The sequence below is a fragment of the Bubalus bubalis genome, chromosome 5 (genome assembly GCF_019923935.1).
Source record: "Bubalus bubalis isolate 160015118507 breed Murrah chromosome 5, NDDB_SH_1, whole genome shotgun sequence".
NCBI lineage: Eukaryota > Metazoa > Chordata > Mammalia > Artiodactyla > Bovidae > Bubalus > Bubalus bubalis.
This window is the reverse complement of record NC_059161.1, coordinates 1360340-1421287: the sequence shown is the minus strand read 5'-3', so window position 1 is coordinate 1421287 and position 60948 is coordinate 1360340. Positions and strand designations below refer to the sequence as shown.

Below are 60948 nucleotides of genomic sequence, written 5' to 3'. Positions count from 1 at the left end.
GACGCGGGTGCTCGGCACTAAATGAGGAAGATGATGTCTAGAGAGTGGGCTGACCCTGCAGGAAGGAGAGAGGACCCAGCACCCTGAGGACGCCCTCCCCTGAGAGATGGGCGGCCTGGGGGAGGTCACCGGGAAGCCGCGAGAGGGAGCACGTGACAGGGGAGGAAACGAGGGAGAGCGAGGAGGTGGATGCCAGGACCTTGCTCCCTTAGGCTGCGAACGGGCCCCCTTGAGGCTCTGAGGGGTGGGCAGGCAGTGGATTCTGGTCGAGCTGCGGGGAAGGGCAGCTGTGAGGGGCCTGGACGCACGGAAGGTCCACACCATCCTCAGAGGCCCCTCCGCCCCTGCAGGAGGACCATCCAGAGGCCCCTCCGTGGGAGCAGGGCTGGGGGAGGTATAGAAGGGCCCCAGAAGGAGACAAGCAGCGCCCTGTCGCAGGCCTGGAGACTTTAATGTCCTGCCAGCACTGACCAGGCCTCTGAACGACACAGAAGCTCTGTCCACTCTCGCGGCTTGCTGGTGAGGAGAGTGACTTCACCTTCTGCCCGCTGACCTTGGACGCGTTTCCTGACCCCCTTGCCCGCCCCAGCCCATCCCTCTGTCCATCGAGGCTGCCGAGCCGGGCTAACTCTCCCGCTCCAGCTCCCCCACCCTCGTTCTCGCCAGCCCGGGCCCACACAGACGCCGAGGCCTTCATGGCCTGCGGGGAACCAGGGTCTCCTGGGAGCCCTCACGCAGGTCGAAGCTGTCCAGGGAGGACCCGAGGCCTGGGCACCCTCGGGCACCAGGCACGCCCTCCAGGGCCTCGCGTCCCTGCAGAAGCTCTGCGGCTGCCACCTCCACTTCCCGCGGTTCCATCTGGCAGGCCTCCGCCAGCGCCTGGCCCGTGGCCATGATGAAGTTAGCATCCGCCGCCAAGCTGTCCAGGCCCCCTCGAACCAGAGCCTGCAGGGACAGCAGGCCGGGTGGGTGGTCCCGAGGTGGTGGCCCACCCCCCACCCTCTCCACCGCAGGCCGTGGCAGGGCCACCCCGGATGCAGCACCCTCACCTCGCGGATCAGCAGGGCCATGGCTGGAGCTGGACCCCCAGGGGTCCCGTCCTCTGTCCTACTGCCGGGCGGCGCCTCCCCGGGCAGGGACCCTGGAATGGGGCTCCTCTCCTCAGGCACCTGGGACTCTGCTCCCGCGTGCTGTTTGGAGAGCACCAAGGCATAGACCCCTCAGGGAGGCCAGAGCCCATGGGGACGGGGAAGGCCCAGCCGAGATCCCAGGTCGGGGAGGACAGGGGTCCCGTCCCTTCTGCTGAGTCACTGCCACCCCCTCTCTGCCTGGAGCCTGCTTCCTGTCCTCTCTGGCCTGTTACCTGGCAGGAGGCGGCGGGGGCCTGGGCCCTGGGCGTCCTTCTCCGGGGCAGCTGTTCCTGTGGCCACTCTACTTGGGACTTGCTGTGGGGCCCTGTGGGCAGAGTGGGCCCAGGGCTCAGTCCTCCTGGGGGCCTTGGGTCTACAGAGCTCCCCTTGGCCAGCCAGCCCCACCCTGACGCCCTCAGGGTCCTAGAGGTCCACCTACCCCAGGCCGGGCAGGACTACCCCCCGCCCCCTCCGCTCCACCCCCATTTGCCCTGGTCTGTGTCCTTGTGGGCTTGGGAGGGGATCAGGGCCAGACCCTGACCAGCTTTGGCCAAGCTGATCTTTGTGTGAGTGTGCGTGGGTGAACGTGCGAGATATGTGTGTATAGGTGTACATGAGTGTGTGAGTGTGTCAGGGTCAGAAAACACGCCGAGCACCCTCATCCCCTGTGAACTGCAGCTTCCTTGGTTCCCTCCTGTCCTGCGCGGCAGTCTAGGACCCACTGGGCAGCCGCCAGGTCAGCTGCTGAAGGGCAGAGCTGAGCTGCCGGTATGTCCAGAGGCTGTCCTTTGGCTGGGGAGGGGCGTGCCCGGGGAGAGCCCTTTCACGGTGCAGACCCCCACCCTCCCCCTTCACTCTGGCCCCTGTGTGGCCCCTTCCTCTGCCTGGGTGACGAGCTGGTCCCCGTCACCACGGGCTCCCACCTCCTGGCGGGCTTCCCCAACCTGACAGCAGGCTCCCCAGGCCTCTCTGGGAGAAGGTCAGCCCCTCAGGGGCACAGGAGAAACTGACCCAGGGCCCCCTGGGGCTGGCCGAAGGGTCCTCCTCTGGTGGCAGGCGTCTCTGTCTCCCTTGCGAGCTCCCCTTCGTAGTGGACACTGAAACGGGAGTGTGGCCAGTGAGCTGTGGGCTGCTGGCTGCCCCATCCCGGCCTTCCTGGGCCCCACAGCCTTTCCCTCGGTCCTGGGCCCGTTGCTGTAGAGTGGCCTTGACCCCCGAGTCCTCGTTTCTGGAAGCTCCCTCAGTGTCCCTAGCTAGTTGGGTCCCAGACCCTTTGTCTTCTCAGGACCTACTCTCTGAGGTCATTTGGCCATAGCTGGACTCCATGGCACATACCCCCGACAAGACTGCAAAGGTCTGGGCGCAGGCCCGGATCTGCACGTCCACAGCACCCAGCATTAGACTGACCCCGCAGTGCAGGCGCCCTCCTAGGCGTGTGGACTTAATTCAGGGGCTCTCTGGCTGGAACGGGGTGCAAGCAGCCTGGCCTGGGAAGTAGCCGCTCCCCTGACCTCTGCCCTGTCGTACCCGTTCCTGAGGATGAGGAACCCAGACTCTCCAGGCCAAGGACACCCCAGCCCCGGGCCTCGGGTCTAGAACAGAAGGTCTGCGTGGAGCCCAGCCCACACTACGATGGCCAAGGCCCTCTCTGTTCATCCCTCGATCCCTGGCACTCGATCACAGATTATATCCAGTCCGCAGCTCGGAGAAGGCAATGGCACCCCACTCCAGTACTCTTGCCTGGAAAATCCCATGGATGGAGGAGCCTGGTGGGCTGCAGTCCATGGGTTGCTTAGAGTCGGACATGACTGAGTGACTTCAATTTCACGTACTGAAGAAGAAAATGGCAACCCACTCCAGTGTTCTTGCCTGGAGAATCCCAGGGATGGGGAGCCTGGTGGTCTGCTATCTATGGGGTTGCACAGAGTCGGACACGACTGAAGTGACTTAGCAGCAGCCCAGGGCTGGCGAGAGGGGAGCCACCGGAGCCCAGATCCAACAACCGAACCTTAACTGTTCAGGTGTGCCTCTCCTCACGTAACAGGTCCTTCTCCGGACCAGCCAAGACAGTGGGAGAAAAGCCACAGGGTGCCGACTGAGGCCGACCCGAGGCTGCCCCCTGCTGGCCACATCAGTCTCTGCCGTCCAGGCCAGTCTCGCAGCAGGGCAAAGGCTGGACCCCAGAGAGTGCCCCACAAAGGCCCGGAGCCCACCAGCCCCAGCATCCCGGGCTGCTAGCTGCTGCCACTACCTGGGAAATGCTGGGCTGTTGCCACGGTTGCTGTTGCCGCTGGCAACATTGGCGTTCGCATTGTTGGTGTTGGCCCGAGCAAGGGGGTGGGTACTCGGACGTTGAGGGAAGTCCTCCAGGAAGACGGGCGATTCCATCTCCTCCATCTCAATTTCAGTAAACTGGAGGGGTCTCTGGTTGGCCATGTGCGGGGCCAACGAGTTGGTCCTTTCCAGGAAGCTGTCCACCTGGCCAAACAGGCCGCCGGTCCTCTGGGGTGAGGAGGAGAGGGAGGGACTGAGAACAGGGGCTGGGAGCCAAGGGCCCACCACCCCGGACGCCGGCCGGTGGCGGGAACAAGGCCAGAGGGGAGCGGTCCAGGCTGAGGTCAGACAAGGGACTAGCATCCTCAGGGTGGCCTCAGTTTGGGGGGTGGACAAGACACCCCTAAGAACTGTAGGGTACCAGATATTCGGACAGGAATGTGGGGAGTGGGAAGCCTGGAGCCAGGCGCCTGGAGGAAGGGCTCTAATCCCGCCTCCTCAAGTCACTTTGAGAGTGGCTCTGCACATCTCGGAGGGCCTCTCTGGGCCCCCATTCCTATGAATAACCCAAGAAACTTCAGCGAGGTGGTCCCGAGAGACCCTCCGGCGAAGCGGGTGGGCGTCTGATGGGTGGAGCTGCCTCGGACTCGGGCAGGGGAGGAGGGGGAGGTTGGGAGAGGCTAGAGGGAAGGACGGGGCACCTCAGGCAGGAGGGTCACTGGTGGGGGGCGTCCCGGGAGCCGCGGGCAGCGGGGCAGCGGGTGTCCCCAGCCCCGCGTATGTGGCGGGGCTCCCAGCCTCCTTCCTGGAGCACACACACTGGGGGGCCACGGCCTTGCTCACCCGGAAGATCCCTTCCTCCATTGCGGCCTCCACCATGGCTCTCTCCAGCTCCTCCTCGGCCGTCAGGTCTCCCGAGATGGTGCGGCGGATCTCGGGGGCTGCCTCTTCCTCGATGGTCCTCAGTCCGGCCTGGGGACGGAGAAGGGACTCAGGGGCCCTCCAGGCCAGGAGGTGAGGATAGACCGCTTCCCTCACTCTCTCCTAATCCCGGCAACCAGGGCTTCCCTGAAGGCCCAGGCCTGTTCATTCTTGCTCCGGGGCTCCTCCTCCAGCCTCTGGGATCATCCAAGCCCTAACGGCTCTCAAGGTGTCTTCTTTCGCCCTCACAGGGGCTTCATCCCCGCCCAGGCCTCCAGGTTGGAAAACCCTCTCACTCCCCACGGTCTTCACACACATGACCTCTTTCGATTGCACATGCCATTAATGCCACATTGTGAGCTGATCGGAGTTCATACCATCAGCAATAGAACAAATCAAGGTTGGTGTCACCCGACAGTTTGCAAAGAGAACCCAGCATCACTGCTGGGACATTCCTGTCCAGGAGGCAAGCCCTCGATCTGTCGTGAGGGAACGTCCTACAAACCCAGACTGAAGGCTGTGCTGGCTAGAAGCTTCACAGCGTCAAGGTCGCATCAAGGAAAGACTTGAGGAGCCAAAGACTGAAGAGATCGCACAGCTAAACACAACATGTGATTCTGGGTCCAATCCTTTTGCCATGAAGGACATTATTGGGACCACTGGTGAAACATGCATGGGGTCTAAGGATTCCACGGGACTAGTGCATCCATTTCCTGATCTTGGCGGCTGCGTCACGGTTATGCAGAAGGCTCACGGAGGAACATGCCCTTGTTTCCAGGCAATACACACCGACCGGCTCAGGGCTGAACACTGGGCATGACTCTCAAATGGTTCAGGAGAAAAAAGACTTTTATATTGCGCATGCTATTTTTAAAACTCTGAGATTGTTTCACAGTAAAAATTGAAATAAAATTTTGAACACACAGCCCCATTATGTGAATGTTTTTAAAATTTATCCATTATGTGCACTATACTTAAAACACTGAAATTAAAAACAGACAAGGCTTCCTGGTGGCTTGTTGTTGAGAGTCCACCTGCCGGTGCAGGAGGCACGGGTTTGACCCCTGGTCTGGGAAGATCTCACGTGCCGTGGAGCAACTCAGTGGCACCGCCGCCACTGAGTCTGTGCTCTGGAGCCTTGGAGCCACAGCTGCTGACCCACGCGCTGGAACTCCTAAGCCTGAGTGCCCTGGAGCCCGCGCGCCAACCAGGGGAAGCATCTGCAGTGAGAAGCCCGTGCAGCTAAGCGTAGCCCCCGCTCGCCACGACTAGAGGAGAGCCCGCGAAGCAGTGAAGACCCAGCACAACCAAAGAATAAATAAAATAAAAATTGTAAGAAGAAAAACGGGCAAGATAACACAAAATTCTACATATATTTGGATACCCAATGGGTCATTTCAAGCCCCTTCATTCTCTTAGGAAATCTGCCCTCTTTGGAGACCACCGCTGTCCCCTAGCCCAATCTCTCCCTTGTGTTCAGGGGGTAGGACCCATGGCTCTGGGTCGTATCATCCCAGGGACGGAAAGGCTCCGGGTTCTTCCCTTGAGCTTGAAGCATCTCCCATCCAGGGCCGTCATCTCACCCCAATGTGTCCTGGCTCCTCCCGCCCCGTCTGCCTTCCCTGCCGGCCCCCAAAGACAGAGAGGGAGCTAGAGTCCAGAGACCAGCTCAGCAGCGGAGCCCCTGGGGCTCGGGGCGGGCTTACCTGGATCTGCACGATGTCCTTCTTGGGCCGGTACCCATAATACTCCTCCTGGCGCCTCATGAACTTCCGGAAGTGCTCCTGGATGAGGAACGTGGCGTAGAACTTCCCCACCGTCACCTCGTCATCTGCAGAGGGGCCGACCATGGCCAGCGGGCGTCTGAGGCTGGGGTCAGCGTGTGGCCAAGCCGGGACTGGCCCCCGGCTCCCCTCCTCCAGCTGGCCTGACCCCATGGGGTCTGCCCAAGGCTATAGAGGGCCGGGCCATGCTCCGATGCCCCTGGGCTCCCCGCGGAGGCAGGGCTGCCTCTGGGCCCCCAGGGCGCACCCACCTCCTATGGGAGGGATGACCTGGTCCAGGAGCTTCATGCTGGTCCTCTTCCAGACCTTCTTGATGATGGCTCGCAGCTCCTCGTTGGCCTGCTCGAAGTTACCTGGGGCAACGGACAGGCCGGGTCAGCAGCACTTGACAGGGCCACCTCTCGCTCAGCAGATGGTGGCTGGCTTTTCCCTGTGGCGGCTGCTGCCCTGGGCACAGACTTTGCTGGGGGGGAACGATTGCTGTGCCCCTGGGGCAGCCCAGCCTCAGGTCACGTTTGCCCCAGGCCTTGGCTTCCAGGACCCAGAGTGGCTGACTGCAGAGGCTGTCCCCTCCTGTACTCCCTACCGTCCCAGGACAGTCATCAGTCCCCCGCACACTTGGTCTGTTCCGCCTCCTCCAGGCAGCCCTCCAGGCGCTCCGCCTTGGCCCCCCCCCACCCCCCGCTTCCCTCTCCTTGCCCTCCGAGGAAGCCTTCCCTGCCGCTGCCTGCTGCCTGCCATGGTCCCCTTTGGGGTGGCTCTGACCCAGCTGGGTCCCCATGAGAGTGAGGCCCCCTCACCACCCCCCACCCGGTCTGTCTTCCGGACAGGAAGCCCTGCCCCGAAGTTCCTGCCTAAAGGCCCCCAGGCCCACGCCTCTCACACTAACTCTGCTGCCTCCCTCCCCACCTCCATCAGAGCTGGCTGTGTGAGGACAGAGGCTGGGTGACTCTGCCCTACAGATCCCGGGGGCGCCCGCTGAGCCCTAACGCGGCCTTGGCCTGGGTCCCCCCTCTGCTTCTCCCCGAGACTCCTGAGCCCGACCTTCAGCTCAGAGGGCCTGGCAGGACCTGCGGGAAAGCCCGGCCCCCGGGGAGGGGCCGCCCACACCTTCCGTCTTGATCTTCAGAGCCGTGCGCACCAGGGCGAAGAGCGTGGCGTTGAAGGTGACCGTGCCGTCACTGTTGAGGGGCATGTTCATGCCCACCAGCCGCTGTGCGGAGAGGGTGCTCATTGCGGGCGGGGCCCCCGGGCAGTGCTCGTCCTCACCGGGTGGGGGCAGCAGCAGGGGGAGGGGCTGGGGGAGACTGACCATGGGGGAGGGGCTGGGGAGACTGACCATGGGGGAGGGGCTGGGGGAGGCTGACCATGGGGGAGGGGCTGGGGGAGACTGACATGGGGGAGGGGCTGGGGGAGACTGACCATGGGGCAGGGGCTGGGGGAGACTGACCATGGGGCAGGGGCTGGGGGAGACTGACCATGAGGGTAGGGGCTGGGGGAGACTGACATGGGGGAGGGGCTGGGGGAGACTGACCATGGGGCAGGGGCTGGGGGAGACTGACCATGGGGCAGGGGCTGGGGGAGACTGGCCATGGGGGAGGGGCTGGGGGAGACTGACCATGGGGCAGGGGCTGGGGGAGACTGACCATGAGGGTAGGGGCTGGGGGAGACTGGCCATGGGGGAGGGGCTGGGGGAGACTGACATGGGGGAGGGGCTGGGGAAGACTGATCATGAGGGGTGGGGGATGGGGCTGGGGCTGGGGTGCCTACGGTGCCCTCCCTGAGGGGGTGAAACGTGAGCTGGGGACCCTGCTGAGATTTAGTTCCCAGGCAGGGATGTGCGCACCCAGGGGACAACTCCAAAGTAGCTCACGCACTCACCCCGCCCCAGGGCCCCTGCCTGCTCCTCCGGGGGTGGGGGTCAGTGAAGGTGGGAGGGCGGTGCCCACCCCTCGCTGGCAGCGCTGGTTACCTTACATGCTACCCGGTGGGGGCAGAACTTCCCGAAGCCCAGCGGGGGCTGGATCCTCCTCAGCAGGGTCACCACGTCCAGGTGCTTGATCCTGCCCCTGCAGGGGGTCACCAGACCTGTGCACCAGGCACCCCCCACCTCCCTCCCTGCTAGGAGAAGGGCCCAGGGGAGGGAGCCAGGAGACAGGGACGCCTCCTGACTTCCAGCCGTGTGTGGGGAGTGGAAGCTGGGTTTCCTTTCTGAAGAAGGAACAGTGTTCGAACTCACTGCTGCCCAGCGCACAGAATGGGCTCTCTGTTGGCGGGGGCGGGGGGCAGGTAAGAAGAAGCCAGTGTCCCCTCAGATGTGGGATCTCCAGGGCTGCGACCCAGACCTCATTTTTCCCAGGGGGAGCCTTCCTTGGGCTTTAGTCAGACTGTCTGGGGGCTCTGGGCTGTATTAATAGAAGTAGAGGGTGTGCATCAAGGCGGGTGAGAGCCCACTCGCAGAGGCGGGTAGAGCCTGCAGCTGCTGCCACGGGGTTAGCGAACGTGTGTCCTGGTTGGCACAGTGCCTGACACCTGGGAAAGTCGTCAACCGTGAGCAGGCGACCTTTTTACAAAGAACGTAAGGCAGCCCGGCTCCCCAGAGTTCAAGTGCACTCGAAGGCCCCGGAGGCCAGGTTACCCCAGTACAGATTCTGCCTCGGTCAGTGTAGGATGAGGCTGGGGCCTGCACTTTCATCCAGCTCAGCTGCTTGGTCAGTGACCACATTCTGAGCAGTGGGGCCTAGAATGCCTGGGGAGGTAGTAAGCGCTCTGTTCCTCGAAGTGTCCAAGGGAAGCTGGATGGCCATCTCCCAGGGACAACCAGGGGGCTTCTGCCCTGGGGGCTGTGGGTTCCCTCCCAACCCTGAGAGACTCCTCTTCTCTGCTCTGGGCCCTTGGGTAACAAAGGGAGGGAAAGCCTGCTCCTTCCTGCTGGACTGGAGGGTGGCTCGCTGTCGGATGCCAGGCGGGGCCTAGAATGGGAGGGGGCCGGGGAGGGACGGTCCAGCACAGGGCCGGCAGCCTGGACTCACGTAGCCTCCGGGTCGTACTCCGCCCAGATGGCCTTGAACTCATCCAGGTGATGAGGGCCCAGGATGGACCAGTCCCGTGTCAGGTAGTCAAAGTTGTCCATGATGACGGCCACAAACAGGTTGATGATCTGTGGGAGGAGAGCAGAGGGGTCCCTGCACGGAAAGGCAGGTGGCACGGTGATGGGCTGGGGGTGTCAAGGGGGCCTGGGGGTATCCAGGGGGCCTGGAGGTGTCCACGGGGCCTGGGGGTATCCACAGGGCCTTGAGGTGTCTGGGGGGCCTGGGGGTGTCCACGGGACCTGGGGGTGTCCACGGGGCCTTGGGGTATCTGGGGGGCCTGGGGGTGTTCACGGGGCCTGGGGGTGTTCACGGGGCCTGGGGGTGTCCACGGGGCCTGTGTGTCCACGGGGCCTGGGTGTCCACAGGGCCTGGGTCCATAGCTTTTCCAGGGGGCCTGGGTATCCATGGGGCCTGGGTGTCCATGGGGCCTGGGTCCATAGCTTCTCCAGGGGGCCTGGGTGTGCACGGGGCCTGGGTCCACAGCTTCTCCAGGGGGCCTGGGTGTGCACGGGGCCTGGGTGTGCACGGGGCCTGGGTCCACAGCTTCTCCAGGGGGCCTGGGTGTCCACGGGGCCTGGGTGTGCACGGGGCCTTGGGGTATCTGGGGGGCCTGGGGGTGTTCACGGGGCCTGGGGGTGTCCACGGGGCCTGGGTGTCCACAGGGCCTGGGTCCATAGCTTTTCCAGGGGGCCTGGGTATCCATGGGGCCTGGGTGTCCATGGGGCCTGGGTCCACAGCTTCTCCAGGGGGCCTGGGTGTGCACAGGGCCTGGGTCCACAGCTTCTCCAGGGGGCCTGCCTCCCAGCCCTCTGGCAACTGCGTCCCGCACGCGAGCAGCCTGTGCCACTGCTCGGGTCCAGGAGGTGTCCTCTGCCCGGGCTCCAGGGACTGATGCTTTAAGTCCCAACCTCAGCCTCTCGCCTGACCCCCGAGGGACGCTGGTCCCCTGCACGCTGCCCCTATGCTCTTCTTGCCGGTTCTGTATCACCTGGTGTGCCTCTGAAATGCAAGCTTTGCTGCACACGGACCCCTGGCACCCAGCGGGTGTCTTCAGGGCCAGGACAGTGTCCTATTCACGTTTCTGTCCCTTGCCCTGAGCTCAGGGAACATGAGATGCCCAAAGGGTTTTAGTAAACATGGGAAAGAGAAAGAATGAGGGTCGGGACTGTGGGGCTCTCTGCCTCCTGCGTGCGGGGACGGCGCCCTGAAGCTGCAAAGCCATCTGTGCTCTGCTGCAGGCCCCTGCGATGGCTCTGCGTCCAGACTCTCAGCCCCTGGCAAAGAGGGCAAGCTTCTCTTCCAAGGGAAGAGGGAGGGGCAGGCGGCTTTGCTGCCTATTTTAGGAAGTAAAATAGAAGCCTCTGTTTTAGTGCAGAGTCTCAGTAAATTCTTTTGATTTTTTGATTACTAATTGCTAATGTCAACAACAAAAAGGTAAAACCTTTTAACAGCAGCTCTGGAGCCTGAGACTCGCACCCAGGAAAAGAAGCTGCAGCCAGACTGACCACAGCAGGGACACTAGCCGGAGCCCCGTCTGTCTCCTGTGTCCCTGAGCTGCGTCCCTGGAGGGGCAGAGGCGGCCGGGGCGGGGCGCGGGGCTCCCGGGCTCGCCCGCCCGCCCGCCCTCACCAGGAAGGCGCACAGCATGTAGAAGCTGAGGAAGTAGTAGTAGGCGAAGTCCGTGCCGCAGGTGCGCTCCTCCCCGGGGCCGTAGTCCGACTCGGGGTCACACAGCTGGCCGTAGCTGCAGGCCAGCAGGATCTCCTGCCACGCCTCCCCCGTGGCGCACCTGGAAGGCACAGGTCGGGGCGCCTCTCACTCTGGGCCCCGGGTGAGGGAGCCGCCAGCCCCCTGCGAGCAGGACATTCGGGAGCAGATTGGCACCCCTCAGGACCTGGGGTCCACGGGCTGCCCCTCTGTATCGAGGCTCCCCTGCTCTACCCATCGTGGGGTGCCCTGGGCAGGGGCTAAACAGAAAGGGGGCTTCCTAGACAGAGGTGCAAAATCACTCCAGGACTCATGTCACCAGTGGGGCAGCCAGAGAGCTGACCCCGGAGTGTGGGTCAGAGGTCGTCAAGGCCTCACCCTCCCTCCGAGGGACAGTGGACCTCTGCCTCCCGCCTCGGTGCAGCGAGGGTGGGGAACATGCAGGACCCCACAGCACCATGGAGATGGCGGCCACTCGTCCAAGAGTGATTGAAATGGGGGCGCGGGCTGTCCAGGGTGAGCATCCGAGAAGGACAGCAAAGCCTTGGCCTTTCTGAGTGCGCGCAGGGCCCACGTGTAGGAAGCCAGCTGGCCTCCCACAGACTGGGGGAGGGGTGGCAGGGGCCTCCTGCCTGAAGAGCAGCAGCACCGCCTGGGGGAAGGTCTGGAAGTTGTTGTTCCGGTTGATTTGGGTCCCGTCCACCAAGGCGATCTTTCCGAACATCTGCAGGCCACGAAAGGCTGGACTGTGGACCTGGACAGGTCTCCCACCGGCCCCAGCTCCCCCGACACCCTCCACCTCAGGTCACACAAACCGGGCTACAGCTGACCCCTGAGCAACGCCAGGGTATAAGTCTACAGTTAGCTCCCCGCCCTGTATCCACGGATTCAACCAACCATGAATCCCGTGGAGCCCTAGTACATTTCCCTGAAAAATTCACGGATACATGGACACCCAAAGTTCAAACCTGCCTGTTCAAGGCTCACTTGTGTTTCCAAGGTTGGGTGAAAATTTTCCCCTCAAGCCAAATAAATCTGGGAGGGGGACAGTGTTCCTAACCAAGAGCTGACTTAGGGTCTCAATGTAGAGAGCAGAGTGCTCCAGGAGAGGGTAGCTGAGACCACCAGAGCCTCCAACAGGGGCCTTGGAGACCAGTTCCGCCCTTGTCCATCTGGCCACAAGGTTCCCCTGGGCAGCCTCCTCCTGACTGATGCTGGGCCGGCTGGGAACCACCTCCTCCTCCTCCGGGGCTGTGGCCAAGCCCCGGGCTGCCAGGATGCCGGAGGCAGGCTGGTGAGAGGCCAGCCTGCAGGCTGGCCGGCCTCCCGGGGGGCCAGAGGCCCCTCACCTGCATGCCGATGACCGCGTAGATGAAGAAGAGCATGACGATGAGCAGAGCCACGTAGGGCAGGGCCTGCGGGCGAGGATGGCGGCTCAGGGTGCAGGGCTCCACCGCGCGCCCGGTACAGGGCCCTTCCTTAGCTCACCGGGGACCCGAGGCCCATGGGCCGCACCCAGTGTGGCCCTGACGTCCCCGTAACCCATGCGGATACAGTCTCGTGGGTGGCCGAGGGTTCCCTGAGGGGGTGGGCTTCCGGGGTGGACAGAGTCCCATGGGTGGGGGGGGGTCACATGGGTAGGCGGGGTCCCGGGGGTGGGGGTCCCGTGGGTGGGTGTGGTCCCCGATGGGCGGGGTCCTGTGGGAGTGGTCACAGGGTGGGCGTGGTCCCGCGATGGGCGGGGTCCCGTGGGTGGGCGGGGTCCCGGGTGGGTGCATGGGAGCGGTCCCAGGATGAGCGGGGATCCCGGGGTAGGCGGGGTCCTGGGTGGGAGGGACTGCGCACCTGGAAGGACTTGATGAAAGTCCAGAGCAGCGTGCGCACGCCCTCCGCGCGGCTCAGCAGCTTGATCAGCCTCATGACACGGAACAGGCGGAAGAAGGCGCTGGAGATGCGGGCGCTCTCGTCGGGGTCCTGCGGGGCGCAGCCCCAGGGTCAGTCTGGGGCCGGGGGCGGGCGGGGTGAGGGCAGGCAGGCCGGGAGGGCAGTGTGTGCGGGATGTGTCGCGGTGGGGGTCTTCCAGCCCACCCCGTGGCGCCTGCTAGGACCTCGCGCGGACCCTCGCGGGGCCCAGGGCCCTGGGCTTGCTCAGCCGGAGGCGGGGTGGGCTGGGCGCCAAGCAGTGCGCTGGGCGGACAGGGATTCCGTCCGCCCTGGGGGAGGCAGCGGCCAGGCCCGGCGCCTGCCCTCTGTCCTGCCTCGTGTCATCTCCTCCCCAAGCTGCCACTCAGCTGAGGACCCCGGCAGCGCTCCCGCCCCTCCCCAGTGCCCCCCCAGCGCAGAGTCTCCCAGAAGCTCAGCTGCTCTGTGGCCATCAATTCAATGGCCACTCCACGCCCACCCTGCCCGCACGTGGCTGTCCCAAGCCGGAAGGCCTCTGCCCATGTGCCCCCCTGACACACCGGATGAATGGCCAGGGAGAGCCCCCTGCCCGGCTTTTGGTGTCCCCACAAGCTTGGTGCTGGTGACCTGTCACTGAGGTTCTCTGCCATCCAGTCCTCTCTGGATGCTCCTGTCAGCACAGAGCCCCACTTCCCACCGCACCCATGCACACTCTGGTGACACAGAGTTTCCGCCCGCCCCCAACCGGACCCTCGGGGGCCTGCTCGGGGCAGGGGGCCCTGAGCGCGTCTGCCCCATGCAGTCCAGCGGCCAGGCCCAGGCATGCAAGCTGCAGGGCAGAGCTGGCGGGCGAGCGGGGCAGGCTCATGCAGCCTGGAATTACAACGTTCCCGCAGCCGCCACCCAGGCAATACAGTCCCCCGCTGGAGGCCAGGAAAGTCTGTGGAGAGAGAGGGGGAGGGGAGAGAGGAGGGACATGGTGGGAGGGAGGTGAGGCCTCAGAGAGGACAGACCACAGAGGGTTACAGAGAGAACAAAGCAGGGAGGTGGGGGTGAGGACCCCCGGCGGTGGTGGGCGGGGTGTGGGGAGGAAGCTGTGGGGATGGTGAGGTGGTGAGGCGACAGGCCAGGGGCCAGGGAGCAAGAAGAGGAGGGAAGACTGAACATGGGCAGATCCCCCTCGCCTCCCAGATGCAGCTTGTGTGTCTGGGGTCTGTGGAGCTGGGGCTGTGAGTGAGGCCACGGAGGACAGCCCTGCTCACGGTCGCAGGAGAGTCCAGGGGTGCTGGCCCCCACGGGGGTCCCACGCTCCAGGGTCAAAGGCCCTCTGGGAGAGTCTGAGACCCCCTGCCTGGGAGCCGGACCAAGGCTTCTGTCTCAGGGGCCAGCCTCCTAGATGGGCCCGGCTGTGTAGGGGCAGCCTTTCCTCCTGTTTACTCTGAGCTCCTCCCTGCGGCCACATTTCCGGAGAAGCCCTGTTTCTGGAGCCCTGGGGTGGGGAATCATGGTTTTATCTTTAATTATTTGGGAGACTGGTTCCCCGGGCAGCTTTCTCCTGGACCATGGGTTCTCAGCCCAGGCGGCACATCAGAATCACACAGAGAACTTAAAAAAATATGCACCTTTGCTGGGTCCCCATCCGGCCGATTAAGTCAGCTCCTGGGGACTGGGTCTGGCTTCCAAGGTGTAAATGCACCCAGGTGATTTAACATGCAGCCAGGGATGACTAGCCATGTGCCAGACCTGTGCCGCCAACGGGGTGCCTGCAGCCACACGTGGCCGTCTGGATTACGGTGAAAACAACACAGACGTAGATGTTCACGTCCCTGGCTGCACTGGCCACATTTCACACGACCAGCAGGTACCCATGGCTCATGGCTGCCACCGTGGACAGAGCAGAGCCCTCCTGGCAGAAAGTGCTAACCGACGGCGCCGCCCTCTCTGCTCTCTGGATTATACGGCAGGGATATGAGTCAGCGTTTTAATTCAAAGTCTTATCATGACTTTAGGCAAACAGGCAGACGTGTGCTGTCCCTAAAAATCCCACGGTGACCAACGACACTCTCGTCCCTCCTGCACGAAGAAAGGGCTCTGCCTGACCCCAACGTCCCCCACCCCCCACATGGACCTCAAGCTCCAAGAAGTCATTGTTGGATGACTGATTGTCATTCAGGCTGAGACTGAGCCGGTGAGAGGTGCTGCCCCAAACCCTGGGCCCGTGGGGGCTACTTCCCAGCAGGGCCTGGGCGTGAAGGAGACGCGCACACAGGCCCCGGGGCACCCTGGTCTGCCGCCTCAGCCCCGCTCCCTCCAGCCGTGTGCGTATGGACAGAGTTCCGTCTGTCCTGCGTGTGGGGTGAACCGGACCCCAGGCCAGGCCTGCCCCCACCACAGAAGGCGCCGCTCTCTGCCAGGCCTCCCCTTACAGACTCCAGACTTGTCCTTGGCCCCCTCCCGTGGCCCCCATCCTGCCCCCACCCACCCACAAGGGCCAGCCCTGGGCTGGCAGGGCTGCAGTGCTCACTGGTGGGCCATGGGCGTGCGCCGGCGTGGGGGCTGGTCCCCTCCTGGACTCCTGGAGTAAGCTCCCCACGGCCACCCATGTCCCCGTCAGGGGCTGGCCAGGCCTCTCTGAGATGCAGCCAGCAGGCGCGCGGTCTGGGGGACGCGTCCTTGTGATCCCAGCCTCGGGCTCCGGGATGCCCTTCCTGTCCCCTGCTACCCACGTTCACCCACAGTCTCCCCAGCTTCAGGTCCTTAGCGAGGCCGCCCTGCTGTCTGTCACCCCCACAGCCCACGGCCTGGGTGCTCCCCGGCCACAGCCCGGAGGCCCTGCTGGCTGGATGCCGTGGGAACCTCCACTCCCCTGCGCTCCAGCCGTCCCCTCCCTGTGTTTATGGGGCGGCTGCCACGTGCTGGGGGCAGTGACCCGTGTTTCCTGGCCTGTGTTTCCAACAACGCACGACCCACCCCACATGCAAGGCAGCTCCCGAACCCCAAGCCCCAGTGCAGAAGCATGGAGATGCCCCCGCCCACCCCCGCCCACGTCCTTGACGCTTTCCTTCCTGTGGCCCCGGGCGGCACTTAACTCATCCCGCTGTCCACACAGCCACGGGACTCACGTCCCCTTCCTGCTCGGGGATGAACCAGGTTCCCAGAGCCAGCAGTCCCCGGGTACCCCAGGGCTTCCGCCCAAAGACGTGGCTCCTGCAGTCGCCCACCCCCACCCCCCACAGCCTGATTATCCCCTGAGCCCAGGATGTGCTCTAATTTCTCCCATTTTCAAAAGAAACTCTACTTGGCTGACACTCTCTCCAACTTCGAGGCTCTTTCTCTTTGTAGGAAACAGAGAGAACAGTCCAGGCCCGCAGCCCGCTCTGCCTCTCGCCAGTCCCGACTCCTGATGGGTGTCCTTCCCCGGGAGGCTTTAGTGCAGGGGTCCCTCCTGGAGGAGCATCACCAGCCAGCCCCCAGACCTTCGCCCTCCAGACGCCCTGCTCTCTGCCGCTTGTCTCACCCACTCCCACGACTCTAAATGCCAGCTGCTTCCTGGAGTCTCCAACTTAGGGCTCCAGCCTGACCAGCCTGCGTGCTCCAGGCCTGTGACTCCAAGCCCATTCCGTGTCGCCACCGCAAGCATCCTGAGCTGTCGTGCCCCAAATAGGACTCTTGGTTCCTGCGCTACCCCAACTCCTCCCGGAGTTTCCACGTCTCAGAAAACGGAAGCTCAGTTTCTTGGGCAAGATCCTTGCAGTCACGGTTGATTACTTTTCCTCTCCCCCTAAATCAAGTTCATCCACAAATGCTGTCAGCTCAACGCCCCAAGCAGATCCAGCTGCTGGTCACCTGTCCCCTCCACAGCTCACGCGCCACCCCTCATCGGGTGATCGGAGTACATCCTGACCACTTGCCCTGAGTGACCGCAAGTGTCCCCTGCAGCTTGTTGGCAGTGCAGCATCCAGAGAGGGCCTCTGAGAACCAAAGTCAGACCAGGTGTAAGTGCCTCCAGGGGCTCTCATCCCCCCAGAACAAAATCTCGGACTCTAACAAAGGACTAATTAACAAACTGTGGAAAATTCTTCAAGAGATGGGAATACCAAACCACCTGACCTGAGAAATCTGTGTGCAGGTCAAGAAACCACAGTTAGAACCGGACACAAAACAACAGACTGGTTCCAAATCAGGAAAGGAGTCCCTCAAGGCTGTATATTGTCACCCTGCTTATTTAACTGACATGCAGAGTACATCATGAGAAACGCCGGGCTGGATGAAGCACAAGCTGGAATCAAGATTGCCCGGAGAAATGTCAATAATCTCAGATATGCAGATGACACCACCCTTATGGCAGAAAGTGAAGAGGAACTAAAGAGCCTCTTGATGAAAGTGAAAGAAGAGAGTGAAAAAGTTGGCTTAAAACTCAACATTCAAAAAATGAAGGTCATGGCATCCGGTCCCACCACTTCATGGGAAATAGATGGGGAAATAGTGGAAACAGTGTCAGACTTTATTTTTCTGGGCTCCAAAATCACTGCAGATGGTAACTGTGGCCATGAAATTGAAAGACGCTTGCTCCTTGGAAGGAAAGTTATGACCAACCTAGATAGCATATTCAAAAGCAGGGACATTACTTTACCAACAAAGGTTCGTTTAGTCAAGGCTATGGTTTTTCCTGTGGTCATGTATGGATGTGAGAGTTGGACTGTGAGGAAGGCTGACTGCCGAAGAATTGATGCTTTTGAACTGTGGTGTTGGAGAAGACTCTTGAGAGTCCCTTGGACTTCAAGGAGATCCAACCAGTCCATCCTTAAGGAGATCAGTCTTGGGTGTTCACTGTAAAGACTGATGTTGAAGCTGAAACTCCAATACTTTGGCCACCTGATTCGAAGAGCTGACTCATTTGAAAAGACCCTGATGCTAGGAGGGATTGGGGGCAGGAAAAGAAGGGGACAACAGAGGATGAGATGGTTGGATGGTATCACTGACTCAATGGACATGAACTTGGGCAAGCTCTGGGAGACAGTGAAGGACAGGGAGGCCTGGTGTGCTGCAGTCCATGGGGTCACAAAGCATCCGACACAACTGAGCAACTGAACTGAAGAAAGGACATGGTCCAGCCCCTGCCCTGTTTCTGAGCTCAGCTCCCCAGTCCCCAGCCCTGCCACCAGGCCTCCCGCTGGCCCTCAGTCCACCCCCTCCTAGCTCCCCCTACTGAGGGGCCGTGCTCTGCCCCCAACCCCACACGATGCCTCCTGCAGGGCTGGACTGGGGCCACCCGAAGCCACCTCCCGCCCCTTCACTGGCCACACCTGCCACGTGGTGGGTTGGTTTTCGCTGCCTGTCTCCCCCGGCGCCCCTGCTCGTTGCTGTATCTGTAGCCCACGCTGGGGCACGAGGAAAGTATCTGAGGGGAGATGACTGCCTCCCTAACCGTGCACCTGCTCTCAGTCGTCTCCTGCCCTCACTCCAGATTCACTTTTTAGAAGTGCAGCTTTGATCCTTCCACTGCCCTGTTCAGAGACCCCCAGTAGCCCCCCACTGCCGGTGACACAAGGTTCGAGCCCCCCACTTGCCTCTCCAGCGGTTCCCCCACCCCTGCACGCTGGCCTGCTTCTACTGGGCTGAGCTCTCCACGCCCTGGACCTTCTGTTTCTTCATCTGCCTCCTGCAGCCACCCTGCCGGTGCAGCTTGTCCCCTCCCCACCTCCCTTTCCTGAAGGTCCCTTCACATGGTGCCACCTCCATGCAGCCTTCCCTGACCACCCCGCCCAGAAAGGACGTCTCCTGTCCACTGTGGTGCTTGCCGTGGGCCGCCTGGCACCCTCATTGTGCCTGGACTCTGAGGTGTGTGCTCTGCGGGATCTGTGGTCTGGGGTGCTGGGCTGCACACCAGTGGGTCCCCCACCAGGGTCTGTGGCCTCAGCCCCACCCCAGCGATGGCTCCGCCCGCCCGGTACTCACGTCAATCTCACTGAGGATGACGTCGATGATGCTGCCGATGACAATCAGAAAGTCAAACACGTTCCAGGGGTCCCCAAAATAGCCCTGCAGGAGGGGGTCCCAGGGTGAGGGGCGGAAGGAAGGGGCTCTGCGGTCCCTGTCTGAGGGATGCAGAATTGCTGGCGGGGGGCATGATGCCACTTCCCAGGGGTGCTCCAGGGCCCCTCCTCTGCTCCCTTCCCTCCAGAGCATAAAGTGGTCCAACGGGAAGGCAGCATGCCTGGGAGACTCAGGATTGGGATCCTGTCCACACAGCGAAGTCTTCCCCCACCCAACCCCCTGAAACCCAGTCCGGGGCTTGCGGGCAGACCTGACGGGGTGGGGGTGGGGAGCGTGGACTTGGGGACCAGGACACTCCCCAGCCCTGGGGCTGCCGCTCAGCCGCTCAGGGACCAAAGGGGCACTGGCACATACTGTCCACTCCCACGGCCAGAACTGAGTGGCCGGCCGGTTCTGAGTGCCCAAGGGAGGACGAAGCCACGGGGGGCTCCATGGGAAGGTCGCCCCCTGGCCACACGTGCTTGCCTCTCCCCAGAGCCCAGGACTCACCCTGGCCTTGAACGCCATGAGCTTGAGGACCATCTCCAGTGTGAAGATGATGGTGAAGGCTACGTTGAGGATGTCAGAGATGTGGTTCATTTGCTCCGACTGGTTGTAGTGCTGCGGGGGGCACAGAGAGGGGCTGGGTGGCTCCCCCAGAGCCCTGCCTCCTTCCCCAGCCCCTGCCTCGCTTTCCTTAGTCTCAGAGAACCGGGAGCCTGCTCCGGCCACGTCCAGAATCCTACTGGGCCTCACGGCCACGCCCTCTCCCCGGAAGGACTGTGAAGGGAGGAGAGGGGGGCGCAGCCCGGGTCCCGTGAGCAGGTTACCCACACATATCTGTTCTGGGAAGCTGGGGCGGGGAGGCTCTGTGGCCAGCTCCCCGGAGCTGCCTGGGTGCAGGACCAGGAGGAAAGCCCCCTGGCTCTAGGCTGGGGCGACGACCACCACCCGCGGTCACCTGTGCCTGCCGGCTGCCCCCCTGGGACACAGAGGCAGCCTGGAGCAGCGCCCGCAGCCCCCTCGAGTCTCCCCTACGAGCCTCCTGAGATCTGTGTCCTCCAGCATTTCCCAGGAGTCTCTCACCCTTTTAAAAATAAAGTTGACAGAAGCCCACTTCTTCCCCGAGACCTTCCCAGGCAGCAGAGGCTCTGGAGCTGCCCCCGCCCCAGCCCTACCTGTCCTGGCTGGGCTGCCAGACCCCTGTTGCTGCCTCGGGCCCCCACGTTGAGCCCGGCTCCTCTGCTCTGGACCCCCAGCTCAGGACTCCCTTTCCAGACCTGCCCCGCCCAGCAGCCTCTGGTCCTTGGGAGTGTGTGTGACTCCTAGGCCAGGGGCCTTGCTGTGCGATTCTATTGATTCACAGGAATAAGGGATCAGATAATTAAGGCTTCATAACCATGCTGCTTGAGGGGCTTCCCTGATGGCTCAGCAGTAAAGAACCCGCCTGCCAATGCAGGAGACACAGGTTCGACCCCTGGGAGGCGAATATCCCCTGGAGAAGGAAATGGCAACCCACTCCAGTACTCTTGCCTGGGAAATCCCTTGGACAGAGGAGCCTGGTGGGCTACAGTCCACGGGGTCCTCAAAGAGTCAGACACAACTGAGGGACTGAGCACGCAGTGATGCTGCTGACTGTGACTTGTCTACCAAGTGTGCTCGTCCCCTCAGAGACGCCTGTTCTGTGAACATTAAACCCACTTTTCTTGGGACTGGAGCCAACATTCCAACCACCTCCACCAGCCAGATGTGCGACAGCAGAAGGAACACAGAGAGGGCACTTTGGGCTTCCCACACGGCCCACCCTCTTTGCGGCCGGCCCCTGTCCCTGAGTGGCTGCAGCCATGTGTGCGCCTGAATCACCGCCTTCATACACCGCCGCATGCCTGGCACCTGGGCCTGCGGCCCGCTCCCCTCTCTGCCCCGCGGGGCACCTCAGCACAATGGCTGGCACGGAGCGGGCCGTCCAGCCTGGGGCCCCTCCGCTGGGCTGCCCAGGCCCTGGTCCCAGGGCCCTGGTCCCGGCGGCCTCACCTGCATGCCCAGGCAGATGGTGTTGAGCATGATGAGGGCGAACATCAGGTACTCGAAGTAGGAGGAGGTGACGATGTACCACACCCGGTACTGGTAGGGGTTCTTGGGGATGTAGCACCTCAGGGGCCGGGCCTTCAGGGCGTACTGCACGCACTGGCGCTGAGAGGGCAGCGTCGGGCAGGTCAGCGCCGGGGCCCCGCCCCCGCCCCGGGCCAGAGGGTCTCGCCCTCGGCAGACCAAGGGCGGCTGTGGCCTCTGCCGGGCTGTTCAGGGAAGGGTCCCCCCCCAGGGCTGTGGTTCCTCTGGAACCGACACTGCCCATTTCTAGGGGCTCTGGGCATCACGACAGGTCCACAAGGGACCCCACCCAACCACCGAGCGCTGCTTCGGGTGGGAGATGGGCTGGAGGAGGGTCGTGGGTCACCCCCAACCCCAGGGCCCTTTTCCCTGGCCCGAGCCTCATGCCGGCTGCAGGGGGCCCAGCACCTGGTTCTTGTCCAGCTCACAGTTCTTGTACTCGGTCTCCCCCTGCTCCTGGAAGGTGACGATGACAAAGCCCACGAAGATGTTCATCATGAAGAAGGCGATGAGGATGATGTAGATGATGAAGAAGATGGCCATCTCCACGCGGTGGTTGTACACGGGGCCCTTGTCCTCCTCGTGAGAGTCAATGGCCTTGTACAGCAGCCTGGGGTGGGCAGAGGACAGTGGTGGGCTGGGCGGGCGAGGCTGAGGCTGAGCCCGGCTAGGAAGGGTGGGCTCCGTCCCACCCGCCGCAGGGGGCCGCCTGGACAGTCACCCGTGGGGGAGAAGTTAGGACCCTGCCCGGAAAGGCTGTGGCAGGTCAGGGAAGGCGCCTGCCTCCCGCCCCGCACGGGGTGCCGTGTCCCCCCAGTCGCTCGGGGGGGTGCCCCTGTGGCCAGGGAGGCCCAGTCCCACGCAACCCGGGTCAGGCTGTCCCTGGAGTGAGCTGCAAGCACCCCGTCCCGCACACATGCCGTGAGAGCCCCCGCCATGCCCAGCAGGTGGTTCCTGGGCCTCCCCCGGGCATGGCTGTGTCTCCAGGGTCCCCGCTCACTCACTCAGGCCATCCCTCGAAGGTGGACACAGTGAAGAGGGACATCATGGCCGAAAGCACGTTGTCGAAGTGGAAGGCATTGTGCACCCACTGGCGGGGACGCACCTCTATCTGCGTGGGGTCTCCATCTTTGTACACGTAGTAGTAGCCCCTGGGGTCAGGGGGCCAGGTCACCACACTGCACGTGGGCCCCCTCCCCACGTCCTCCCAGCCCTGGGCAGTGAGTGTGCTCCGGACCCGGGACCCTCTCCAGGGTCACCCGAGGAAGGGGCCTCTGTGAGCCTGAGGAGCTCAGGTTCCCCAGTTCTCCAGCGGAGGGCCCCCCTGCACACCTGCACTCCTCCTCCGTCATCTTGGACAAGTCATTGCAGCTGAAGAACTTGCCCTGTATCCCAGAGGGAAGGAGGGAGACAGGTTGTCATGGAAACAGGGTGGAAAGATGGGGTGGCAGGGAGGAAGGATGGGTCTTCCTCTGCAGGGCGGCCTGGCCGTGGGGCAGGGCCCAGGACTGTCCGTCCCACCCTGCTCCCCGCCAGGCAGATAGCGGCGAGGCTGGGCACTGGCTCCTGCGTGATGGCGCTGCTGGTGCCCAGGCCAGCCCGGGGAAGGGAAGCACGGGCACAGCCCCTGCCCCCTCTGCTGGGTCTCCCTGTCACAGAGCAAGGACCAGGCTGCCCCACCCCCCACGCCCCTGGCTCAGGCCCTGGGACAGAGCCCAGCTGGGACGGATGAGACCTCTTATCTCCACATGGCGCGGGGGTCCCAGCACGCCCATCCCCAGGGCTCAGTGGGTGGGCTCTGTGAGCCCCTCGGCGGATTTCAGCCTGAGCAGCCTCTCCTCTGATCTGCCTCACACACTGGGTGCCCACGGAACGTTTCATTTGGGCAAAAGAAGGTGATTGCCAGTCTGCCTGTGGCTAAATTAAATTTGAACCCACAGATACTGGTCCGGGTCCCTCGAGGGCCAGGAGAGGGAACTGCCTCCGCCAGGGACACAGGACAAGCTGAAGGCCACACACCCCGTCACCATCTCCCCTGATGTCTTGGAGCAGAAGGTGAACGTATGTGGGCGGGTGGAAACTGGGGGTCTGTTGATAAGAGACTAAGGCACAGAGAGGGTGGAGGGCGGAAGGGCAGCTGCTCCTTGTTCCCTGGGGAGCGAGTCTGGGGGGCTTCTATGCGGCGGCCCAGATGGTGCCAAGGTGAGAATGAGTCAGTCACATCGAGACCCTGCCCTCAGGGGTGCCAGGGTCCCCAGGCTGCAGAGGGCAACGCTGGGCAGGAGGGCGGGGCAGCCTGGCTGGAGCGGGGGGATGGGCTGCATGCAGCCCGCTGTGAGCACTGTTTTGAGACTAAGCTGTCAGTCCAGACACCTCTCCCACCGTGCCAGGACAGAAACCCACAGGACCCGGCCCCTAAACGTCCTCTGGGAGCCCCACCCTGACAGCTCTCCCCAAAGCCTGCCCCTGCCCGCAGGGACGACCTGGTGGGGTTTGCTGCGTGGCCCTCTCAAGCCCTAGCAGAGGCCTGGACCCAAAGAAATTGCCCTCGAAATGTTAGTTAAATGAATGAAGGATTGTGAGATGAAGCTATTGCATGTCTAAGAATGACTGAGGTTATATAATCGCGATTGAAAAGATGGTGCTTTGGGGGCGGGAGCAGAGGGTTCTGGAAGGACCCGGAAGGTCATGAATGTGGATTTGTCCTCGGGGTCATGTCTGTGTCCTGCATGTGATCTAAAAGCCAGAGGCATCCAGCAATCAGCTCTGGAAGAGAAGCGGGACTGCAGGGCTGGCTGAGTCCCAGACGGGAGTGACTGGCTGAATTCTCCCAGAAAACTGAGAACCCGAGGGGGCAGCTCCCAGACGGGACACAGCAGATCCCACCCCCGCCCTGCAGAAGCTCCCGGTGAACACACCGGCGGGCACTCGGGTTGCAGAGGCGCGGTGGGCGAGGGTTAGGCCCGGGCCTGTCCCCGAGGGTGGAGGGCCGTCAGCAGGAAGGATGCTGCTTAGGCCGGCAGACCGGGGCCTCGATCCAGAGAGCCAGCGAGACAGCGGGGGGCCACCCCTGAGGGTCCGCACTCAAGCTCCTGACAGCATGCCTTACACCCGTGCATTCAGAACACCCACCCTCACAGCTGGCCTCCCTTTGCTTGAAGGGGACATGGGCCAGCCAGCACTGGGCGGGGGGCCGGCGGGGCTCACCTTGAAGAGCTGGACGCCGATGCAGGCGAACATGAACTGCAGGAGGGTGGTGACCAGGACGATGTTCCCGATGGTGCGGATGGCCACGAACACACACTGTACCACGTGCTGCAGGGGTGGGAGCCCGGTCGGCACCTGCCCCTTCTCACCGCCAGCCCAGCCCAGGGGCCTCGAGTGCAAGCCTAGCTCCCTCCCAGCTTGTTGAGGACAGAAAGGGCTCACGGGGACAGAGCTGCCCGGGCGCATGCCCATCCCCACTGCGCAAAGGGGGCGGGCCAAGCCAGTGCTGTCTGGGCCAAGTCTGGAGTCAGGCTTGGGGTCCCCTCCCCCGAGGGTCCCTCTGGGCCCCTCTCACCTTCAGGCCTTTGGCTCTGTTGATGGCCCGGAGCGGTCGGAGCACCCTCAGGACCCTCAGGATCTTCACCACGGAGATGGCGCTGGACCTGGGGGCAGCCAGCTCAGCCTTCCCCCGCCCCCAGCTCTCTGCACCCCCGCCTGTCTGCCTGGCCGCCCCCTGAGGCTGCGTGTGTCCCGCCCCGGGACAAAGGGGCCTCCCACCCTGGGCTGCCTCCCTCCGGGGCGGGCCACAGACCTCTTCCTCCGTCAGACAGGAGCTCCCCAGGCACCAGGGCCATGTTCCCCACGGGGTTGGGGGCAACTGCCCTCTCTCCACATGCCCTCCTGGTCTCCCCCACACACTCTGCCTGAGGAACCTTGTCACTCAGGCCAGGTGGTGCCAGACCAAGGGACCCTGAATGCCATCCCCAGGCAGCTCGGGGCCCACCAACCAACACGGGCCGCTGCCCCACTCACTCGAGTCCCATGGAGATGAGGGACACGGCCACCACCACCAGGTCCAGGATGTTGAAGTAGTTGCGGCAGAAGGAGCCCTTGTGCAGGAAGGCCCCGTAGGTGGTCATCTAGGGGGAGAGGCGGCATGCTGGGGCGGGGCGGGGCTGGGGACACTCCCCCTGATTGGGGGCGGAGCCTGGGACACGCCCCTGGTGGGTGGAGCCTTGGGACACTCCCCCCTGGTGGGAGTGGAGCCTGATGACACACGCCCCCTAGTGGGTGGAGCCTGGGGACACGCCCCTAGTGGGGCACCTGGGGACACTCCAGGCACTCAGACACGCAAGGCACTGCCCCATCCTCAGCGCCCGGTTCTGGGACCGCAGGGACCTCTCTTGGGCAGCGAGGCCATGGGAACCCCGGGTCTCCTTGTTATAGAAGCCCTGCCCTCTGCCCTACAGATACAATTCCCCTTCCTCTCCCTCCTCCTCTTCCTCCTTCTCCCTCCTCCTCTTCCTCCTCCTCCCTCCTCCTCTTCCTCCTCCTCCCTCCTTCTCTTCGTCCTCCTTTCTCCTCCTCTTCCTCCCTGGAAAGTGTTCTAGGAGTGGTTGGGTCAGGCTCAACAGCCCGTCAAGACTGAAGACCTTGCCCGGCGCCACCCCCCCACCCCAAACATGCTGTATCCCAGCCCAGAGGGTCCACTTTCTCCTCTCTGAGCACATCTCAAACATCTCTGTACAATGCATCAGTCACTGTTTCATCCTGGAGTGCCCTACTCTCTCTCTGATGAAGTCCTGTCCAATCTCAAGGCCTAACTCTAACGTCACCACCTCCAAGAAGTCCTCCTGGACCCCAAGGAGCTACCATTTCCCTCTGATCAATTCCTTCAATAAACAGGCCCCTGAATGAAGGGACTGTCCTCCCTTCATACTGCAGCCGGCTCTGGGCCTGCTCCCCTTGCACGGCTCCCCTCTTCCCTCCGGGCTCCAATCACAGATGGGAGACCTCCGCCCCCAGACCCCCCACCATGATGGTGTGACCCAGTGTGTCCGCTGTGAGAACAGAACGGCAGCGGTGTACTATGGATGGGGGGCATGGGGTGGGGGCCGTGAGAGGGCGGAGCTGCCAGAAACCCCGCCCAGGGCAACAGCCACTTCTCTGGGACGCTGGGGGAGCCCTTTCAGTCACTGACAACAAAGGCCTGGGAACAGATCACTGCTCCCCGTCTGCACTTAGGCGAGCCGAGCCTGGATGGTGGAAGAAGGTGCCCAAAGCTTCACAGACACACAGGGCGCTCTGCTGAGAGGCGCATGGGCTGCGCACTGACCGTACCCCAGGCCTGCACCCACTTGCCTGCTCGCCCGCTCATGCCAGCTCTGAGCTGAGACCACCCGGTCCCCTGGGTCCTGAGAGTCTATCCCTGTTGCTCTCCGCCACCTTCTGGCTTGTCCCTCCTCCCTGCGACCCAGCCCCCGAGGGAGCACAGCCTGTGTAAGCGGGGGCCCCAGCCGGCCCGGGGTGTCATCTCATGGCCTTCACTCACCTTGAGGACAATCTCCACAGTGAAGACAGAGGTGAACCCGATGTCAAAATACCCGAGGATCTGGTGGCAGAGCAGGAGTCAGTGAGAGAAGGAGCAGAGCAGGGATGGCATCGTTACCTTCATCAGCATCAGCATCGTCACCACACCGCCGTCACCATCAAAACCACCCCCCCACCCCCATCCCCCACACCATCCCCCCCCACCCCAACCACCCCCATCCTCCCCACCCCCAACCACCCCCATCCCCCCCACCCCCATCCCCCCACCATCCCCCACCCCCCAACCACCCCATCCCCCCACCACCCCATCCCCCAACCCCCACCCCCATCCCCCCATCCTCCCCACCCCCACCCCCACCCCTCTCCCCCACCCCCCATCGTCTGACCACCCCCATCCCCCCCCACCACCACCCCCTCCGACCACCACCATCACACCGCCGTCACCGTCAAGACCACCCCCACCCCATCACCACCATCCCCCCAACACCACCACCATCACCACACCACCATCACCGTCAAGACCACCACCATCCCTACCATCATCACTGCTAAAACCCAGCACCCAGAGCCTGTCTAGGGTGCATGCTGTGACCACACTGTCCAGAGGGAGTGAGTCGGGCAGCTTTGGCCCTCTGGGGACTTAAACTCTAAGCAACTGTGATGCCGGGGGCCACATAGCGGATACAGCTGAACGAGGGGCCTCAGGGTGAGGTGTGGGTGCCTGAGGCCTGGAGTGGGGGGCGCTGAGTTGGCTGCCGTCACCTGGTTCCTCACGGACTCAGCCCGGAGGGGGTCCTCGGCGGCCAGGGCAGCGCTGCTGAGCAGGATGAAGAGCAGGATGAAGTTGGTGAACCAGGTGGCATTGACAATGCGGTGGAACAGGACGCGGATCCTGCGGGCGAGCGGGGGGTCAGGAGGCTCTGAACGCGGCCTTCAGGCCTCAGCAGCCTCCGCCCTGGTCAGTGCAGAAGGTCCGCCTGCATCCAGGTGGCCTCTGCTGGACTTGCCGGGCCCGCCCCGCTTCTGCTGCTACGCAGCCCCATCCCCTCCCTTAACAAGCCCTCCCCCAACACTCCGCCCATCCCATGGCTCCCATCAAAACATGGGGCAGGCTGCTCTCCAGCCTCAGGCCCTGAGGCTGACCGCTGAAACTCCAGGAGAACTATGGTCTGTTATCTAAAGGTGTCAGACTGAAGCCCGTGAGAACTATAGTCCCACTCTGCTCTCAGAAAGGAACCAACATATCTGGTCACACTTGGGTATAAGTAATGCGTGAGGCTTAAAATATATGTCTCCTGGGGATGCTGGCACTTTAAATGGAGCAAGAGATTTGAAGTTAAAGGAATGCCTTTCTCACAGTGTAACTGTAGGCCAGAGAGTTGGGAGAAGGCGGTCTTCTCGGAGCAGGAAGCAGCCTTCTCTGAGACCCCGCCCTCACCCTGCCCCACCGCCGAGGGGCCACCCACTTGTTGGTGGGGCTGAAGATGAAGAAAGCACTGGCTTCTGGAATGGGCACCGCCTTCTCCTTCAGCTGCAGCTCAGCCAGCGGTCGGGGCCGGGGGCTTATTGGGACCTCGGGCTCGTCCTCCTCATCATCCCCTGTGGGGAGGGGAGAGAGGCTGGGTGTCTTTCCATGCCTCACTACTCCCTTGGCTCCTGTGCTCTGAACCCAACCGTGAACCCCCAGCAGCCAGGGAGTGACACGCGGCGTGGGGGGCCGGCAGGGTCCATCCGGGCACCTCCGTTCCCCACAGCACGCTGGCCTGAGAGCTGTCGGCCTCAGGACCTTCCACAAGTGGGGCCAGGAGCAAGGTCCCAGAGCCTGGCTGCTGCAGCTCTTGTTTCGGGGCTGGATGTACCACCCTGGGGTGGCTCACAAGCTGGGGGCGCAAGGGGCCCTGCTCTGCAAGCGACCACAGTGCTGGGCCCGGCTCTGCCCCTGACTTGCCTGCCAGGCAGGCTCCCACCTCGTGCCACTGAGGGCAGGAGTCCCGTTGAGATAAATGGACTCTGACCTTCTCTCTCCCGGAGTCGGGTTCCACAAACCCTCATTCGGGTGTGGGGGTGGGGAACAGCCAGCATGAGGAGCCACCCCTGCACACCCTGCCCTCGGTCTCGGGACCCTCACCTGGGAAGTCGGCCGAGGGGTAGGGGTCCTTCACCTCGTTGACGTTGGATTCAAACTCATCGATCTTCAGCTGGAGGGAGGAACATGAACAAGATGAAAGCAGAGTTGTGGTCCCCACCGGCCGGAGGGCGCGCAGGTGTGAGCTCGCCTGGGCCTCCCTGCGGCCGGGCTGCTGCTGTCAGTCAGTCACTCCCGTCTCACGAAGGGGAAGCCAGGCCAGAAAGCCACCGGGACCCCCGCCTGTCTGAGCCTGAGCACCATACCCCCCGCTTAGTTCTCAGAAGACACAGGAGCCCCAGGCCAGGACTCCCCCACCCCCTGCCCCTCTGAACTCTACTTGCTCAGCCCCCAGGCCGGGACAGAACGGCAGGGCTAGAAGCTGGTCTGCACTGCTCCGTGGAGCAGAGTATCAGATGGGGAACGGGCACGATACAGAGGAAGTCTGCTTTCTCGGTTGGGGTGAGTGCGCCCTCAGGGCACAGGCTTCCCTGCGATGGAGCTGCCCTCACCTGGCTGGTGCCCAGGCAGACAGCCCCCTTCCCACAGCACCCATTCTAAGGCATGGGTAAAAGGGGGACTTTCAGAGGCCCCTCCCCGCAGCCCCTGAGAGCACCCAATGGGCTGACGGGCTCACCTTGGCGGTGGTGGGGATGCCTTCCCCCTTGGGTTTCTGCTCCAGCTTCTTGGCCACCATCGTCTTCTCCTCCTCCGACTTGTCCGGGAGACCCCTAAGTTGGAAAATCAAGCAAACCCAAAGTGGAGGCCCCGCTCCTCCATGGAAGAGCACCTCCACCTTCTGGGGTCTGCTCAGCCTGAGGGCACCCTCCCCGACCCCACCCAGGGTTCGAGGCGGGGGCGCTACATGAGGGCAGGAGCAGCACAGGCCAAGCGCGTCCTCCCCCCACGATGAGCGAGCAGCGCCGGCAGCCTCGGTGTCAGCCACCCCAGGGCCTGCCAGCTGGTGGGGGGCGGCCATGGCGCCATCCAGGGTGGCACTGTCTGGGTTCGGTTTGGTCCAGGACGGCTCAGCTCTCCTGTGTGGGGCGCCCTCCCTCCGCCCCTCTCGCAGGTCCCTCCTGCTGGGTCACCACTCACTTGGACATCTTCCTGCGTCTCCGCTCCTCAGCCTTGGCCTTCTGGGCAGAAGTCAGGCTCTCGGCCTCTGCCAGGTTGTCCACAGCGATGGCCAGGAAGACGTTGAGCAGGATGTCTGAGGTGCCGCTAAGGAGCCGGGGTGCTGGGCTCAGCAGGACCTGCCTGCCCTGGTGCTCGGGCTTTCTGGGACTGACTCCTCCCCGCTGTCACCAGTCACCCTGAAGTCCCTTAACCTCCTGCTGGAAGGAACTGCCCTACCGCTGCCCCCACATGGCACCTGCTGTGTCCCCTCCCCCGCCCTGGATCCTGGGCACTCCCCTCTTCCTGCAGAGGGCCTGGGCACCTGGACCCCCAGTCCCAGCCCCTCTCCCGGCCCTTCCCCACTCCGGGCTCTTTTCTGAGCCCTGTGCCCCAGGGGATACAGTTGCCGCAGACAAACAGGATGATGAAGTAAATGCAGACGAGCACCCCGGGGTAGGATGGGCCGCCATAGGCCATGATCCCGTTGTACATCACGGAGTTCCAGTCCTCTCCTGTCAGCACCTGGGGTTGGGGGGGGGGGAACAGAGGGATGTGAGGGTCTTCCCTGGGGACTACGTTGTCCAAGAGCCCCCTTCCAACGTCGCCCCCAAACCGTCCACGGCTGGAGGGGCCGGGGGGCGGGTCAGAGGAGGCGAGGCCCCGCCTGGCAGGGCAGGCAGCAAGCGGCTCTGGCCTACCTGGAAGACGCTGATGAGGGCCTGTGGGAAGCTGTCGAAGTTGCTACGCCGCACCTCGGTGTCCTCGAAGTCGTACCTGCCCCCGAAGAGCTGCATGCCCAGCAGGGCGAAGATGACGATGAACAGGAAGAGCAGCAGCAGCAGCGAGGCGATGGAGCGGATGGAGTTGAGCAGCGACGCCACCAGGTTGCTCAGCGACGTCCAGTACCTGGAGGACGGGACGGGCGCTGAGGTGGGGCGGCCGGGCAGGCTCGGGCTGCCTGGGTCCAGAGCTCCCATCCCGGTTTGTCATTTCATTCTCCTTAGTAGGGTGGCCGTTTGACTTCCGGGGCCACCACTAGACTCTGAACCCCACGGGGGTGAGGTCCACCCCTCCCCTGCACCCAGGGCCCGCGACCACTCCACGCCCTCTTCTCCGCTATCCTTTCTCACCACCCCCTTCTCCTCCTCCCGTTCCGCCTTCCTTTCCTTCCTCCCTCTCCCAGTCTCTTCCCTTTCCTCTCTCTTTTCCATGCCCCTCAATCGGCCTGATGAGAGGTAAGAATACAGGAGAGATGGAGGTAGAAGAGGGAAGGATTGAGGGGCGGGGCAGGGAGGCAGGAGGGAGGGGCGGCGGGACCACGCCCCCTGGTGGAAAGGTGGAAGGGAGGGGCGGGGCAGGCGGATGGGCGGGACCACGCCCCAGTTGGGAGGGTAGAGGGGCGGGACGGGGCAAGGCGGGAGGGGCGGGGCAGGCAGGAGGTGTGGGGGTGGTGGGAGGGGCGAGGCGGGGCAGGCGCGGGGTGGGCGGGACCACGCCCCTGATGGAAGGGTAGAGGGGCGGGGCAGGGAGGCAGGAGGGAGGGGCGGTGGGACCACGCCCCCTGATGGAAAGGTGGAGGGGCGGGACGCGCGGCAAGGTGGGAGGGGCGGGGCAAGGAGGGCGGGGCTACGCCCCTGCTTGGAGGGTGAAGGGGCGGGGCGGTGGGAGGGTTGGGGCGGGGCAGGCGCGGGGCGGACGGGACCACGCCCCTGCTGGAAGGGTAGAGGGGCGGGGCAGGGAGGCAGGAGGGAGGAGCGGTGGGAGGGGCGGGGCGCCGGGACCACGCCCCCGCTCACTTGGTGATCTTGAAGATCCGCAGCAGACGGATGCAGCGCAGCACCGAGATGCCCAGGGGCGTCATGGCACCCGACTCCACCAGCAGGATCTCCAAGAGGCCGCTGCACACCACGAAGCAGTCGAAGCGGTTGAAGATGGACATGAAGTACTGGCGCAGGCCCAGCCCGTACATCTTCATCAGCATCTCCACGGTGAACAGGGCCAGCAGCACCCGGTTGGCCACGTCTGCAGGGCGGCCGCGCAGCTCAGCGCCACTGCCCTGCGCATCCCGCCTGGGCCAGGCCCCCAGCGACCCCCCACTTCCAGCGACACAAGGTCCCCACACCCGGCACCCTACCCGCGGCCTTTCCAGGACATCCTCCTCTCCCTGCCCCCCAGATCCAGTAAAACCTGGTGAATCCTCCCCACTGAAGGGACACAGCCTGCATTCTAACAGGGTAAACTGTACCGCGTTTGGCAGGCCTGCCCTCCTCACTCCAGCAATCAAGCCTCAGGCATTTTAACCCCATTTCCTTGACCTCCCAGAAACACAGCAACCAGGGGTCGAACCCATGTCCCCTGCAGGGGAAGGGCAGAGTCCTAACCACTGGGCTGCCAGGGAAGTCCCCTCTTGCTTTTTAAAATGTTCGCTTCCCTTGCCTCCTGGACACCACATCCCCCTAGGATTCCTCCAGCTTCTCCTGTACCCCTCTACAGAGGCACCCCCACCTCCCCCCGAGTGCTGCACTTCAGCTGAGCACGTGAGTACACACCGTCCTCTGGGGGCCTGGTGATGTCTTCTAAGGCCAAGCTTCGATTATCATGCCTGCTGGTGACTCCGGACTCTGACTTTTCAACCCAGACCTTCCACTGGCTCCCAGACCTACTTTGCGTCTGTCTCCTCAACGTCTCACTGGGATGTCTCAAAGGAACCTCAAACTCAACATGCCCGAGATTAAGCTGATGGGGACTGCCTGTCCTCTCCCACCCCAAAAAAAATACCTGGTCACTGACTGTCTTCCCCATCTCAGCAAGTGGCACTGCCATTCACTTATCTGCATAGACCAGGGACCTCAAATTCATCTCTGACCCCTCTTGGTGGATAGTGTTCACATTTTGTCTACATTGGTTATTGACAACGCATTAACGATGCTTAACACACTTAAGGGGTTCTCAAGAATGTTGGCTGCAATGAGTGGATGGATGGATGGTTAGATGGATGGATGGATGTGTGGATGGGTGGATGGTTAGATGGATGGATGGATGGATGAACAGATGAACAGATGGATTGATTGATGGATGAGTGGATAGACAAATAGATGGATGAATGCATACATGCATCTGATCTGTAACATTATTTCCTGTCTCCTCCCCACAGAAAAAGATAGTGTTCTAGCAGTTTTCCTTCTTTTATCTTTTTCATCATTTTAACCAGAGTGTCTTTCTCCCATCCAGCCTCCCCTCCTCTGTAATCCTCCTCTTACATTTCCCTCCATTGTTGCCCTCCCTATTTGACCTGACATCACTCATCAATATCTGTCTTCTTCTTTGGCTCAGGAAGCTCCTTGAAGGTGGGAGAGGTACCTTCCTTCTCTGTGTTCCCTGTATTCTTTACTTGGCCTTACATAGAGCGTGTATGCTCTAAACACTTGGTGAGAGGCTGCTGTGTCTGGAGTAGAACTCGAATGAACTTGGATGTGTGAAGCGCTCAGTTACTGTTCACCGGTCCATCCAATAGCTGTGTTTTTGATCATTTGCCCAGGCACCTGGCAAGCACCTGGCGGGTCCCCAGTGTATTGCTGTTATTAATATTTCCCCTGGTAATGCCACGAGGAAGAGAAGACCACCACTAGAGTTCCTAGAAAATTATGTCAACATCTAACTGACTTCACAGAACCTGAGGCACCATTGGCTTTGGCCGCCAGTCACGTGTCTCACCTTGCAGGTGGGTCAACCAGAGAGGCTGGTGGTGGTGCTCTGAGGCGATCGACAGTGTGTTGAGAGCGACGATCAGGATGACCAGCCAGTAGAAGACCCTGGACTTTACCACATCGTGGCACTTCCAGCGGAAAACGCGGTTCCACTGCCTCCAGTGTCGGCTGAGAAGCAGGCATGGAGGGAGGGGAAAAGGTTGTGTTACCAGAGCCCCCACCCCCACCCCGGGGCTGCCTTCAGGCCGCTCTGGCCACACTTAGTCTGACCACCCACTCCCTCCTCCAGCTACACCAGAGGAGACAAGAATGTGAGCTGCAGAGACAGGTGGCAAATCTTGCCTCCTAGAGCAAATATCTTCACATTTCAGAGGAGAACAGCAGTGATGCTGACCTTGGGGGTCACTAGAGACAACGCAGGTGCCAAGTTTAGCGCAGTGCCAGGCCCAGAGTAGGGCTCCATACGTTTCCATCTTAAGTAAAGCCACACTGGGATGCCCCGTTTCGCTGGTCATAAAGTCAATTCTTTAGCAAATTGGTCATATTGGTGTTGGGGAGGGTTCACAGAAATGGCACCTCCATCTCTGGCACAGCCTTCGTGCAGCGTTTACCGGGATTCAGCATCTCCATGCCCTCTGACCCAGGAAGTCTTTCTAGGAATCCACTGGGCAGAGACGTTCACTCTTACACACAACTGTTCCCTTCGGCACAGTTTGTACTGCCCCAAACTGGACAGATTAACTAGACTATGACATATTCATGCTGTGGAATAGTTTATGTTCCAAGATCTTCCGCCAGAAGGTGTGTGTGTGACCTGTCACACCTTGCAAAGCTGCAGAGGGACCTTAACTGCGTGTTACTAAGAAAAAAGAGCCCGCCTGAGATCACACACTGTGACATTCTGGGAAAGGCAAGACTTTGGAGATAGTAAGCTCAGTGGTAGGTTGCCAGAGATGGGAGGTGGAGGTGTGAACAGGCAGAAGCAGAGGCTTTTTAGGGCAGCTACACTCCGCATGATGTTATAATGGTGGGTGTGCATCATCACACACAGGCTGAGCCCCAGCATCAACTGGACTCGGGGTGGTGATGCCGTCCACGCAGGTTCCTGAGCTGTGACAGATGGCCCATCTGGTGGGGGTACGGATGGCAGGGGCCCCGGGCATGGTCAAGGGGAGGGCAGGTGGGCAGTCTCTGCACCTTCTGCTCAATTTTGCTGTGAATCTGAAACTGCTCCGAGAAAAGAAAGTCTTTTTTTAAAACAAGTTTTCATGTGTATAAATTTGCCCTAAATAGATCATTCTAAATTTAGGATGTCAGTTTCCAGTTTATGTGTGGATCATATTCATTTATCCAGCAAGCCCTCCTGTGTGTTGGGTCCTTTTGTTGGTTCTGAAGTGACAGTGGTTAATATGAGAAACCCTGTCATGTAAAAAACTCGTGTGTGTATGTGTGTGTGCGCACACGCGTGCATGTGTGTGTAAGAGAGATGAATGCGTAGAAGCAGCCTTGGAGGGATGCAAATCCGTTTCCATGGTTACCTCTTTGAAGGGCAGCAAGGACTCCATCTTTTCTTTGGTGCCTTTCTCTATTGTTGGATCTCTCAAAGTCACAATTGTGTGTGAATTTGGAAGCAGCCAATCAAACAAACACACGGTCCTCTTGAGACAAAGTCGCCAGGGCTCCAGCCCCCTGCCCCATAGGCCTGCGACGCTGCCGCCTCCCCTGCTGGAGCAGAGGTTCCCGGGACTAATTACCCCACCGGCTCCCAGTGTCTCCCTCACGTGATGTGGAAATAGGTCATCTGCTCAATGCCCTCCTCCCGCACTCAGGGAACGTGACCCAGAAGCCACCCACGGGGGGTGACTGGGGCTGGGGGGACCCAGAGCCGGGCAGACACTCACATGAACTGGATAACTTTGCTCAAGCCCGCGATTTCGTACAGGCTCTCCGTGTCGGAGCCGCCTTCATCCAGAGCCAGCTTCCCTGGGGACAGAGAGGCACGGGTGGCCAGGCTCCCCTCTGGGCTGGACGCACCAGGAAAGGGCACAGACCAGGGACACCTGGGATAGCGGCCCTGTGTGGGCCTGGACCCCTCCCTCTGCGCTGTCCTGATTCCCAGGAGCCAGAGAGCCTGCACCGTCGGGAGGGTGGTTCCTGGGGGCAGCGAGGTACTTTGGTAGTCAGTGCTCTGGGCGGGCCCTGGGCCCACCTGGCCACCTCCACCTCCAGGCACCAGGCTTGCCCTCTAGGGGCCATGCTTCCTCATCTGCAAAGTGGGGCCCTCAGTCCTGCTCGTCAAGCCCTGGGGCTGTGGGGGAGCAGGGCGTGGTGATGCCCTTATTGGGCCATCTTGGGGCGAGGGCGCGAGGGCAGCTTGGGACGGGGTGCTGACTGTTGCCCATGGCTCCCACCTTCTCTCAAGTCATCCACGTCCATGACCTCGCCCTGTGTGATCCAGCTCAGGTAGCCCCGGAGGTCCTCCTCCAGCTGCTGCTTCTCCCGCAGCTTCTGGAAGGTTCCCCTGGACTTGGCCTTCTCCCGCTCCTTGGTGAATTCCCTGCAGGGGGCCGGGGAGGAGGAGGAGGAGGAGGAACCAGTTGCAGGGATGGAGTTTCTTGGGTCACTGAGCCCCTTCTGAGGCTGGACATGCCCATCCTCCTGGTCTGGGTATCACGGGTGTCTGGGGACCTTCCTGGGGCCGAGGGCAGCACTCCCCCCAGCCCCGCCCTCCAGGATATTTGGCACACTTGGCCCCCCTCTATTGTTCCTTCTCATCCCATCTCATTTCTCCTGCTTCGTCTTGGGTGACCTTGGGCAGGGGTTAGTGGCATGACCATCCACTGCCTAACAGAACTGCCTGGACCCTCCCGAGACAGGCTGGGACCTGCGACCCTTTGCACACTGCTTGCACCTGGACACACCTCTCCTCCAGCAACAAGATACAAAGAAACTACATGGGACTAAAAATACCTGCATGCATGTGTAGCTGGGGCAAACTCTGGACCAAAAGATACAAAGACATAAAAAAAAAAACCGCCCCTACTGCCATTTCTGGAGAGCCGGAGCAGCAGGTTACTGCACACGCCCCATATACTCAACACCACAAGGGCTGGGCACACCACCTTGGCACCGCCTGTGGCCCAGCCCCTGGACACACCAGGACGTTCATCCCACCCCAGGAACCAGCAAGGGAGACTCTGGCTTGTTGCTGCCTCCTGCAGCTGGTGCAGGAGCCCCAGTGAAGTCTGGCCTGACTTCCTGGTCTGGCCCTAGTTAGTCTATACTGCCTGTGGGCCGAGAACTGCCTCGCATCACTGGTTTTCCCTGCAGCCCTGACCCTGTAGGCCGCCTGGATTTAGTTCTGCTTACAGACCTAGGGCTTCGGGGGCGGGGTGGGGGCTCCTGGGCCTCGAAGAAACCAGGGTGCAGCAGTGGGACGGGGGACCCGAGGGTCGGGGAAGGCTCCGGGCAGGGCGGGGGGCAGCCAGCCTGAGGGGCGGGGGGCAGCCAGCCTGAGGGTACCAGGGGGCAGCAGCCAGATGGGGGACCCGAGGGTCGGGGAAGGCTCCGGGCAGGGCGGGGGGCAGCCAGCCTGAGGGTCTGCTCACACCACCTGCGCCCTCACATTGCCGGGCAGGGTCCAAGAGGGGTTCTTGGCCACCTTGTGTCCCGGTCCGTTCTGGGCTCCTATGAAAGCTGTGGGTCCCTCCTCAGAACCATGGGGAAAATGCTCTATTTAGGAGCATTTCGGGCAGCGTTGTAAAGTGTTTCATTTGGAAACCAGAGCCTGACAACGGAACCAGTGGTATGAAAATGCAGTTGTTGAGACATAAAGAAATGGTGTTGAAATTACATATAAGACTCCAGGAGTTGGTGAAAGGCAGGGAAGCCTGGCCTGCTGCAGTCCGTGGGGTCACAAAGAGTCGGACATGACTTAGCAGCTGAACAAATGCTTCTTTAGTAATTCATTAACTGGCAATATCTAGCCTCAGTTCTAAAAACCGTCATAATTTCAAGGTAGTGATACTTGAAACACTGGGATCTGACAAGGGCTTCCTACTGGGATGAGTCACGGGCGGCGCTGTGACCACTTCATGAAAGGAAGTGTCGTTTCAGTTAGAGTCAATAAAAATGAAAGCAGGTCCTTCTTCTCCGAGTCCACAGACCCCCCAGTGCCAGGAGGGCAGCTCCTGGGGCTGGTGGTGGCCGCTTCCAGGCTGCCCGCTGCGGCTGCGGTGGAGCCTCACAGAGGAATGACCATGGGCGTGCAGCGCCCGTGGTGTGCGGGCCTCTGCTCTAAGTCCGTTATAGGAATGGACTCGTGCGTTCTCCCAACCAGCCTGTGAAGCAGGCCCTGACGTTATTCCTCTGTGACAGAGGTGGACCCTGAAGCACAGAGGGGTTAAGGAATTAGCAAAGGTCACACAGCCAGCGAGCAGCAGCACAAGGGTTTAAACCGGGGCCTCCTGCCCCAGTCTGCGCGCTCAGCCCGGAGGCCATTCTTGGAGCTGAGCCTCAGACCTTGCACCTCCAGGGGCTGCAGGCCGGGATCTTGGGGGCTTCACACAGAGGGGCCAAAGGAAGCGAGGATGGAAGAAGGCTCAAGGAGGAGGGAGGGGGTGGAGAAAGGGGGGCTCTCCCTGCATCTTTGCTCTTCCTTGCTAGCGGGGAGCCTGCTCCCGGCTAAAGGGGACCCGGGGAGGAGTGGGCATTCTAAGTCACACCCCCTGCCCTCTTCCCTCTCTCCTTCCCTGCCCCCCTTCTCCCCCTCCACCAACCGCCCCCCCCAGCTGCCTCTGGCCCCTCACCCGCTCAGGACGCCCAGCACCAGGTTGAGGATGAAGAAGGAGCCCAGCAGGATGAGGGTGACAAAGTAGATCCAGGGCCACTCGTTCCCGATGGCATCGTTCACCTGGTCCAGACACGGGTGTGAGTCCCCGGTGTGTGGGTCCAGGCCCTCCGCAAGCTGGCCCACTCGTGGCACCTGGCCATCCAGGTCCAGCCTGAAGATTCAGCACTGGGGCCTGGCTGACGGCTACCTGGCCGGCGGGACAGAGCCCTGCCTCCCTCCAACCGCCTGGCTCCCTGCCTGGACCCCGTCCTGCAGGCCGCCTCCAGCCTCCTTTCCAGCCAAGATTTCTCCGAGTAGAAACACTCTGAGCCTCGGCCTGCACTCAGCCAGCTCCTTCAGGAACCGCCTGTGGCTGCGATGAGTCCCCCAGCATCTCTGAGCCCTGTCCCAGCGCCTCCTGGACTGACAATGTGAGCTCACCCCTCATAGGCTGGTCACAGGCAAAACAACACGTGTGACAGTCCTCTGAAACGTTTAATAACCGGTTCCCATGATCTGAGCTCACGAGAGCCAGTCACACGAATGCTTCATGTTTGCAAAGCATTTGACAGCTCTACGACTGTCCCCCATGGGCAGTGTCACCCCGTGGCCAGGCTCCGGGGTTGGAGCCGGGGGGATTAGAGTTCAGTCTTGTCCGTGTCGCTCACTAGCCACCAGAGGCCAAATCACCGAACCTCTCTGAGCCTCAGTTTCCTTATCCAGAAAATGGGATCATGCCTTCCATTGCTAGAGGATCAGATAGCTCTGAGTAACATCAAATAATGAACCTTCTCAACAGGAGGACCACACACTGGGTTTGCATTGACACTGTGGGGACCCAGTTAACAGACTCACTAACCATCTAACTACCTGATTGTGGAGCCGGTATTTTTATTCTACAGCCGAGGGACCTGATATCCAATCGCCTTTTTATGGGAGAGCAGCCTTGCCCAGCAGTGAGGAGAGAGACTCGCAGGGCCCTTCCTCCCTCGGGAAATCTGAGATTCCTGGCCATGAGGGGTGAATCACTCACAGCCAGGCTTGGGGACAAGGCAGGAGCTGAGACAGAAGCCACCAAGCTCCTGGTTTCCACCCTCACTGCTCCTGGGGCTGCGGACACAGGTGGTACCCCAACCCCTCCCCCCAGGATGCTGGAGGGGAGGGGAGCAGTGGGCACTCCAGGGGCCAGGACTGGCAGGCCCACCAACGGCCCAAGCCCACGGGTCAGGGGATAGCCGGCGGGCTCGGGCCCAGACCCACCCAGTAGAGGACGTCGGTCCAGCCCTCCATGGTGATGCACTGGTACACGGTGAGCATGGAGAAGCCGAAGTTGTCGAAGTGGGTGATGCCGTGGTTGGGGCCGGGCCACCCGCCACGGCACTCGCTGCCGCTGATGGTGCAGGGGCGGCCGGAGCCCGTCCGGGCGCAGGGGGACGGCTTCTCGTTCTCCACCGTGGCCACGATGTCTGAGGGTGGGCGGCGAGAGCAGTGAGCCCCAGGCGGGAACGGGAGGGGGCGTCTCAACAAGACTGTGAAGTCGGGGGGACAGCCCAGCGGGAGCGTGCGGTGCAGACCGCAGGGAGGCTCCGGGGCGTGGGTAAGGATCCAGACACGGATCCACGGATATGGGTAGGCACGGCGGCGCCTTCGGGCAGCAGCTCCAGGCAGACCTCCCTGGAGGCGAGGCTTCTAGAGACCCCAGACTGCGAGGCACGCCGTGGATCACTTTGCAGAAGAAGGCGGCAGGGGCGGAGGTGTGGGCAGGGCCTCCCACCGGGACTCGAGAGCTCCCTCTGGGACACTGAGACAGAGCCCGCCCCCGCCCCCGCCCTGCGGCCCAGCCCCCCAGCGCACCAGTGCCGATGAAGTAGCAGGTCTTGTGCATCTTGCCCTTGAAGAGCTCGAGGCCGATGATGGCGTAGATGACGACCATGAAGAGCACCAGCAGGGCGATGTGGAAGAGCGGCAGCATGGCCTTGAAGATGGAGTTGAGGACCACCTGCAGGCCTGCGGGGCGGGGCGGGGGGGCAGGACTCAGCTTCCCTCTGGCTCTCCAGGCCCTCCCCAGGACACCAAGCCTGCAGGGGCCCAGAACTGGGGCAGGGAGCAGGCCAAGGGAGGGGCAGGGCTGCGCCACCCACTGGGCACCCCGGACACCAGCCGGAGCGGGCGGAGCACGCGGAAGGCCCGCAGCGCCTTGACGTCCAGGCCCGCGCCTTTGCTGCTCATCGGGGCCGTGTTGCTCTGAATGAGGTTGACCTGCTCCAGGATCACGGTGAAGACCCTGCAGCGACAAAAGAGGGAGACGGGGCCCGCGGTCAGCTAGGCCTCTGCCTGGGGGCGGGGCCCTTGTCCCGTCTGGGGACCTGTAGGGAGGCGGGGCGGGGCAGATATGGGGCCCCACACCGGGGGCTGCTCTGGTGATGTCTGTCTGTCCGGGGAATTTTAGAAAAGCCCCCGCAGCCATGTTCAGGCTCAGTGAGACGAGCACTGGGCCCATCGGTGGTGTCCGCTCTGGCCCTGAAGCTGTGGGGGGAACTGCTGGTGTTGCAGCATCTGTGTCAGGCCTGGGGGCTGAGCTCACCCTGGGGCGGATGGGCAGTTCCAGCTGCCCACACCTAGGGGATGCGGAGGAGAAAGCCCAGGGCTGGCTCTCCTGTGGGCATTCCTCCTGCTGCCCGTCTGACAAAGGTCCGGACCCTCCTTCCTGCCCTCAGGTCACTCTGAGGTCCGTCTCAAGCCCTTCTGTATCCTGTTGACAGCTGCCCCTGGACCACACCACACGGGAGCGCGGCCTCCAGCTAGGAGTCCGTCCAGGGCAGAGGCTGACTCATAGAATCCCCCTCCTCTCCGTGTTCTGCCCACAGCAGTATTGTACAATTGGTAAGTAAGCACCATGGTTTTTATTGACTTGAAGGGCAGCTTAGTGGTTAAGACAGCAGCCTCTGGAGTAAGTTGTGTGTTTGGTTCAGTCGCTCAGTCGTGTCTGACTCTGTGTGACCCCACGGACGGCAGCACTCCAGGCTCCCTGTCCTTCACTATCCCCTGGAGCCTACTCAGACTCATGTCCATCGAGTCAGTGATGCCGTCCCACCATCTCATCCTCTGACGAACTCTTTTCCTTCTACCCTTGGTCTTTCCCAGCATCAGGGACTTTTCCAGTGAGTTGTTTGTTGGCATCAGATGACCAAAATGCTGGAGCTTCAGCTTCAGCATCAGTCCTTCCAGTGAATATTCAGGGTTGATCTCCTTTAAGATTGACTGGTTTGATCTCCTTGCTGCCCAAGCAAGACCTTCAGGAGTCTTCTCCAACACCACAGTTGAAAGGCATCAATTCTTTGGCGTTCTGCCTTCTTTACGGTCCAGCTCTCACAACAGTACGTGCCCACTGGGAAGCCCTGTTATAGTTAGGCGGTGGCTGCTACATCTTATGTCATGGGCTTAGCCATGCTCCCCCCCACCCCACTCCCAGTTCATATGCTGAAACCCTAACTCCTGGGATCTCAGAATATGACTGTATTTGAAGACAGGACTCTAAAGAAGCAACTCAAGTGAAAAGGAGGCTGTTAGCGTGGGCTCTAATTGTCTGACTGGTGCCCTTAGTACAAGAGGAAACGTGGGCACATGCCACCTGGGCACGCACCACAGGGGTGTGTGTGGATAGAGGAAGGACCACGTGGGGATATAGCAAGAAGGTGGCCATCGGCAAGCCAGGAAGGGAGGCCTCAGGAGAAACCTGGCATCACCTTGACCTTGGACTTCCAGACTCCAGAACAATCAGAACATAAATTTTGGGGTATCGGCCCCCGGCCTGTGGCATCGTGTCGTGGCGGCCCAAGCAGACTCGCGTGCCTCCTGCTCGGTCACTTAAGTCATGTCTGCCCCTTTGTGACCCCACGGACTGTCCACCAGGCGTGCACGAGGCTCCTCTGTCCATGAGACTCTCCAGCAAGAGTACTGGAGCGGCTTGTCACGTCCTCCTGCCCCAGGGGATCTTCCCAACCCAGGGACCGAACGCGCGTCTCGTGTCTCCTGCATTGGCAGGCGGGTTCTTGACCACCAGCGCCACCTGGGATGCCCAAGCAGACTCCTACAGGTTACCAAATGTCCGTTCTCGTGAACTCCAGTGACATGTGCTCCACACAGGTCCGTGGAGAGATGGTACCAAAGGCTGAGAAATTTATGAACGTCCAGAAACTGCTGGGCCCTGGAAGCAGGCACACGTTTCCAGCCGTGTGCGCAGAGAGCAAGCAGGCTGGCGGTGCCTGGCTGGGGAGGGTGTGACTTGCTGGCACCCCCACTGCCCCACCCCACTCACCGCTGCACCCGCCTCTGGGCCCTGGGGTCCCCGCCCGGCTCAGCCCCGCACCCCAGCCTCACTCACCCCAGGAAGACGATGATGAAGTCCAGCACGTTCCAGCCGCTGCGCAGGTAGGCATCCTGGTGGAACAGGAAGCCGTAGGCGATGATCTTCATGGCGGCCTCGATGGAGAAGACGATGAGGAAGAAGTATTCCAGCTTCTCCTGCGGGGTGAGGGGGTCACACCAGGCTCAGCCGCCTCGGGACTCCCGCCTCTGCTACCCTACCACCTGGGTCCCTCCCTCCTGCAGGGCCCCTCCCCAGGCACTGGGGCGGCCTCTGACATCCTCTGTTCCTCCTCCCACTCTGTCTTCTGAGTGTATCCCCAGCTGAAAAAGCCACACATGTTTCCATCTGGTTCCTTTCCTGCCTTACTCACTAAAATATAAACTACCGGGGGAGGCGGGGGAGGCGTTGATTTTTTGCTCTTTTATTTTTGGCCACGCTGCCTTGTGGAATCTTGGTTCAAGGACCAGAGACCAAAATGACGACCTTTGCATGCAAGCGCAGAGTCAACCACCAGACCACCAGGAAGTTCCTCTTTTTTCAAAAAACGACTCTACATCTCCAGGCTAGAACGGGACGAATGGATGAACAGTCTGGACAGCCCCCGGATGAAGGCCCCAGGTGGCTCCTGTGTGGGCATCTTCTCCCTCATCCCGAGGACTCAAGGGAGCAGGGTTGGAGAGCACTCACTAGGGTTCAGCAGGGGCCTTCAGGGCTGGTCAGAGTCTTCCCTTTCATCCACTTTCTGTGATCCCCTCCGCCCATCCCACGTGCCCACATCCAAAGCCGACAGGCACCACTTGGGGGCCCAAGCGCCGTCATGCAGGGTGGGGGCATTGCGGGCTCACTGCTGTGGAGGGGGCCCCGCAGTTCAGGGGCTAAGGCTCCTGGCTCAGCCCCCACAGCCCAGCCCCCGACTGAAGGGGGGCTCCTCCAGGCCTCTCCAGACCCCGCCCCACCCCCACCCTGCCCCAGTCACCCCTCCCTGTCCCCGGTCCAGGAGGCAGCTATTTCCAAAGTAGCAGCTCACCCTGTCAGGGCTCCAGGCTGACGCCACTGTCTTCTGAGCCAGGCTTCAGAGCTCTGTGCCCGCCCCCGCCCCGCGCCCCAGACAGGCTCTACCCCTGGACGGCCCTGCACGACCAGCCGCAGGAGCACAGAGCGCATCCTCCGGAGCCGACGCCCAAGGAGGCCTGAGCCCCAGCACCTACAGCTGTGTCCCCACGGGTCACCCGCCCCCGCCAGGCCAGCACCATTGCCACATTAGGGCCACACAGCTGGCGACCCAGGCAAGGATTCACTTTACTTCCAAGAGGGTAGGCTTGGGAGGCAAGGTCCCCAACAGCTCATTCACACGGATCTGGTCTCAGAGACCTCCCCATTTAGTATTTAGAGAATTTTCCTAAAAGCACGGTTTCCCCTTCTATCCAGAGGGAGAAACTGCGGCACATATGGGCTAAGCCTGCTTTCCTTAACGGGCCCCTTATTTCTTTCACCAGCTTGTAAGCCCAAAGCTTTCTCCTTCCAGAAAACGGCACTGTAGGACTGGAATGCAAGGCTGCACCATCCTACTGAAGGGCTTGTGTAGGGCCTGTGCTTGAGCTAAGTAAGGCAGCCGGGAACTGGGGCCATCGCCCTGGGGAGCGGTCACTGTCCAGGGGCCAACCCACGGCTCCCTGCGAGGATGGGGGCGGCACAGCAGAGCTGAGGGGGATGGGGTTCCCGTCCCCTGCAGGGCAGGCCGCTGGGAGTCTGGCAGCCCGAGGGGGCAGAGGAGCAGTGAGTGAAGTCAAGTCAGCATTTAAACGCTCCTGCGGCTGCTGCCCCAGGGGCAGAAGTGGGCTTAGCGGAGGGAAAACAGGGCCCAGAATAGCTGCAGAGCTCACAGGCCAGGCAGCCGGCCGCACACTGGGGCGGCGGAGGGGGAGGGGGCGCCTGCACCTGCCCCTGCCCATCCTGCTTCCGCTTGGCCACCAGGGAGCTTGTCGAGGCCACGGGTCACTCAGGGTCCGCGGCTGTTAGCTCCGGCGCTCCTCTGAAGCGCGTGGAGTTACGGAACTCTGCGTGGGCGCCCCGGGTACACGTGCATCCGCCGATGCAGGGGGCCGGGCCCCTTCCTTTGCCACAGGAACGGGGTCATGTGGAGTCACCGCAGCCCCCCGGCCCTGGCTCCCTCCCCGCTGCTCACTAAGCACCACCCTGGAGGCCGTCTGAAGGCCCCGGTGGCTTCCTGGGGAAGGCTTCCCCAGCCTTCCCGGAGCTCCCTGGCTGCCTGCTCCCCCCGCACCCCCTTCCCTTAGGCCGTGCCTGTGTCCTCCTGCATAGCCCCGCTGGTTCTCACAGAGTCGTGGCCCATGGTCGTGTCCAGGGGTGGCCAGGGCTGGGCTCCATGTGTTCTGCCTCTGACCTGAATGCCCCTCCCCAGATCCCGCTCCTCCACACGGTCCAGCTCAGCCGATGGCACCAACTTGCTGAGTGGGACTCCCACCTGGCTCTCTGTGGATGCCTCCCACTGCTCTGCCCTGGGCCCCAGTACCCACCACGTCCAAACCTTTCTGCACCCTAACGTTTTCTGATCCACCTGCCCCCAAACTCACACAACCTGTGCCCCCATGCCTCCCAGGCCCATATGACAACCGGACACCCCCCATGTGACATCCAGGCCCCTGGATCTCCCGCCGCCCCCGCCGCTATACCTGCATCCCCGGGCCCCTCAGCCCAGCAGACCTCGCACCCACCAACAGCCCTCTGAGCTCCCAGGGCGAGCTCTTCCCGTGTGTCCCGCCATCCCCGCAAACACGGGGCCACTCTTCAGCACCCCTCCCCCAGCTGCAGCCCCAAGACCACACGAGAGGTCCCGAAGCTTGGGGCTGCCTGTGGTTTCTCTGCCGCCAGACAGAAGAGGCAGTGGTCCCCATCAGCAATAGGATTGGGGAACGGGCAAAGGTCACCTTAGGCGGTGTCTCTGAGTCTCTGCTGGTGGGGGGTAAGGGGAGGTTTCATGGCGGGGCTCCACCCCCACCCCCACACCAGGTTCAGGCTCCCCCGAAACCCTGCTGAAGGCGCCGGGCCTCAGGGCTTCTGCCCTTGCTGTTGCCCTGCCGGGATTGTCCTTCCGAGAGAGCCCCACGAAGGCACCCTTCTCTCTCTCGGACCCCAGGTCCAGCGTTATCACTAGGGCCCAGGACCCCTCCTTCCCTCCCCCTGCTGTCTTCATCCCAAACTTGGGGTGTTTGTCAGCAGCCGACCCCGCTTGCCACGCCCTGTCTCGTCCTTCCTGACTGTCCGCCCGCCTCACTGTATAGCCCGGAGCCGCTGCCTCGTCCCCTGCGTCCGGCACCGGCGGCCGCGTGGGTGTCTGTGGGCATCGGTCCCCGCCTGCGGTGGGCACCATGCAAGCCCCAGAAGCGGCCTTTGGGAACCGTCAGAGCAACATGCGCAACCCCCAGGCACGCGGGCGGGTCACAGGCCACGGCGGGCTCGCGGAAGCCACGCGGTGAGCCCCGGGGCCAGCCCGCGCAGCTCGGTGCCGGCGAGGTCCGCAGGGGAGAAGCGCCCATCAGATCACGGAGGACAGGACGCGCCAGCCACAGACAGCTCTGGCCTCACAGGTCGTCCGCAAAGCTCCATGCCGGAGCACGTGGGACCGCCTGGCACACAGTAGGGCCTCAAGGAACATTTGCTGAATGAATACAGAGCAGAAAACCCCATCTCTGATGCCACACGCCTCAGCGGCCTCGCCATCTCCGTTTCTGACAGGGGACGCTGGACCCCAGGCTCTGACACCCACGCAGGGAGACAGTGCCCACCCCAGAGCCCTGGCACTGCCCGAGTGAGCACCACGAGCCTGTCTGACCGGGAGCTGAGACCAGCTACCTGCAACACGTGCTGAGTCACTCCAGTCACGTCCGACTCTGTGCGACCCCGTGGACTGCAGCCCGCAAGGCTCCTCTGTTCATGGGATTCTCCAGGCAGGAGCACTGGAGCAGGCTGCCGTGCCCTCCTCCAGGGCATCTTTCTGACCCAGGGGTCTAACCTGGCTTTCCGGTATCACAGGCAGATTCTTTACCACTGAGCCCCCAGAGAAACCCCTGCAAGGAAGGCCTTAACTAGCAAACGTCCCTCCACAGACAGGCCGCTCACTGAGGCCCCAGGGCCAGTGTTGGCTGGAGGTGGGCCTGCTCTGTGACCCTGACTCACCTGCTCCTGGTGGCATTGGAGCCAGACCCTCCGAAGCCCTGGGCTGAGAACAGCGGGGCTCAGACCACACCCCATCCTGCTCCTGCCTCTGTCTCCAAGAGTCAGCCATCCTGGCCCGACTCTCCATGCCCCGAGGCCCTGGGCTCCGTGGGGAGATGGGGGCAGGACAGGCCTCCCTCCGGAGGTCTGTGGGCCTCAGTCCCCCTGTCTGACCACATTGGGGCCTTCAGGACAGCAGGCCTGGACCCCAGCATCCCTGACACCAGAGGCCCCTTGAGGGCTCCGGGCCCTGCAGGGCCCACAGAAAGGCCCTGCAGGCTGGTCCGGGACAGGGTGATGGAGCCAGGAAGCTCCAGTCACAGTTCTGAAGGCGGCGGGTCCTCCCCAACCCCCAGGCCTGAGGCTCCTGCCTTACTGCCCAGGCTCTGTGACCCATTCAGACACAAATCTTGCTGGGGTGGGCGTGGAGCATTCCACTTTTCCAGTCACAGTTCACTGTTAGGAGCGTCTGTGTCAACAGGCCGGAGCGGGTTTGGCTGAGAGAAGGAGCCTGTGTGCAGGGGGCGCCAGTGGGGTCTCACGGCAGCGCTCAGAGCAGACCCACGGGTGCTGCCGCTCCAAGATGCTCCCCACCCCGGCTCCTCCCCGGTCTGCTCCCCAAGCAGACCCTGGGCCCGCTGCCCCGGGAGACGTAGGGGGCAGGTCGGGAGGTTTGTCTCCTAAAGCCCCCCACCCCGGTGTATGGGAGGGCTTGAAGTGGGGGGCCGTCTCCCCAGCAAAACAGAGCCTCAGCCCAGGGTTTGGAGGTTCGAGGGCCTGCTTCCTCACAGCACCCTGAGCTGCGGCAGGGTCTGAGGGCACCAGGGGACCCTCAAGACAGCAGGGGCAGCCCTGCCAAGGACTCCTGCTTCCTGAACTGCCCGCTGGGACAGCAGACAGCGGCCTGGGGAACCACGTGTCTAGAACGCTGTGGCCGCGAGGGCGGACGGGGCCGCCGGCCAGCACTCCCAGGCACTACCTAAGACCGGGGCCAGGCCGTGGAGTGAGTGAGCGGAGACCAAGCGTGGTCCAGTTCTGCCCATCCCGGATGGGTGGGGATAGGGCCCAGGCAGAGCCGGCTTCTGGGAGCAAAGGGGGCACCTCTTGGGCACCCCTACTCTGCAGCTTTTCCTGCGCAGACGTGAGGGAGATGGGGGCGAGGGGGCGAGGGGGCGAGGCCCCGGCCCGCCTGCCCTGGCTCAGCCCCAGGCCTCCAGGGGAGCTGGCCTGCGGACTGAGGCACCACTGCCTGGGAATGCAGGCCCTGGGGTGTGTCTGCAGGACCCCTCAGCCTCCAGGCTGGGAGGAGGGCCCACTGGCAGGAGAGCAGTGGCTGCATTCATCCTGACGCGCCCTCCCGGCATGGACGCGGCCTGAGCCCACCCCCCCTTGGCCTCCACTTCCCTTCCCAGGAGGAGAGCCAGCTCCTGTGGGGCCCACGCTGGGTGCGGGGTCAGGAGTGTGTCCAGAGGAGGGTGGCAGGGCTGAGGGCCACAGGGGGAGCCCGGTCACCTGGTGGGGCAAGAAAGCGAGGCACCCATGTTGTGGGAAGGAGACGGGGCCTGGGCTGGCGAGCTGACAGGCGCACTGGTTCACTGAGCTCATGCGCCAGGCCCTGGTGTGGTCACACACACAAACACACATGTGCACACACACACACGCGCGCGCGCACTCACACGCGCACACTCACACGTGCGCACACTCACACGTGCACACAGACACGCTCACAAACACATGCATGCACGCATGTACACATGTGTACACACATGTACGCACATGCACACAGACTCACACACACACACACACGTCATCCTCACAGGGGCCTGGAAGGGCAGCACTCCTACCCCCACTGAACAGATGAGGAAACCAAAGCACAGAGGGGTTAAGTAATTTCTCCAGGTCACACAGCAGCCGACTGGCAGGGCTGTGATGAGAACCCAGGCCCCGTGACCTCAACCACCATGTCATGCTGGGAGGGGAGAAAATTCACACGGGGACCCCCGGGGGGCTCGTCAGATCCCATCCTCTGCCCTCCAGGCCTGGGTTCCTCAGGGCTTGGCGGTGGGCTGGGAACACAGGGAAGGGACAGAGAGGGGAGGCGACAGCCACCTCCTCAGCCACCCCCGTGTGGCCGCACAGACACGCTCCCCCGATAGTTCTGGAGGATGGGGACCCCCTCCCCCGGCTGGGGCTCACAGACTGCAGGGAGCTGTGTCCGAGCCAGACCAGGGCAGGGGTGGCAGGCTCTGCGGCTGCCTGAGGCCTGGGCTCCGCTGGGCCCCCCGGGGCCGACCAGCTTGGGCCAGGTGTGCAGGGCAGCTCCAACTCTGTCCACCCACCCTCTCGGTGCCCATGCAGCACCTGGGCTGACGGGGGCACAAAGGAGCGTGGGGAATTCTGAGTCCCCCAGCAGGAGAGGGCAGGCATTTCGCCAGACCCCTGAGCAGTGGCCTGGGCTTGGACCCCTGTGCCTGGCTGGCTCAGGGTCTCTGACAGGCAAGGCCAGTGTGGGCCACTTCCTGGGGAGGTGGGGCGAGCCGAGCGGCAGTGGGCGCATTCCAGACCCTATAAAAAGACACGGCAACCTGAGCCTAGGAATGTTAGGGGCCGGCCGGCCGGCAGGCGTGTGGCGGGGGTGGGGAGGGCCGGCCCCTTAGCCCCCTGGCCGCCCCAAGCCAGCCTGACCAGTGTCAGCAAACCCTCCAGACCTCGGAAATCAGCACCGGGCCCTTGCTGGGACCTCTGCTAGCAGGCCTGGCCGAGGGGTCTGCGGGGGCCTCCGCCCCACCTCTCCTGCGGGTGGGCGGCTCTGGGTCGGCAGGAGGGGGCAGTCCTGTGCACTGGGGGAGGCAGAGCAGACCCCCGGCCTCTGCCCTGTAGACGTGAGCGGCACGCTCAGGACACATGCCCGGGACACACACCCAGGACACACCTGGGACACATGCCTAGGATGCACACTTACACACACTCAGGACATATGCCCAGAATGCATGCTTACACACGCTCAGGACATATGCCCAGGACGCACGCTCACACACGCTCAGGACATATGCCCAGGATGCACGCTTACACATGCTGAGGACACATGCCCAGGACGCACGCTTACACACGCTCGGGACACATGCCCAGGACGCACGCTTACACATGCTGAGGACACACGCCTGGGACACATGCCTGTGACACACTTGGGACACACGCCTGGGACACACGCTCAGGACACACGCTTACACACGCTCAGGACACATGCCCAGGACGCACACTCAGGACACACGCTTACACACACTCAGGACACATGCCCAGGACGCACACTTACACACGCTCAGGACACATGCCCAGGACACACGCTTACACACGCTCAGGACACATGCCCAGGACGCACACTCAGGACACACGCTTACACACACTCAGGACACATGCCCAGGACGCACGCTTACACACGCTCAGGACACATGCCCAGGACACACGCTTACACACGCTCAGGACACATGCCCAGGACGCACACTCAGGACACACGCTTACACACGCTCAGGACACATGCCCAGGACGCACGCTTACACACGCTCAGGACACATGCCCAGGACGCACGCTTACACACGCTCGGGACACACGCCCAGGACGCACGCTTACACACGCTCGGGACACATGCCCAGGGCGCACGCTTACACACGCTCGGGACACATGCCCAGGACGCACGCTTACACATGCTGAGGACACAAGCCTGGGACACACGCCTGGGATATGCGCCCGGGACACACGGTCAGGACACATGCCTAGGACACATGCTTACACACACCCAGGACACACCCGGGACACATGCCCGGGACACACACTCAGGACACATGCCCAGGACGCACGCTTACACATGCTCAGGACACATGCCCAGGACGCACACTTACACACGCTCAGGACACATGCCCAGGATGCACACTTACACACGCTCAGGACACATGCCCAGGACGCACGCTTACACATGCTGAGGACACAAGCCTGGGACACATGCCTGGGATATGCACCCGGGACACACGCTCAGGACACATGCCTAGGACACATGCTTACACACGCCCAGGACACACCTGGGACACACGCCCGGGACACACACTCAGGACACATGCCTAGGATGCACACTTACACACACTCAGGACATATGCCCAGGATGCACGCTTACACATGCTGAGGACACACGCCTGGGACACACGCCTGGGATACACGCCCGGGACACACGCTCAGGACACATGCCTAGGACACATGCTTACACACGCCCAGGACACACACCCAGGACACACCTGGGACACACGCCCGGGACACACACTCAGGACACATGCCCAGGACGCATGCTTGCACATGCTCAGGACACACGTTCCTGCCAGTCTCTAGACTGTTACCGAGAGCCCCTCCCCTTCCTACCCTGGAAACCACTGGCCTGGGGCTGTCCCTCTGACTCTCAGGATTCTGCCCAGTAGGAGCACAGATTCCTGCCTGATAGAGACCGTCCCTGATGGACGCGCCCTGTAGGACTCCGGCCTGCTGCGTGTCTCATCCGGCAACCCTAGTCGGTCATTTTTTCTCCAGGATCATAAATTTCTGTTTCTCGAATTTACTTTGAACCAGCTGTACTCTGCTTCTTGGTCGCTATGCATTGAATCAACCTATGACCTGTGTTCCTTCTCTGTTTTAATCAGAGTCATGTCTTTACTCTCTGCTTGCGGGCACAGTGACAGATAAGCAGCTAAAGCAATGTTCCTAGCCTGTCCCAGAACTGGTCACTCTGGCCACTGCCGCCATTGTTTTTCCATGTGGGTCCCCTCGGTCTGGCCCCGGCTGCATGGAGACGCTCCCAAAGGTTTCCTTTCATTAATTCAGTCGGGAGTCCCCCCGGGGCAGGGCCCCTTCAGGCTTCACGGAGCAGGTGAGCCTTAGAGCGGCAGAGCTGACCTCCTGGGGTCCTGGGCTGCGGCCTTGTTGGGCTTCCACGCCCCTGCACCGGCCCCAGGGTGGCTCAGGGTCTATTCCGTCCTCCTGCTTCCCTGACACACGCTGGCCCTGTGTGGCTGGTGTCCACAGCCTGCACGAGGCTGGGGGAACCCTGGCACAGTCAGTGTGGGTCAGTCCTGAAGACATGAAGCAGCCTGCCGCCCTCTGGGGGCCGTGGATGCGGGGCTGGGTCTCTGAGCATCCTCCCTGGCCTGCGTGGCAGTAACTCCACAGGCTAGAGGGTCCTGAGGCCCCGGAACTGCTGCCCTGGACGCCCCTCCTCCAGCCCCGCCCAGGACCACTCCCCGGGGAAGCAGAGACCTGCGTCCCCTTCTGATGAGGAGGGAGCCGCACGCAGTGCCCAGTCCAGGGTCCAGGTTTGCCTGCAGAGCCCCCTGGACAGGCACTGTGCCTCAGTTTACTCGCCTATAGAACTGTGCTGTCCCGTGGGGCCCTGGCGGGCATTCAGGGGGACGAGGCCCTGAGTGTGTCAAAGCAGTGCCCGGCACAGGGCAGGTGCCCAACAGGTGACAACCAAGACGAAGATGCTGATCATGGCGTTCGGCCGAAGGAGGGGGTGGAGGCCAGAAAAGCCGTCCAGGTAAGTCAGTTGGAAGGAGAGGAAAAGGGTTAAAGAGGTTGGACACAGATGGTGGGTGGGGTGAAGAGGAAGATTTTGTGTGAGATAATCCTTTGGTCATCGCTACGAGTTGTATCCTTTGAGTCCAGAGCAACCCAGGGTCCCTGTGACCAGGGCTTTGTGGCTGGGAAGCCCCTACAGGGGTACTGAGACTCAGCACGATAAAGGCTCCTGTGCGATAGACGAGGTAGCACAGCCTACAAGGGCTTGACTCACGCAGAACCTTCTCGGAAGTTTACGGTGCTAACCCCTTTTACAGGTGAGGGTACAGAGAAGCAAAGCAACTCACCTGAGATCACACAGCTGCAGCCCCAGGGCCCCCTCTCTGAGCCACCATCTGCGTCTCCAGCCTGGCTGAGGCAGGGCCCACGTCCCCCCTGCTGGCTGGGACACCGTCATGGTGGCCGGGACATGGGCACCGATCCCGCCTTCATGGATCTCTGCCATAGTGTCTCCCCAGGCCTCCTGGCTGTCTCTGGGCCTCGGCTTCCCCAGCTGCTCTGACCCAGGGCTTCCCCCTGACGAACTGTCACGGGTGTCTCCAGCTCAGCCCGTCAGCCTGGATGAGAGCTGGTGGGTGGAGCCGGAGTGGCTCCTGGAGGGGCCCCGGCCTCCTGGGGTTGCGGGCTTGTTCCCAGAGCAGGCGTCAGGGCTCCCCTCCTGAGCAAGGGGCCAGCTGCCCGGGGCCGCACAAGGACCGCCCCCACCAGCCCGCAGTCACCCAGAGTCGGGGAGCCTCTGTGGTCCAGGGCTCCAACCCGCACGTCCAAGGGCCTAAGGGCTCGGGCCGCACCTGCAGGGCCGGGGGTGGACCTGGCTGTCCCCTCCCCCAGGAACACCTGCAAAACTACCGCCTGCTCATCGCCCTCCCTGAAACCCCCGCCTCCCCCCCACACACTCCGTCCCACGCGCATCAGGCGCCAGGTCCATGGAGCCCACCTCCTAACCAACCCCCGCACGGTCTCCAAGGCCTCTGTTCACCAGACACAGCGTTGCTGCCCTACCCCCACCCCACTTTCCGAGGTGCCTGAGAGCCACTCTGACCCCAGCTCACGTCTCCACCTCGTGCCCCCCGCACTATGTCTGCGTGGCCCCCCTCCCTGCAGGCCTGGGGGTCCTTGCAGCCCTGGTGCCCCACTGGACCGCTCTGGGACTGGCACGCCCAGGGACGGGGCGTGTGCAGGCCTGGCCCAGGACCAGCGCCATTGAAGGTGCTGGGACGCCTTCCTGCCACTGCGCTCCCCCTGGCAGCCTCTCCTGGTCGGGGGCTATGGCCTGTTTAATGTTGGCGGGTGCAGACCTGCCCAGGCACCCCTACCCAATGACCCAGCTGCGCCCCGGCCTGAGCTGGGTGTGGAACTGGGTGTTGCCCTGCACACAGGCCCACTGCCTCCGCCCGAGGGGGACAGGCCTCCCCCAGGGGTATGCTGAGTGCCGGAGGGGTGGGGGCGGGACTGTGCAGGGCACCGCTGACCAGGCTGTGGCACAGGCAGCCCCGACTGGGGACAGCTGTCCGGACACGCCACACGGCGCATGGGCACAGACTTGACCCTCCCAGGACCTCGGGCAGGTCCTGCCAGGGGCCCAGGGCCCCAGCGGGCAGGGCCTGAGCTGAGAGTCTGTCCTTCAAGGCAGGGAAGGCGGGGAGGTGGCAGAAGGCGGGACCATGAGCAAGCCACTGCCCCCAGTTCCCGGCCCGTGCACCTGCCCCTGCTGGGCCCTGCTTACAAAACACAGAAACGAGATGGTGAAAGATTCACTGCCACCATGACTGCAGAGCGGCGTCCCGAGCACGGGTCCCGCCGAGCAGGCCACACTCCGGGACTCCGGCTCTGCCCTCCCGGCCCAGGCCAGACCTGCCACCCTCTGGGGCCTCTCTGACCCCATGGCTCACAAAGGTTTTCCTCAAGGACAGATGCTCGTGCCCCCTGACCCTGCACTCTCCTGTCCTTTCTATGCTTGTTTGATGGACTGGACTGATCTCTGTGCAGACGGGAGCTCTGGTTCACAAGGCCAACCCCCGTGGTGCTGGGGACGTAACAGACACTTGACAAATGTTTGTTAAATGAACAACAGAGTGAACGGTGGTCCGGACGCCTCCCTTCTCCCAACCGTGGCTCTGCTGGATGGCTGGAGGTGCGGGACGGGAGTTCTCAGGCCTTCCTCAGGTTCTTGTAAGGCAGCCAATTGTGGGAAGAAGAGAAAAAGGCCCCCGATGCCTCCCCGTTGCTCTGCCCACCCTCACTTCCCTCTCGCTGGTTTTTGGGATGATGAACATGTAACAGACAAGGGGAGGCGGGAGGCCTCAGTGGTGAGCCGGCCGTGTGACCGTCAGCGTCCCCCACCTCTCGGGTCATCACAGCCGGGGTCCCTCACAGACGAGCGACAGCCCGTCCAGCTCCGACCCTCGCCGTGGCGGTGGCTGTCTGGGAAGGCTTCCCGCGTGGTCCTGCCTGGGGGTCCTCCTCGTCTCTACAGACTCTGTCACTCAGCCCACAGCACCCTCTAGACTTGGGGGGCTGCTTTGTTTCAAGATGGAAAGCAATGTGCCCGCTAAGATCTCTGACGCTCTCTGGAGGATGGAGCGCCTTTTCAAAGCCGTTAACCTCTTAGGGAGTTGAAATGGAACTGACACCCCCAGACACGAACCCCTGAAGGGCGGAGTGGACACAGGGCATACAGAAGGGACCCATCCCAGGACCCAGGGCTTCGAGAAGCGCCTCCTCACACCTGCCTTCACCACGTCGGATCCCACTCTCTGCATTTTTCCAGTTATAGCCAAGCACACTCTTAGATTCCCAGCTTCTCCCCAACCCAAGATAGATGGATCCCATGGAAAGCAGCGCCATGCAGAGGCAGAGACAACGCTGCCCTTCCAGGCCCTGGATGCATGCGGCCAGCTTCCTCCTGCCCTCCCTGCAGAGTTAGTGCCCAAAAAGTCTGCTGAAATGAGGGGGTGCACCGCCCTGTCCCCCGGGAGCCTGGGTGGTAGATGCCCAGGGCCACGGCCTCCAGGGGCTTTCCCGGGGTGTCCGGCTTGTTGCCGCATTGGCGGCACAGCGATCCAGTCAAGTCTGAAAGTCAGAGCCTGAGTCTGAGACTCTGGGAAGACGGACATGTGGGGGGACCCTGGGCAGAGTACCCAGACCCCCGAGTCTCAGCTTCCTTGCCTCATAATGGGTCTAATGCCTTCACGGGGGAGTAAAAGAGACAATAATGCAAAATTCTGCATTTAGCACAGAACTGGGCGTCTAATAAGCGCTTGGGCGATGTCGGGCATCTGACTATGATCTGGTTTTCAGGTAAGTCCGTCTTTTATCCTCTCCAAGCCTCAGTTTTCTCATCACAAACAGGCTGAGGCGGGAGGAGCAGGACAGCCTGACCCTGGAAAACCCCCTCCAGCTGCGGCACTCCCTGGCCCGTGGACGTGTTGTGGGTGCTGGGCCGAAGGGAGCGTGGTGCTGACACGAGCTCCCCCGGAAAAGCAAGCTCCGCAGAAGCGCGTTTCTTCTGAGTCACACCCAGGGAAGGGAGATGAGCATTCAGCCCCTGGCCTCACTAAGCCTCAGTTTCTGCATCTGTCAAACGGGCCTGGCTTAGGGGCTGTGGTGTGGAGGACACGGCCACTCTCCCACGGCGCTCAGCGGTGAGCCCAACAGCCACAGGAGTGGAGCCAGAGCCAAGGTCACCTCCAAAGCTGACTGAGGCCCTTTGTAACCTTTGCCAAAGCCCCCTGATCATCACTAACAAGCTTCCTGACTCAAAATTAGGCCAAAACGCTGAGCCCCATGCTCAGCCTGTAGCACCCTAACCAATCGTGCATGCGTGCAAGCTAAGTTGATTCAGTCGTATCCGACTCTTTGTGACCCCACAGACTGTAGCCCACCAGGCTCCTCTGTCCACGGGGTTCTCCAGGCAAGATACCAGAGCAGGCTGCCATGCCCTCCTCCAGGGGAGCTTCCCAACCCAGGAATGAACCCGTGTCCCTTACGCCTCTTGCTTTGGCAGTGGATTTTTTTACCCCTAGTGCCACCTGGGAAGTCCACCGTAACCAATCACCTAACAGCAACCTTCCAGCAGGAATTTTCTTTGTCTTGAGGCTATAAAAATTGGCTCCTAAACCAGGAAAGCGCTGCCTCTCTCAGGTCTGTTAGGAGGTCGGCCGGCTGAGCTCGCAGCGCCCCCGTTTTCTTTGATCTTTGTTCTTAGCAAACTCATTCCCTTCTGAAATGCTCTCGAGTCTGGACATTCCTTTCCGGCCCGCGCTTGGACTGCCTCAGCACTTAGCACGGAGCTGGCACGGCGGGTACTTCTCAGTGCTGGCTGCTGCTATGACGGAATCCAGCCCAGCCAGGTTTCCCTGCGGAGCTCAGAGCCGCTCAGCCCGCCCTGCAGGTCTTGGGGACGGGTCTCTATCCTCCTGGGGGGGTGCGGGGTGAAGCTCCAGCATCCCCCACCGGGCAGTGGGCCGGCAGGGGAAGGACCACCCTCTTACCAGGCCGAGGTTCAGTCTGTTGTTGTCGTCCTCCGGCATGGGCAGGTACACGGCCAGGGCCACGCAGTTGGCAAAGATGGTGAGTAAGATGATGGTCTCGAAGGGTCTGGGGCGGAGTTAAGGAGAGAGTGAGGCGCGGGACTTGCGGGTGGAGCAGAGAGTGCGCTGGGGGTCTCTGTGGACACCAAGGCCCAGCGACGGGCCCACATCACACTTCTGCTCCTGGCTGGGGTGCGGGCGGGGACCCTCCTCCAACAGGGGCTTGACTGAGACATTCAGGGACCTCGAGGCGCTGGCTTCCGTCTGGGACTACTCAGTTCCAACGCTCAGGGAGTCTTGAGTCCCATCTCAGTCCCTACACCTCCCCCCTCGCCCTGCCCCCCACCCCTCTGTCCCCTCGAAGGTGCTACAGTCAGACAGTCCTCGGGGCCTCGGAGGAGCATCCAGGGAGGCTGGGCTGCTGCGAGCCGGGCGAGGCCCCCAGTGCGGGATGGGGAGCGGCTGTGCGCCCTGAAACCTTGCTTCTGCGGCCTGAGCAGGGGAGACTGCCCTGAGGCAGCCGCACACCCAGGTCCCAGTGTCCCTGCACGGGGCGAGCCAGCCAGTCTCCAGAGGGCACCCACAGGCTCCCTGGACTTGCTGGCGAGCAGTAGGGGCCCTGGGGGAGGCCACCAGGGGAGGTGGGGGTGGCGGAGACTGAGGGGTGAAGGTGGAGGAGCGGAGCTGTGCGTGAGTGGACGGCGGGGGTGCGCCCTGTGTCCACAGCTCACGGGAAGGCCCCATGCCCTTCCCAGCCACCTTCCTCGGGTTTGACGCGAGGTGGCCTCAGGGCAGAGACCTGGAGAGGCACTGAGAGACAGGCAAGAGAGGCCCCCGGCTCCCCAGATGGAGTGGGCAGGGGGCCCAGGGTGGGCACAGCAGTGTGGGACAGGCCAGGTCCCACCAGGCGCCCTGGCTCTGGGTTTCCTGCCCCTGCAGCTCCTTCACTCTCTTTCTTCTAGGCAACAGCTGGTGGGAGCCCGGTCTTCCAAAGCCCCTCAGAAATATTCCAAATATTCCCAGCCAGCGCACTCAGCACCCCCATGACAACGGCCTTCCCTCTGCCCTCATATCTGTCCCCCTGGCCCAGCAAGCTGGGTGTTTTCATCATTCTTCCTCCCGGAGCTGATGCCAGCGTGGAGGGGGTCACATTCCTGTGCCCAGGATGTGCGGCCCAGCTGGGCCTGATATCCACACAGAGCTCGGTGCCCACCCCACCAGCCTCCCAGCCAGCCTGCCGGCCTCCGCCACCCTGTCCCATGTCAGGGCCTCCACGCCTTCCAGCACCTTCCAGAGGTGGCCTCGGGGCCCTGTGCCTCGCCCCCAGCCCCCTGTGCCTGCACCAGGGCTGCCTTCCCAAAGGCCGCCGGCTGTACCCCCAGGCCCCGGTGCCCGGCCTCCAGAGCCTGTGATCGCTGAGCCCCCTCCTCCTCTCCGCGCGGCCCCTGAAGGATACTTCCACTCGACGATGCTGATGCAGGCTTTCCGCACGGGGTTCTGGAGGGTCAAGCAGAACAAGGCCCGGGGCGGCCTGGGCAGGACCTCCGGGACGGGCTTCTTGGCCTGCTTCCTCCGCAGGCCCTCGTCCTGGGCCGGGGCCGGCTCCATGGCTCCTGCGGCCTCGGCCTGTCCTGCTCCCCTACCGCTGTCCTCTCCTCCCCGCGTCCCAGCGCCCCCGCCTCCCGGACTGGGCGGCTGAGCTGGGGCGCCTGCCCTGCTGAGCCAGCTGGGCTGGGCGGGATCACTCTCCCTGCTCCGGGGGTAAAATTAGCCTCCCCTGGCTCCCCACTGGCCAGCCCCGGGCTCCACAGCCAGGCAGCTGTCACCTCTCCCCGGCCCAGCCGGCGGCATCCCGGTATGTCCCCAAGGAGGCAGGGGGAGGGTCACATGCGGGCCCAGGCTGGAGTAGCGGACAGAGAGCTCAGGAAGTGATCTGGAGCCCCCAGCATCACTGAGCCTACTGAGGGGCCACCGACACCAGCTCCTGGGTTTCAAGATTAGTCCCCCTCCCCGCCCCAAGACACGGTCCGGAAAAGATGCTGGGTGGCCCGGCTCAGTAGGAGTCCACAGCCCTCCCTGCCATCTTGACCCACTCTCACCCCCACACCCCCAAGACCCTCCAATCTCACCCCCACACCCCGGGGCTCCTGGGTGTGCACACCTTTGTTCCCCACCCCACCCCACTGCCCCTAACTGTGCAAGGGGCAGGTGTCTGCCCCTGGGACTCTGCCCCTGGAAGGTACTGAGCTCTGCGTGAATGTCAGCTGAATGCATAAGCGAACAGAACACCCCACACACCCCACAGGCAAGTGCTCTGAGTGGAAGGAGACTGGGTCGCCAGGGAAAAGAGGTGGACAATAACCCGGAACCACAGAGCCCAGCGTCTTTATTTAGCCCCTTGGTGCAAACACAGCACATACACCCACGCAGCCCACATGCCACAGAGCACAGGATGAGGGGAAGAGGTCCCCTCCTGAACTGGGAAAGGAAAAGGCCACACTGCGGGCTGGGGGCTGGGAGCCTTGGGTCCTCCTGAAAGGAAGCCAGGGAGCAGAATGGACCACATGTCCTCCCCCTCCACCCTCACCCCAGGCTGGGTGCAAGCTGCCTGGCCTGCAGCTCACCCTCTGGGTGTCCCTGGGAGGCGGGCTGGCAAGCTCCCAAAGAGACGCTGGTGTCTGAGGCCATCTCCTGGAGAGTCCAGGCGAGGCCAGCCCATCAAAGCAGGCTTGCCTTCTGGGCTGCGCCTGTGGCCCCGGGGTTACAGATCAGGGCCTCAGTGGCCCGGTACACACCGGAACCTGGGCTTAGACCTGTTCCCGCGCGGGGCTGAGGCCAAGCCGGAGCCCGACCCCGGGGTGGCCTCTCTCTTGCCCCGTGTCCGCCGGCTGTAAGGGCCGGGGCCGGGGTGGCGCTGGCGTAGGGAGGATGTGGCGGACCCCGGAGCGTTGGACGGCGGGGACCCCGGGGACCCGGAGCCCCCCCCCCCCCCCCCCGAGCCTGGGCAGCCCCAGCCTGCTCAGTGGCTGCACTCCTCCGACTCGAAGAAGGGCGAGGAGGAGCCGCAGGAGGGCTCGGCCGAGTCGGGCGCCAGGGAGGGCGCCGCCCGGGGCTCGCGGGGCGCGACGCCGTCGGGGGCGGCGCTCAGCAGCTCCTGCAGGTGCTTGATGTAGCGGATGGCGGCGCGCAGGGTCTCCACCTTGCTGAGCCGCTTCTCAGCCAGGGCGCCGGGCAGGTGGCCGCGGAGGCGCGCGTAGCCCTCGTTGACGCAGCGGACGCGCTGGCGCTCGCGTTCATTGCGCTTCTGGATGAAGGCGGGCTCGAAAGGGTAGTCGCAGGCGCCCAGGGCGCCGGGGAAGGGCGCTCCCGGGAAAGCGGCCGCGTAGGCGTCGCAGTAGGGCGGCCCGGCGGCGCCCGGGTAGAGCAGGAAGGGCACGGCGCCCAGGGGCTCGGCGCCGGCCGGGGGCGCCGGCCGCGGAGGGGGCCCGATGCCCAGCGGCAGGCACCCGGGGGCCGCCGCGGGCCGGCGGGCCGCCAGCGCCCGGCAGAAGTCGTCGTTCATGGTGCCGCGCGGAGCCGGACCGAGCGAGCCCCGAGTCGCCCCGGCTCGGGGTCTGCGCGCCCTGCGCGCGGGGCGAGTCACATCGCCGGCAGCGGCTCGGGGCGCACGGACTGCTCAGCGCTTATTTCCGCTCTCGGGGGAGGCTCCGAGGTCCCCCTAAGGCGCGCCATCGCGGCGGACTGGGCGGCCGCGCAGAGGCGGGATCCCAGGCCGGGCGCGCGCCTTCCCAGGGGCGCAACTCTGTGGCTCCGGCGGCCCCGCGCTGGGCTCTTGGTCCTCGCCGCCTTCGGGGACCCTGGCCTGCTGCTTGGAGTGCGCCGCGCCGCAGAGGCTCCCGGGGAACCGTCTCTAAAGAGGA

General features: G+C 62.7%; 2 protein-coding genes across 3 annotated transcripts in view; both read right to left on the bottom strand.

Moving 5' to 3' along the window:
- Positions 1–432: 432 nt before the first annotated feature.
- Positions 433–58752, bottom strand: CACNA1S (calcium voltage-gated channel subunit alpha1 S). Of its 2 annotated transcripts, XM_006078443.4 has the most exons (44): positions 58485–58751; positions 56990–57095; positions 42663–42802; positions 40420–40562; positions 40133–40285; positions 39539–39744; positions 38256–38359; positions 35859–36004; positions 35349–35430; positions 33455–33615; positions 31537–31762; positions 30439–30646; positions 30142–30262; positions 29720–29834; positions 29259–29352; positions 28625–28694; positions 27963–28095; positions 27259–27388; positions 26498–26557; positions 24979–25085; positions 24521–24608; positions 24166–24273; positions 22291–22343; positions 21963–22109; positions 21367–21568; positions 20881–21039; positions 19357–19467; positions 18769–18852; positions 13694–13750; positions 12754–12882; positions 12258–12323; positions 11541–11632; positions 10831–10990; positions 9142–9269; positions 8082–8178; positions 7220–7322; positions 6361–6462; positions 6032–6156; positions 4248–4376; positions 3382–3632; positions 2142–2227; positions 1364–1455; positions 1050–1190; positions 433–945 (listed from the first exon to the last, which is right to left on the bottom strand). In XM_006078443.4, the coding sequence occupies exons 1-44, from the start codon at positions 58634–58636 to the stop codon at positions 694–696; spliced, it is 5619 nt and encodes a 1872-aa protein (XP_006078505.2). In that variant the 5' UTR covers positions 58637–58751; the 3' UTR covers positions 433–693. The 2 variants fall into 2 exon arrangements, with proteins under 2 accessions (XP_006078505.2, XP_006078506.2); XM_006078444.4 differs by lacking the exon at positions 13694–13750 and having other exon boundaries at positions 58485–58752.
- Positions 58753–59852: 1100 nt separating this feature from the next.
- The window catches only part of ASCL5 (achaete-scute family bHLH transcription factor 5), a 1171-nt gene continuing 75 nt past the window's right edge, over positions 59853–60948 (bottom strand). Inside the window, exon 1 of the mRNA XM_025285288.3 lies at positions 59853–60948. This exon is cut by the window's right edge and continues 75 nt beyond it. Within this exon, the coding sequence (XP_025141073.1) occupies positions 60048–60590 (543 nt within the window). The 5' untranslated portion in view covers positions 60591–60948 and the 3' untranslated portion in view covers positions 59853–60047.

Excerpts from the sequence above, each read along its gene's own strand:
- CACNA1S (XM_006078443.4), bottom strand. The coding sequence starts at position 58,636 with ATGGAGCCGGCCCCGGCCCAGGACGAGGGCCTGCGGAGGAAGCAGGCC. Across the intron at positions 6,157-6,360 it reads GGTCATCCCTCCCATAGGAG|ATGACGAGGTGACGGTGGGG; the intron begins GTGGGTGCGCCC and ends GCCCCTCTGCAG. Across the intron at positions 2,228-3,381 it reads AACAGCCCAGCATTTCCCAG|TGTCCACTACGAAGGGGAGC; the intron begins GTAGTGGCAGCA and ends CTCCCGTTTCAG.